Genomic DNA, 60,948 nt, shown 5'->3' on the forward strand with positions numbered 1-60,948 from the left:
TCCCCTGGCTGCTGCCCCCTGGATGCTGTTTGCATGTTCCCTGGCCGCTGTCCCCTAGCTGCTGTCCCCTGGCTGTGGCCCCTGAATGCTGTTTGCATGTTCCATGGCTGCTGTTTCCTGGCTGCTGTTTGCATGTTCCCTAGCTGCTGTTCCCATGTTCCCTAGCTGCTGTTCCCCTACTGCTGTCCCCTGGCGGCTGTTTGCATGCTGTTTGGATGTTCCATGGCTGGTGTTCCCTGGCTGCTGTCCCCTGAATGCTGTTTGCATGTTCCATGGCTGCTGTTCCCTGGCGGCTGTCCCCTGAATGCTGTCCCTTGGCTGCTGCCCCCTGGATGCTGTTTGCATGTTCCTTGGCCGATGTCCCGTAGCTGCTGTCCCCTGGCTTTGGCCCCTGAATGCTGTTTGCATGTTCCATGGCCGCTGTCCCCTAGCTGCTGTCCCCTGGCTGTGGCTCCTGAATGCTGTTTGCATGTTCCTTGGCCGCTGTCCCCTAGCTGCTGTCCCCTGGCGGCTGTCCCCTGAATGCTGTTTGCATGTTCCATGGCTGCTGTTTCCTGGCTGCTGTCCCCTGGATGCTGTTTGAATGTTCCCTGGCTGCTGTCCCCTGGATGCGGTTTGCAAGTTGTTTGGCTTCTGTTGTCTGACTGCTGTCCCCTGGATGCTGTAAGATGCTCTAAAGATACCAGACTTAATAAACGTGGACATATTTATTTATTTGTTTAATGTTGGGAGGGTAAAGTTTTGGTTTTAATGCCCCCTCAGGTTAGATTATAACCATCAAAATATGAGGTGTGTGACACAATTTTTATGGTATTTGTTAGAATGTCAATCAAACCAGTTTTTTATTCTTAATAATCTCATGTACAGTATGTGCTCATGTCCTCTCATAACCCAACAATCAAATCCTGGTACTTTACATCATAAAAAATTAACCTAAAGAAATGATCTGACATCCTGGCAGAAATCTTTAATAAAAGCAGCACAATGGCGATCCTCAGTCACATGCTAAACCTCCCTAATGTAAAGATTTCAAAGCTCTATATTTGCAGAGAATTGTATTAAGCTAATCATTATGGGAAATGAACATCCAGGTGTTTGATCAAACTTTGGTTTCATCAGCACACAACAATATCCACTATTCCCCTTTTCCCATATGTGATTAAGAGGAATTTGGGATCATCCATATCACTTGTATGCTTTGTTTGACCTCCAGTGTGAGCTGCATGTTTGTGCTGTTTTCAGGGAGTAAAAACACCTATGAAAACTTTTCCACAAACTTTTGCCTCCAAAGCATTTCATTCAAGTTGCAGTTTAAAGAGTTTATTTCTGAAGCGCTGCAAAATCATTCTAGACTAGAAATGCATGTTTTCTATGGCAAATGAAGCTGTCGTAATCGTAATAAATGCCTCACAGTATTATTTTTCCTGTATAATCCAATTCCAGAGGTATCCTTTCAGACTAACAAACAAGCACCCATGAAATGAGTCTAACTGGAGGTATTGGAAACTGCTGCTGTGGTAAGATAAGCCTGTTTGCCTTGCATTCAAGCTGTTCACAAGACTTTTACCTGCAGAATCACTGAGCTGGCATTTAGTTATGTTATAAATTCTTCATTTGAAGAAACTGATGCAGAGTTGTTTACTTTTTAGCAATGATTATTGTGTTGTGAATCAATTTTAATGATGGATTGACATACATGTGTTCATGCTTTGGCTTGCAGTACATGTTTCACTAAAATCGATATCCGCTTTCCTCTAAAAGTGTGGTTAACTTCTTGATACTTGCTTACCTTTAGCTTTCTTTTTCATTCTTTAATTTATATTAATAATCTTTATTAGATTCAGAACACAGTAACACAATTTAGTGTGTTGACTAAAATATTATGTCAAATCATCATAATTAGTTGATTTGTCTGAATTATGCAAATAGTTGTGTTGCTCCTTCTGTACTATTGAACTCCAAAGCAGTGAGCACAACAACCAATATTAAATCTCTTTTCATAACTTCTTTGTAGATGAATGTCTGAGTAAATGCAATTACTAAATACATTTTAATTTATATGATATCTACACAATATCAATAGCACAACTACAAACCTAATGTGTTCAGACCCGATAACTCTGATGTAACAAAATACAAGACTAAAAGATCAATGTTGCAAAAAGGACAATTATTCATAGCCATGACATTTCAGCATAACAATATTTCACCAAAATATGTTGGCATTTTATTATCAGTACAAGTGATAAAATTAGTCCAGTGAAGTGTCACGTACGGCGTAGGAACCTGTTTAAGATGAACAATGACATTTAACAGCATAATGGCGATGCAAGGTGTTTTTTCAAACTTTATTCATATCTAAGGGTTTCGTGTGTTAATAAGCTATCTAATTAACCCTGTGAATCCACATGAAAAGGACAATCTTGCACAGATTTCTAAGTAAACCTAATAGCTATGAATTCAATCATGATAACATGACCAGGGACGTGCACAGGGGGGTTGCTCAGGTTGCCCGGGCAACTGCCCATATGCCCTTCTCGACTCAAGTTGCCCTTCCGAGGTGGAAAAAAATAAATTGTACTTTTACTTCGTTTACACTATGCAGCTTTCCTTCGTTACTGTATTTTAATTAATTACAAAATTTGTATTTTATTTTTAAATTGCTATCTTGTGTTTCTGGCGCATTCGCGAATTAATGACTCGTTTGAGACGATTCCTTACAAAGTGTTGAAAATAAATGAGTCTTTTGAGTCGATTCTTTACAAAGCGAATGGGCCAAACATTTTAAATAGGTTCGCGAATCAGTTTGAATGAATTGTTCAGATCGCTGCAAAAACGGATTCGTCCGGACTCCGAAGCTGTTTTACTCGTAACCTATGTAGAAACACGCAGAATATAACCAGTGTAAGGTGACGTGGAAATGAATTTACCAATCTTTTAACTAAAAGCAAAACTTCACACATGTACCCGCCATTACATACACGCGACCTGTTCGTTCATCGTCAGACACAGTTAAACGCGTGCAACCTCCAGAAGCATTAGCACAGATTGAAGAAAATCCATCGATGATTGACATCTGATTCGCTGTGTACCGTACTGTATGATGTAAGTGATTCTCACAAAACACACGTGACATGACAACGTAAGAAAACATGAGTTTTGTCTAAAATAATTTTTATGTAAGTGTAAACTGTCAATGTCCTCAGACCATCTTAGGAGATTTCTAACTTTATACATATGCTGTGACTGTTGTCACTGCTACATCAACATTGTCATTGAGACTAGAGTTAATTTGTTAATTTGAAATGCTTGTCTATTCTGTGTTTGTATTCTTTTTTCTTTACTGTTTGTGTATGTTGCAGTTTTACACATACTGTAGAAGTTCCCTTAAAGTATTCTTCTGTTTGTTGTGGAGTCAAGCAATGTCTAAACATTAAAAGATGAACATGAAACAAAAGTACAGAATCTGTCACATTATTTTTTTTTAATGGTCACTTAGCTGGTTCCTGATTGTTTACACATGAAAAGCATAAAATGTGTAGGATCAGTTTGATTCACTTATGTGCATTTGTGTACAACACACATAAGCATTTAATGCTGTTGTTCTTTGTTGTTAAAGCATGTATGTGTTGAAACATAAACAAAGGTTAATAAAATGTGACATTCTAAACTTCTGACATACTGATATTTATCTTACCAATTTCTGGTATCCAAAGCAAACAGAAAAATCTTGTCTTTACAGTTCTGATACTTATGGAGGGCACTGTAGTGTGTGTGTGTGTGTGTGTGTGTGTGTGTGTGTGTGTGTGTGTGTGTGTGTGTGTGTGTGTGTGTGTGTGTGTGTGTGTGTGTGTGTGTGTGTGTGTGTGTGTGTGTGTGTGTGTGTGTGTGTGTGTGTGTGTGTGTGTGTGTGTGTGTGTGTGTGTGTGTGTGTGTGTGTGTGTGTGTGTGTTTGCGCGTGTATATCTAGATTTATTTTTTCATGAGTAACTAGTAACTCGCTACTTGAGTATTATTTTCATTGCATACTTTTTACTTCTACTTGAGTACTTATTTATTTAGTTACTTGTACTTTTACTTGAGTAAAGTTTTTGGCTACTCTTTCCACCTCTGTTAAAATCTTCATGAATCTAGGCTGAGTTTGCCACGTTTAAGCCTAAATAATCAGACAGATAGCAGCTAGCTATCATAGCTTGCAGACAAGCAGCCTAGGCTACAATTTTTTTGTAGGGATTAGGTAAACATGTTTGCTGATTTTAATAAAGACCCTGTTATTCTCAGTCCTTCATATAGGCCGTGAGTTTAAAAAAAAAATTAAGGGGGAGGGGGGGTGCCCTTTATATAGGTCAGAGCAACTGCCCCTAAAAAATCCTGTGCACGTCCCTGAACATGACTATATGCTATTGCACTAAAAGAATTAAGCAGTATTATTGTAATAATGATTGTGTACTAGCAAGCAGAGGCGTCATGCCCATTCAAACTGAGGGGGCACGTGCCCCCTTGGATTTTTGAACCAAATGGATTTTGCATGCAACCTGAAAATCAAACAAGCGTCCATCAATCGGTAACTTGTCTTTTAATCTGTTTAATATGCACAATATTATTAATTCTTTGCTGCATCCATGTCACTTTTCAGAGATTTTTGCCGTTATGATAGTGTTTTGAACATGTTACATTACTTTCTGGCGGCAGGCGCTGCAGTCAGAGCAGCCGCAGACGTCATCAGCGTGAGCGCGCTCACGAGCTTTCATGTTGCTGCTGCATTTGGCTATCTGAGGAATTAAAACGTGCAAGAAACGCTCACAACATTTTCAAACCCCAGTACGGTAATGTGCAGTTAACCTCCTCTGTGTAGAAAATGTACGGTTTAAAATGTGACCGTCTCAACGTTATATTAGTAAACATTTCTAGATTCCTCTTCTTGGCACAACGCCAAAATTCGCCAGAGTTCACGTGGGCGCGGGATCACACATGCTCACATGAGGTAAAATTTAATGCAAAAATTCGTTCCTCCAATCATTTGATCTAAACATATTTTTAAAATCATTATTGAACATTAAAATCAATCACGTTGCTATACCTTATGTCATTCTCGTTGTTTATATACTTTATGGATTTAAAATGACATTAATTTCATAATGCAGTTGTTGTGCAAAATGCATTAATGACACAATTAAACAAGTCATTAAACAAAACTTAAATAAATAAAACATGTAGATACAGTATAAACATGCAATATGTTTTGTTTTGTACAAAGAAAATGAATACTGGTATTTTTACACTATAGTGAAATAAATGTAAACAAATTTGAACAAGTGACCCCTATTTTTAGCATGTTGTATGTGCTAATATTTTGTTATTTTGTCTTATTCATTTAAATTGTTTACTACTTGCCACAAGGGGTCGCCCTGTGATTATATTTCAGCTCTTCTTGCCAATTTCACAATAGGAACACAGATCTCTGTATTGGGAAATTGTGTGTACAATTAAGTACAACAAATACAAAACAACAACACAACCAATATTTTCATTTAAATCTGTGACTTCATGGTCTAGATGCCTAAAATCCTTTTTTTATTTACTGCTATTTAAAAAAATAAAAAGTAATAACCATGTACATTGTTATTGAAATTAAGTTCACATTTTAGCTACAATTAATATTTCTTATATTTATACGGCATGCATTCAGTTAACGAAAATGAATTGTTCATTTATTATGCCGACAATAAATGCTCAGATATATTATCATGTTGCATGTGATAGTGTTACAATTAGGTTGTTTAATACCAGCAGCTGCTTTGCATGTCAAGTTAGATATTTTTCGTAGTGGCAAATAGAGCAATGGTTGTACAAACTCTCCAAAAGGCAACAGGACAAGACACACAAAGGCTTGTAAAGGCACAGTTTAGCTGAAAAGGTAGGACAAAAGATCAACAATCTAATTTATTACAGAATTAACTTCATAAAGTAGTAATCTGTCCGTCCAATAACTTTTAAAATAGGAGTCTTTCACAAAAAGTGTAGCTCTGCCTGTATGTTGCAGATGTAAAACAAGCTGTGAAAAAATTGAATATTTGTGCTTTAATTTAACTGATTGTTGAATGAAATTTATTCACATTGTACCACAGCAGATCGCATGGCTCTTATGATGAAAACTACATGGAAAGCTGTGCTTTTTGTGGTGATTTCTGTCAGACTGGGCGTCTCTCAAGAAGAGAGCACAGAGTTGACTGAGCCGGGCGCCAAAGAACCATGTTCCCGCTGGATGAGAGGTGTTAATGGCACCCCTGGGTTTAACGGGATGCATGGGCGAGACGGACGTGATGGTCGTGATGGGGAGAAGGGAGATATTGGAGATCCAGGTGATTGATTTGCACACTCTTTAGCCATATGTCACATCAATTTATTTTAAAGTCATTGTAAATTAAAACATAGCACATTTGAATCATGCAGTAGTGAGCATTTCTCATATCTAATCACTTTGTAAAGGCTCCGATGGGCAAAACGGAGACCCTGGTGAGCCAGGTGATGAGGGACCTGGAGGGAAAAGAGGTTTTCCAGGAAACCCAGGTCAAAAAGGAGAGATTGGAGAGAGTTCATTCCCCTACCATTCAGCATTTAGTATGGGACTCACCCACAAAATTACCTCGGCCAGTGGAGCTCCCATTCGCTTCACCAAGACCTACTTCAATGAGCAACACCACTATAATGAGATCTCTGGAAAATTTCGCTCCACCATCCCTGGGATCTACTATTTTACTTATCACCTTACCGTCCACGGGAAGGAGGCCAAGGTAGCCTTGTTCCAAAATGGCAGGACTGTGGCTTTTACGCTGGACCAGTATCACAGTGGAAATCTGGATCAGGCCTCAGGAGCGGCGATTTTAAACCTAGCAGCTGGAGATGAGATTTGGCTACAGCTGTATGGTGAAGATACGCTTGATGCAGGGATTTACGCTGATAATAATTACAGCTCTACCTTCAGTGGCTTCCTATTGACTCCTAAAATCCTAAGCAGCCCATATGACAACCGTAGGCGCTAAAACTGTCCATGAGATGAAGGAGAATGAGCTAGTTGTTTATCACTAGTTAAAAGCTTGAGTTTATAGATGTTGTTTTTTTTTTGTTGCAGTGGGGTTTTTTCTGCTTGTTAAAGGATAGTTTACTAAAAAATGAAAATTGTGTAATCATTAAATCATCCTCAAGTTGTTCCAAACCTAGATTTTTTTTATTCTGCTGAACACAAAAGAAAATATTTTGAGAAATGTTTGTAACCAAACCGTTTGGGCACCATTGACTTCCATAGTATTTTTCTTTACTCCTATGAAAGTCAATGGTGCTCCTGTTTCGTGCTTGATTACAAATATCTTCCTTTGGGTTCAGCAAAACAAAGAAATCTATGCAGGTTTGGAACAACTTAAGGGTGAGTAATAGCAGAATTTGAAATTTTAGGGGATCATTTTAAGTTTAGGTGATCTACTCAATCACTTTCGGGTCCAAACACTTACTAAGATACATTCATAATGTGCCTGTAAAACTACCAAAAAAATCACAATCTTTATCTCTATATGAAAATGTCAGATCCCAGACACTGATTTATTGTTGTATTTATTCTTACTTCAATATCATATTAGTTGTACATAATAAAACTACACGGGCATGCATAATGTAAAGGTTAGAGTCACATTTTATCACAGGTAGATTTTCCCTAAAAGGTTTGATCTAGAGCTGTGTTTACCGGAATGTACAAGGTTTTTTATAAATGGCAGGTTGGGGCATGTTGTCACATGTATATAAATGTCGCAACCCTGTATCACAACATTATGTACCTATGGTCACGTAAATTTGTGAGTCTTTTTTCGTGACACTGAGACGTTTTTCCGCCTTTTGCATGAACGTCACATATTTCTGTTTACATGTCACTGTCACGTATTTGTTACTCAACTGTTTTGTCCTATTTTCAAACCATTGACGCTTAGGTTTAGGTTAGATTTGGTGTTTGCATTAGGAGGTAACTTTAGTGATAAGTTTATACATAGTTTATATCCTGATTTTTTTTAAATATTTTACCATACCAGCGAAGCGACAATGGTAAGAAAATAGGACAAAACAGTTCACGCAAAAAGGCGGAGAAACGTGACGTAATTTCGTGATACTGGGTTGAATATCCAGAGAAACATTTACTGCGGTTAAAAGTGTTGTCTCCCCATAATTGTTTAAAACAGCATACAAACACTATTATCAGTGTGTTTACCATCATCTCTTTAATGTTTAGACAGCAGTGATCTTCATAAAAGACTAATAAGTCAGAAATAATAAGTGTTTGGTTCATTCGAGAGTCTACTGAACTGTATAAAAGTCGCCACCATGCACGCATTGCCATCGTTAGATTTGTTGTTTTAGCAATGGTATAGTGACCCTAATTAATTCTCAATCTGTTTAATACAACCAGAAAATACAAGAAATTTGTATGGAGTATTAAATAAACACAATAAATTATAATATCTAATTCTGATCTAATGATTTCAGGACTTTAGTCTCCTCAAAAGTGCCAAACACTAAATTGTTGCTTTTGCCAGAAGATGCTATTTTGTTCTGAATTGGAGTTTCATTTTACATTTTGTGTTCATATTTACTGCTTGTATTTTATTAAAAAGAGCGAAAAAGCATGGATGTCATTAAAACTTTATTGAAACAACAAAGCTGGTGATGGCCTTATATAAGACTTTTGCACAATACTGTACTGTATGTCCAACACAACACATCTAGCCAACTGGCGTCCCCCCAGTACAGCAGTTGGTGTGCAGTTTGGCTCAATTTGTCCACTGAGATATTTTTAATCAATGTTGAAGGTCAGACCATGGCCACATTTACACAGCAGAGAAGTACAGTTGTGACTGTTTATTACGTTGTTTATTGTATATAGGAAAGTCCAAACTTCTAAAAGCTTTTTCACAAAGAAATTATGCTTGGTGTCACTACGTAGTTAAAATTGCATTGGGTTTATTGAGAGTTACTAAAATTGACCCACTGAGACAGCTGCAGTATGACACTCGATGTGGATTATCATTAATTATGTATGAATTTATCACAATCTGTTGAGTTTCATTGCCTGACTTGAGAGAAAGAGAAAGCCTTTAAAATGATAATGAAGTGTTATTGAATTAAATGAAGATGTAATTTGCTTCTTTATTTAGTTTGTCAATTATAATAAATGGGGGAAAGCAGCTCTCAAGATCTTTAAAGCTTTTATTGGAAACATTCAAAGCAAAAATCTTACAAACCGTAAGCAAACAATTACAAAGCAACACTTTTTAAAAAAGAGAATACAACTAAGCAAGGGTCCAATTCATTAAATATTCATTTAAAGGGGGTTGCTGGGTAAATCTACATTTAAAAGCCAAAATTGGGGAGGTGGTCATAACTACAGTATGTTCAGGTACACTATTCACTTCTTTATTCTGCTCATTTTATTTTCACAGAGATTTGAAGAGCTATTTCAAGTACTCTTCAATTAGAAGTAAGAGCAGATGTCAGAGAAACTGCAACACTTGGGTTGCATAGACCATTGGAAACAATGATAAAGAGCCAAACTATTTTTATTTCCCTATACAAGTGCTGTCAAAGTCTAGAGCTTGAACTACATCAGCTCTCGAAAACATTACATGTGAACCAATCAATGCATTATCTTTATATGTTCTGGCAGTTGGTGTGTGCACTTTTTTTTAATATCATCTCCAGCCCACATTCAGTCCTGTTGTACATTTATTTGGCATACATTTTCTTATTTCTTTTTGTAGTCTCCTGTGTAGGCACGGTGATCATCCTGGCCAGGATATCGGGCACCGTATCCTCTCATGAGATCCTGAAAACTAGGTGCACCGGGTTCCTGCGGGCCGTATCCAGCATACGGATCCTCTTGTCCGCTCATGTAAGGGTCGTATTGCTGCTGATCGTAACCTGGGGTCTCAGGGTAGGACTCTTCCCGATGCTGGGGAACCTCCTCGTGGTTGCTCTGCTCATCGCTGTGGTCTTGGGTTGGCCGGGCCATGTGATCTTCATCCTGAGGTGAAGGACTGGCATGCTCGGCCCCCTCAGGCTCGTAGCGGCGCAAACGGCAGTTTCGGTCATATTCTGGGTCGCAGTCGGGGTCAGGCTCGACCACTCCATTCCTGCTTCCATCGTTATTCAGATGGGGCTCGAAGGCTTCGGAGGGGAGGTGTGACGGTCTTTGCGCACCGGTGCGTGGGTCATTTTGGGAACCCAGTGGGAAGCACTCTTCATCGTAGCCGATATAGCAGTCGTATCCCTCTTTGGTCTTCCCGCGAGGCCCCAGAGGACTTTGAGGCTCTTCTGGTTGGTGCCTCTGTGGCTGGAGATGGGTGGGCAGGCGTCTGCGCATGTCAGCCGCTGCAGATGCGTCACGGTACATGGCGTAGGGGTCGTGACGAGTGCTGGGAGGTACACGCATGGCGCCGGCTTCGGAAGCAGGTTCGTCCCTTGGTCCTTTGACGGACAAGCTGGCAAACCTTGCAGCTGTGAGTGGGTTGCAGTTGTCATCGTAGAGGGGATTGCAGGGTCTCTCCAAAGCCGATGGAGAAGATTGAGCAGCAGGATAAGTGCAGTACGGGTCCACACGAGGATCACAGTAAGGATACTGCGAGTACAAACTAGATGGTGCCTTTTGGACCGGTTGTGGTGCACAGTAAGGATCGGTCTTAGGGTCACAGCCGAGGTGGGCGTAGGATGGAGCCAGGACAGCAGCGGGCTTGTAACCGTAAGCGGCACGGAGGTGGTACTGCAGACACTCGACATCCTCCGCATCACAGATGCGCAACAGCTCTGCTTTCTGCTCAGCTGACAGGAAGGACTGCATCAGCGGGGAGTAATAGTATTGACCGGAACGTGGGTCCTTCACTACAGCGCTGTGGAGGTAGGCTGGGCCTTTCACTGGAGCAGGTGCAGGGGCAGCTTTGACAGGGGCCGGGGCTGGGGCCAGGTAAGGGTAATATGTGTATCCCTTAGGGTACAAGCAGTAAGGGTCTCTAGGGTCACAAGCCTTGACTGGGGCAGGTGCCTCAACTTTGGATGTGGGTCTGCTTGTGTAGGCGGCCAAACAGTTTGGGTCATCAGTCTCAGAACAGGATTTGTAGATGTCGGCGAGGTGCTGGAGGTACATCTTGTAGGAGCGACGTGACTCAGCACGGTTTTTATTCTGGAGGTATGCCAGATAGACACGATCGAGCTCTGCAACCTGGAAGACGACATGAATGATATTGATGCAAGTAGCCTTAAACAAGAAGATAATAACATGCAACTAAAATAATAAATGATCCACTTACTCCCTCCTGGTTTCCATTGTCAGTGAAGTATTTGTACCAGCTCCAGAAGTCCGAGTGCTGCTTGTACCAACTGATGTTTCTTCGGTTGCGGATCAGTCTTGTTGACCCAGCCTCAACGCTTGCCTTTTCGTTGACTCCATCTGTCAGAAACATTACACGTCACTGTCGAATCCTAACATTCATACATGCATGTTAGCTATAAACATGTTAAGTATGAAGCCTTATGGGGCTAAACCTACCATCTCCTTTTAAACGCTTGATCACAGGCCCAGCCAGCAAGAACTCTGTTTAAACATAAGAGCATAGTGAGAGAGAAATGAGGGGGTTCAGGTCTCGACCAGATGTTGCAGAAAATGCTTACAAACAGTAATGAGCAAATGAGCTGAGGAAAGCAGGATGCAGTTTTACAAGTTTGGGGGGAAGGTAAGGTGGTAACATACAAGGTATTGTGCGAAATTAATCTTCAAACGATGCACATCAGCACTTTGATGCCTGGCAGGGGTCGCAGTAACCAGACCTTTATAAGCAAACTATAAAATCTACAAAGGCGAAAGCTCTTCTTCTACAGGTGAACCTAATTATACTTTAAACAGAAATACTTTCACCTTATGGATCATATGTGTCGATCTTTTGGAGATGCTATTGTATTTATTATTTAATATCTGAACGTATGACCTCAGTGTATCACTCTCACTTGTGTGAGGTGGATAAATGATACGCTGATCCCCAAAGTAGGTTCATTTTTTATGAGCTTGTTAAAGTCGTGGCACATCTGGAAACCGATGTGTTGTTTTGCTGACAGCTGTTAATTATTTTACCAGCTACCTAGCAAAAACTACAATATTCTGCAACCAGATACCTCCCGTTTTGCTACAGGCCTTTAGCGAGTGAATTCAGTATAATGAGTGATATTTAGGGGCCTTTAACAGATGTTGTAGTATCATAGTAGCCTACAAATTGAGATTCATACATAAATCAAAGTTGTTAAATATATGATAATTGTAACAACAGTACACTGTCAGGAAAAATTATCCCTTGCTGCCACTTGTGCACTTTCAAAAAGTACACCTTTGTACCTAAAGGGTTCATGATAGTACCTCAAAGACACATACTGGTACCAAAAAGTGTATATTAGGTACCTCAAATGTACCAAATATATACATATATGTACCTAAATAGTACATATTAAAGGGTACTGCCCCAGCGTCAGCTAGGGACCATTTTTTACCATTTTCTTCTGACAGTGCATCGATCAAACGTTTGGAAACACTTGACTGAAACGTTTTCGTGACCCTAAAAATCTTTCATAGAAATTTTGTAGACAACATATAGTTGCCAAACATACACATTTCTTTAATGGATGACAAATAAATAATATCATCAATTTTTATTTCTATTTTAGATTATTTAGCCAGAGCATAATTACTATAGCTACATTTGTGTTATTCTTTAGTTTTGATGAGTTTACTATGATTCTAAAATTTGAAAAAATATAAATAAAGAAGTGATTGTAAATTTTTGACCAGTAGTGTATAACTTAAAATCACTAAAATCACTCATCCTCACCAGGTAATAACAATGTTGCCAGCAGCATTCCAGCGAATGCATGGAAGAGGGAAGATCCTCTCAAGCGAGCCATTCTTAACCCGCCTGATTCCTTTGGAGATACAAACATTAGCATTTATATAAATCTGATTCATGAAGCATACAAGTTAATATATGGACTGTAATTTGTAAAAAGAAATTAAACAATAGTCATTTTTACAAACAATATGTTTTCATCTGCAACTGACTATTTTCAAGTACTGTATGGTATACATTTTTAAACATTTAACCCTTAGAATACTGTGATTATCACCTGAGTAAAGCCAAAATTATCCGTACACTGAAAACATGTAGAGACCAAAAAGGTCTATCAGAAATATTACTTTTATTTTACATCTGCAAGTTAAAAAAAAAGTGCAAAGTGAACAGAAGTTTCAGATCCGGCTTTTTTCAATCCCCACTTTTTACTGCCCACTTTCTTCACCTTGCAGATGTAAAATAAAAGTAAAACTTTTTTGGGCCTTTTTGGTTACTGCATGTTTTTAGTGTCCAGACAGTTTTGCCTACTTTATTGATATTAACTGTTTTGCTCTATGCTCCTGAGAATTGCATGGCTTCTTTTTTTTTTAAAACATACAACCGTTTTTTGTGATAATCACCTGTAGATTTTCCAGTTTTCAGCAGTCATTGTATTTTTACTCTTTTAGGTTTAAGCGTCTGACCCTATTTGTGCTATGCTCTATTACTTAAAGAACATTATTATTATTATAGAATAGTGCAAATAGTCCAGCTTAAACTTAAAAGGATAAAGATACAACGATTTCTGGAAATTAAAAAATTACATCTTTGCATTTACACCTAAATAATTTTTATAGTTAGTCCAACTTTATATGAAACAAAAAATGCATTTTATTATGCTCACTTAAAAATAAATATGCTAGACAATGGCACTAAAAATAAAAAATTTTTGGCTGTATGGTCTGAACATCTGAATGTTTAACTATATAAAAATAGTTTGTGCATTTGTGCATTTTAAAAATGAAAATGAAGTACTCTTAACAAAGGATGTTAATATAATGATTACAGCAGGAGTCTAATTTGTGTCTTACCTGTGTCAGATGTTACCTGTGGAGTGAAGTGCTGAGATGATGCAGTCTGTGATGAACTGGTTGGGGGCCTCGTTGTTCAGCTCTGCAGCTGACTGACTGGATGCGGATGGTGAGCCAAGCCCCTTGTGTACTTCTCCACACACCCCTGTACACAGACTGTGCCACCACTGAACCTGGCCACAATTTAAACCCCAACCTTGATAATTAAAAACAAAAACGGTGCATCCCATAGGGCCGAGTGCATGCTGCTTCCAATGCTACGATTGGCCTTCACCCTCCCAGCTAGTCAACCAGTAAGATGTTGTAATTATAGACAGGAGGACAGAAGAGAATATAAACCCTGCAGGACAAAAAACACTTACTCGCAGATGAAAGTTTCCATATTACCTGTTGCTTTAGTTTTCAGATTCCCTTTCATATAAGATGTTATTTAAAAAAAAATCATGCACTGTCAGAATAAAGTACTGCACCACTTCTGTCCCTTTACAGGTATACGAAAACATAATACACATTTTTTACTGTTAAATGTTTTGCACCCCTAAAACTTTACTGGTATACAATAGGTCATTAGGTATTGTACCAAAAAAGGTACAACATTTCTATGTGTTGTATACCCATAAAGGTAAAATAAGGAAACCTTGAGGGTACCACCCCAGCAACAGAAAATGTACAGTTTGGGTGTTTTTTGGCAGTGTACATTTAAAGTACCTATAAAGAATATACACCCTAAACCAGCCTTTGGGTTACATTAACCCAGAAAATGGGTTACAACAACCCAGCATTTTGGGTTCATTGTGCTATTAACTGCACCGAATGGATTACTATAATCTGTAATTCACAATTAATGCACTGTTTTAAGTAATCTAAATCATTTATATCCTGCTTACCTGACTAACCTGATAGTACTAGGTTAAAATTTTCAGGTTAAATCTACTGGCAAGGAAAAATGGTTTTCGGTCTATGTCAAAGACTCAAACATCTGTGTCTTTATGGTAACAGTGAATCGCACATGTAATTATGCACCTTTACAGGTGTTCAGGAATGTGCAAAAACCTACAATCACTGTAAGAAACAGATTTCATCTTAGAGAAAATAAATCCTTTACAATAATACTAACTTTTGAGTTGGAATGTCTGGGATTTTTAAAAGGTGCAAACATCTGGAAAAAGGATAAACACTTCTTATCTCACAAAAAAGTTTATTGATGAACAAAACTAACAAAACTGAAGAAGTGACAATACATCATAACAAAAGAAACAAATTACATGTAGAGCAACGAACATCTTTATACAGTGTTTAATCCTATTCGTCTTCTTCATCACTGAATATCATCATCATCAAACAGATCCTCAAAATCTGTAAAAGAAAAAATATCGAACAAAGATAATGTATGAACATCCATATAAGAACAATAATAATCTAAATGTTAATTTGTTTTTGTAAAAAACCCACAAACATGAATAAAATAATATTTCATTAATGCACTCAGTAAACACAATGTTACAAGCACATATCTGGGTCTCCGAGTTATTTTCCATAAATCTTTCAAAAGGGCCCCTGATAAAACGCCCAGGTGACACGTGTTCAGCTACTTCAGCTACTACAGATGTATACAGAGGCTCTTAACAGGGAAAACCTGCTGTGCTGGTGCCAACGAAGCCTAATAAAAAGTGCTTTACATGGGCTCAGCTTCATACCTCCTTTATTCTTTAACTGCCTGTTTTTAGGCCATCCTGCTGAAAGTAACTTTACTATAACTGTATAGGGGAGGCGGAAAAGCTCAAAGGAAATTGTAGAGCATGTCAACTAGAGCCATTTGCGATATTCAGTTACCAATAGGGATGCATATCAATTAATCGCGATTAATCTATAGCAGAATAAAAGTTTTTGTTTACATCATATATGTGTGTGTACTGTGTATAATAACTTTGTATAGTTAAATGCACACACATGCATGTATATATTTAAGCAATGTTTACATGTGTATATACATTTGTATATTTATGTATAATTTATATTATATATAAATATAAATACTTAATATATAAATATATTTTTTCTTAAAATTATACATGCATGTGTGCATATTTATATATACATAATTATTATACACAGTTCACACACATATATGATGTAAACAAAAACTTTTATTCTGCTATAGATTAATCGCGATTAATTGATATGCATCCCTACAAGCAAACAAACAAAAACTTGCAACTTGCAGAAGTATGAAGATAAATCTTTTTTTTTTCAGAAAAATCTGAATCAGTAAATATATATATATTAAGGCAAGTTAACTTATAGTTTAGATGACCCATAAATAAACAATAAATTGGGATATAATTAAATATAATGAGCTGTATTAGATATAGACAAACATCATGTTTTTAGGCTGTATTAGATGAATTAGATGTAGACAAACATCATGTAGTTAAATATTATCTAGTGAATGTTAGGAAATAATGGCATGTGTTGTTTTGAGTTTTTGTCCTAAGTTTTATGTCCTCACCATTGAAAAAGTCTGAGTGTACTGCCTTCTCATTGGCCGCCAGGTCCATCAGCAGTCCAGTGCTGCCCCCTGCCTGTTAACAAACATCACTACAACATTACTACATTGATAACTTGACAACTTATATACTTAACAAGTCACAAAAACTAACAAAACCTTCGTTTAATAAAGACGTGTTCCCTCTCTACTAAAAAAAAAACTATCATTAACCATCACAGATACAGTACTGGTTTTAATAGGAACTATTGGTCTCGTGAGTCTGGAAATGTGTTTTGGTTTGGTGGGATGTTATCTGACAGATGGGGAGCCAATAGAATAATATTAAATCCTACTGGAATAAGACCCACAACACAATACATTAAAATGTAATGGTTATAATAGTAAAAAACTTATAGTTCATAATAGCATTTGTAATTTAAACCAATAGATTTTGTATTGTTTATCCGCAGGTCTAAATCGTCCATTTGAAACAATCAGACTATTAAAATACGTTTCCGCATATTCTATGGAGTGAATAAATCCTCATATAAACGTATTGAATGATTTTTGGTAGGTATTCGTTCAGTTAAACTTAAGATACTTGCTGTCAAAAATCGTATGACATATAGACATGTGAAACCACAAACCTCATCCAGGTCAACATACGGCCCGGCTCCCTCAGGAAACATTTCATCGACTGCTGGCTTCATAACTGTATGACTTTAAAGCTATTAATAAATGATCAAATATATGAAATAATTTCCTTATTCAACCGGGCAACTCTGTTTCGCCTTCACCAAAACAAATCCTCCTGCGCGTCTCTCACTTTCCGGTGGTGTTACATGAAAACGCATCCGTGTACAAACAGGGACCGCGGGCTCGGTTGGAGAACTGGACCTGGATTTCATCGTTTTTTTAACATAATGCAGAATTTTATTATTGGACAGACATCTCTTTAATTGTCTTTAGTTTACTTTTTAATATGGAATTTATTTGTATATGTAGTATTAAAGTATAATATATGATAATAAATCTAAATGTTTGCCTCTCTATCGCCATCTCTGTTTGAAACATAAAATTGCTATTTACTTTACGCACTGACGTCAAACTGACCTGTGAAGTCCTTCTCGAGTAGAAAGCTTAAAAAACAATTTTTGATTTCAATACCCCTGTGTAAATAGTTATTCTTATTTATATCATTATTGTGTTGCTGTTATTTCGTATTTAATTGTTGTATGTTTTGTTATTCAATAAAAAAAGAGTAGACAGCTTAAATTATAAATCATTATTATAAGCTTACTATTACAAATTGAGGGTAAGGAAATAATGCAGTTTTAAACACTGATTTTTTTATGTAGTTGCTTAATAACTGTTTTACTCATTTTAACAAACACATTTATTGATTGCAGCTTTAAAATATGAAAAAGCCCTTTTAATACAACTTATTAATAGCAACATTTCAACTAAACCCAAAAGTACATTTTAATGATATGACAAAAGTACAATGTATCATTCTAAGGCTATAAATTCATGCAGTGTTACATTACTCTGTTGATATAAACTAAAATGATTCGTGAACCAGTCAACTCTATGTTCAATGATCACATCAACTCAATGATCACATCAATTCAATGTTCATGCTGTGCAGCCACTTCATAGCCCAGCGTGTCTCCCAGGTGCTGATGAGCAAAGAATGTTCTGGCCATTTCATTGATCTGGTTGTAGGCCCCAATGCTGCGAAAGTACTCCACATAGTTCCAGAAATCTGAGGTGGAATATGGCCAGTAAGGCACAGCTGGAGGTTCATCATAGGGTACTGTGTGTAAGAGAAGAAGAGAGCTTATGTATTCCTTTAGAATTCCCACATTCCAGAACAAAATATACAGAATTCCTTGTATAATGCTCTAAATTGACTTGGAAATGCATATACAATATGCAGTTGTAATCAGCCCTGAATACAAATTTAGTTAATCAAATATTTTTTTCTTTTTTATCATTTTTTATTCTGTTTTGTCATCACTTTTTTACACAAAAGAAGATGTTAATCAGAATTGTACTGCCTGACAGCCCCATCACTTTCATTGTATCAAAATAAAAGTATACAAATACATGAAGGCTGAATGAATGAGTCAAATTCTGCTATTCGTGTTCCAGAAAATTAACATTTATTACAGTCATAAAGGTTTGAAACAACATGAAGGTAAGTACGATTCAGATTATTTTTATTTTTGTGTGATCTGCCCTTTAATAGATTCAGATTATTGAAAACGTAGAAAATGAGAACGTCATCCTTAGTTACTATATACACAGTCTAAAGTTGTGTAAACAAGAGTAAATAATCTGGTTACCTCCTTCAGGAATGAATCTGGCAGCTGTAAGGGAAGCAGGCAAAGGAAGAGTGAATGAAATTTGAATTCCTGGACACAAAGAGCTGATTCACACACACAGAGAGGATTCAAATCCCCCAAAGGTTTAAAGAAATTTGGATTTTCCTCTCTAAATATTATTCTTAACTATGAATGCACTGTTTTTGTTTTGAACTGCTCAACACTGTTAAACTAAAAACACTGTTCAAAATTATTTTTCTTTATTTATTATATATAATGTTTACCAAACAATGCTCTAAAATAAAATAATATTTAATGTATTCATATTCTAAAAAATTTGTTTGCAGAATAGTTAAATGCAATGTACAGAAATAATAATATTATTAACGTAAGGAAAATTATATACCGCTTATACTCACCACTGAAATTATTGGCAAAAAAACATAGAAAGAAAACACCAAAAAATGCACACATCTTCATCCTTCCCTAAAAATAGAGAAATGGCAAAATATAATCTTTTACTCATCTGAATGTAAGGTTTACATTTAGTAGTAGAAAGAAGGTAACTCTTTTTAGTATTCTATCATACTCATTCCTGATTCAATTACTCCACAATTAGGTCACATTGCAAATTCAGAAATATTTATTCTAAATTAAATCATTGCCAATGAAAATTACCTTTTTTGCAGCACGGATTAAATGAGGTCAGTCGTCTCTGTGAGCCAGGTAAGACTTGCTTGCTTCACAGGTTCTGTAGTGACTGGACCCAAGATAAGGACATTTTGTCCCCTCCCAAAATAGATTTACATTTACATAAACCTACCCCAGCACTATGCAGTATGCCATTTTAAACATGAAAGAGGGCATTACACTAAATTCAAAAACTTAAATAAGAAATAAAAATACTTTGAAATATTAAAAATATTTTCTAAGTCTAAAGAAAAAGGTATAGGCCTATGATATTCATTTTACAATTTTTATGCATTTGGCATACACCTTTATTCATAGCAATTTACTGTACATTTTATTACAAGGTAAACATATATGTGGGTTCCTTGGAAATGCACACACAAACTTTTGCACAAATGCAATTCTCTATAAGTAAACTACAGGAACACAAATATTCACAAAAAAAAAACCACCAGTTTAATAAAATAGTTATTCAAAAATACACAACACAAAGAAAAGCTTTATAAGAGACAATAGCTTTTATTGATTTGATATATATTATGTGCATTATATATCATGCCTCAGAAACATTCATATAGCATTAAACGGTTAAACAGCTTCAACTCATAACTGGTCCCTTACAAAATTAACCATGGTTTTTTTTTTGTTTATTGATTACTATCAGCAAAACCAGTGTTTTATTACACTAACCATGGTTTAACTATGGTTTTTGAAAACTATGGTTGTCAAAACCATGGTTATTTTATGGTAACCATGGTTTTCTATGTTTTTTTTAAATGTAGTAAAACCATGGTTAATTTTTGTAAAGGGTGTACTTTTATGAAAATGTTACGTTTAAATGTAAATAATGTTTTAGTGAGCAAAAACATTTTTGTCTTTATCAAACAGGAACACCACATCCTTGCTGATCTGTAGGTGTCATTTTGCTCACATCGATCTTTTCACGTGAGAGGATTTCTTTTGCATGGTAGACGGTCTCTGCGGGCAGAGTGCGCGTGCGTGAGAGAATCCAGGCATAGTCGACGTGAAACAGCCTGAGAATATCAGTGCAAGAATACACAAGAGCCATGCTGTTGTAGTCGGTGGATAGGACCCAATAGGGTGCATATGGTGTGACTGCAGAAAAAGAGATTCAGAAAATTAAATTAAACTAAAAAGAAGAAACATTCTGGAATGTTCTAAAAACTATCAAATATCATGAATAGACTTACAGTAGGAAAAACTAACTCCAAGTTTTGCCGGATATCTTATGTCACGGACAACTGCTGTACCCTCTGCGGTTCTAACTTTGCCTTTGCTGAAACATTTTAAACCTTCAATTACTAAACTCTGTATGTCAAGTCACAATTTTATTTGATAATGAATTACTCACTATGTCTGAACATTGAGAACCTGAATGGTTTTGTCAGGTCTAAGCATGTAGTTTGCCTCGATGCATTTGCCTCTTTCAAAAGATGCTGGGAGTTTTTCGATCTCATACCACTTTCCGATATACTTTGCAAAAAAGAGTGTTTTGCGTGTTATATTTAGTGTACAAAATTAGGATTTATTAGAGGTAAACAATGCTAAATATGTGTAACACCTACCCTATTAAGTTCAAAGTCTGGCTGGAGCATTGGGGATGGGCAGGGCCCCCAATGAAATGTCTGCGCTGAGACAAAGGGAACCAGAAGCAATACAATAATGGCCTTCATCTTTTCAGGAGCTGCTTTCCCTATGCAGGGCAGAAAAGTTATTATTCATTGGTCATGAGCACATTTGGTCGGATTTATACTCCCTTTGTTCTTATGACGTGACAACATGAATTTATATAACATACACTTATGTCACAAAATTGGACTGCTGTGGGAGGGTAAAATACTGCATTCTTTGTCATGAATGGCATGTTTTCTCTCAGTAGCTGATCTAATGTTGTCAGACCTGTTTGAAGAAATCTATAGTGTACACGTGAAACATGTTATGTATTATAGTGTTATGAAATCGTGCCTGTTATGAAAGTTTTGAATGTACCTTACATGAATAAAAAAACAATGAAATGTGATAAACACTGTGTACAGCAAAATGCAGACTTTTCTACATATTAACTAATTTTCAACTTTATAACTAATGGTATGTTAAGCATTATACTGTATAATATAGCATTGATTGTTAATATTTCTAAATGATTGTTAGTATACCTAAATTAATTGCTTTTATTCTTTATTCAATATTTTTACAAGTAAATAAAGCAATACATTTTTTACAAAGACAGATTATGCCAAATCATAGTTATGCAATTTACAGTACAAAATTCACATTAAAATACATTATATGTACACATAAATTAAATAATAAAAATAAACATCACTTAATGGTAATACCATCACAAAACACACATAAACTAGTACGTAAATAAGTACTAATTCCTACCTGCTGCGGTAAGTTGAACCTGTTTCTAGAGCTGAAGATATCAAGTGTGTGCTAGTCCTCAAAACAAGTGCTTTCTAAAGGAGGAGTCGTAGAACAAGACGAGATTGTATTGTCATTGTGTTTTGTCTAACAAGAAGCAGCTGATTGATAAATAGATGTCATGCGACCAGAACCATCATACACAGATTGAATTGGCTCATTGAATTGGTCATTTTTCTAGACTATGGGTAAATAAAAAACAAAAAATTGATTCATAAAAATAGATCATGATTTATTACCAGTTTTTTAGGGGTTTGTGTAAATTATGTGCACTACCATAAAATGTGCAAATCATATTCTGGTGGAGATAAGATTGTGTAAACATTTTTGTTACAAATATATTGTACAGTGCACAGCATAAATAAGTACACCCCCTTTGAAAATTAAGATTTTTCTCCATTTGTTAGTAAATATGAGACCACTTGCTGTATTTTTATACACCAGTTTTATTAAACATTTATGTTTCTTATCATAAGAGTGAAAGTCACTTACCATCTTAAGGATATGAAAAATAACACATTTAAATCAAATGAGGTGATGCAAAAATGAGTACACCCTACAAAAATAGATTTTCTCTTTTAAATATCAATTGCCAGTTATCCTGTGTGATGATTAATTATATTCATAATTTCCTAGGGAATTCCTGTTAATTAAATTTTATTTAAATTTTTATGCTAACATATTCATTGGTGTATTCATTTTTATATCACCTCATTTGAGTTAAATGTGTTATTGTTTGTATCCTAAAGATGGTCAGCGACTTTCCTTCTTTTGTTAATAAAAATAAATGTTTAATAAAACAAAAGCAAATTGTTCTCATATTTTCTAACAAATGGAGAAAAATCTTATTTTTCAAAGGGGGTGTACTCATTTATGCTGTGCACTGTATATATTTATAAGACATCAAAGCGTGTAACAGAAGCAATAACGTCAGTTCAGCAATACAATTAACTATGATTTATGTTAAATATATTTTTTTATTTAGCCTAGGTCACAACCCCGCTGTTTGAGAAAATATTTTAATGATTTTATATTTAATCTAATTTTGCTCTTTGGGTCCACCTAGAGGCTAAAAACTGAATTTATCCTTTTTGGATTGAGCACAGGAAACCATAGATATCATATAGAAGACTAGATGCCCTATTGGCCGCTGGGGACTGAGAAATACGGCGGCCATCTTAAACCGGTCGTTCTCCTAGTTTCGTTGCATGGCAGCAGATAAGATGTCAGAGCACTGTGGAGCATTTTCCTGTTCTAATCGGCGGACGATCGCAAATAGAGCCCGGAGGATTATTTTCACAAGTACTTTTTAACATCGCGGTACTATTGGTTGTATTTTGTGAATAGAATATTACCAGAAAATTGAGAAAGAGCCAGCTTATTGATTTTACTGTACTGAAATCGTAGCCAGCTAACGTTCGCTAGGCTATGTTTACTGCACCAGCCGCTGTTCACCCTGCAAGTGGGGTAAAGTAAAGTAATAATTACAAGAGTTTCTCTGTTGTGAGTATTGTGTAAAGCGCTATATAAATGTGTATTATTATTATTATTATTATAAGGTGCTGTGAGCTGCGTGATCCGCCGAGCTTTAAAAAGCTGAGATGTCAACAGGAACAGAGGATGTTTTCCTTCGTAGGGAGGACATTGAGGAGACTCGGTTTGGAATCGACAACTATCAGTCTGACTCGTTGTCACTGGTTGTGTCTGTGTTTTTAAAGATAAGGCTCCACCATGTTGCCAAACTCACCTCTCTTGAACTACAGAAAGGGAGCACGGGAAAGAAGCTCTGGACAGGGGTGTGTGTGTGTGTGTGTGTGTGTGTGTGTGTGTGTGTGTGTGTGTGTGTGTGTGTGTGTGTGTGTGTGTGTGTGTGAGTGTGCGTGCGCGTGCGTGCGCGCGCGCGCGTGTGAGTGTGTGGGGGGGTTTACAAATCATTTTAAATTGTTTCTTCACCATATTAAAAAGTCTTATTTTATTGCAACTATCTGTTTCTGCATCTTTGTCATATTTATAGTGTGTGATTTATAAAATATCTTATGTCCTACACCACATATTTTGATTTTGGACTCACTTTATATCTTATATCAGAATATTTTATTACTGTTTAGTGAATATTCATTCATTCCTACTATGAACATTAAGTGGCGCTGTCCACATTAGTGTTGGTAACACTAAGATTCTAAACCTAAATATTGACAAACTATATATTGTTGGAAAGCTCAAATAGTATAATTTTCATATTTCATTACCATTTGGGGAAAATTATGACACAGTGAGAGTCAGTTTCTAAAAATGTTACGGGCCCACAGGTAGGCCAAATTTGTTTTTGCATATAACACTAAAACCCTACTCTAAACCTAAAAAATCATGGCAAGCTATATATCATCGGAAAGCTCTCAGAATGTAGTTTTAATATTTCAAAATCTTTTTGCATGAATAATATTGCGGTAACAGTAATTTATTAGTTTGTGAGTATACAAGAGTACAAGAGTATGTGGCAAAATCTAGTGGCAGTTGTTGGTAAAACCATTAAAATTGTGACCCAAACATCATTTTTTTGTGATTTGGATCACAACTACTTGAGACATATTGCTTCATGTTAACATTATTTATTGTGTGAAACATTAACTTTTATGTAATTTTATTTATAAATTAATATGTTACTGCATAATTTGATATATTAAAATAAAGGTAAACGGCTATAAAAGTATTTATATTTAATATTTTTACGTTCCAACTCATTTGTGAAAAACCCTAAATTGTCTTCTTTTAAACAAGACCAAGATTAGGTTTCTAGCCCAAAGAATCCCAGAGAAATATTCATTTAAAGATGTACATCACATTGTCACCCCCACTCAAACGGGATTTGCGGCACATAAGGGGTTAAAATACGCCGAACCATGTGTCCTATATCATAGCTCCATGAATGACATTTGCAGCAAAAAAAACCCGCGTGAAAATCTGTTCGGTATTCACTGAGATATGATTAATTAAATGCGCTGATAGCTCATTCCACCAGTCATACAGATTACACTGAGTGGAGCGGGTGACCGATCTAAGATGGCGGCCCCATATCTCACCGCGCCAGTAGGCAGTAGCGGTCGATAGGGCGTCTACCTATATGATGTCTATGCAGGAAACAATTCAAGCCGGATATGACGTCAACAAGTGAGTCCTCTTGAAGACCTCGAAAATGGCCGTCAAAGCAAAGAGATTTTAATCTACTGTCGAATAAACGTGAGGCGTGAATTTTTATTAAAAACCCTTTTGAAACCTCATAATCATATTTAATATAATTTAAGTAATTATTGCACTGTTCATTATAGTGTGTTGGTAATTTACAGCGCTAACCTTCGGATGGCGGCTAGCGCTGTACCGGATCGAGCATTTTCGAAATAAGAGCCCTTTGTTTTGCATGTTAAAATTATACACATTCATCTCCGTATCCGCCCAGAAATGTATGCATTATGTTATTTTTATTCCATATTTACAAATGAAAATATTGAATGTTTTAGAATATTTTAAATAGTGTTTTAAAGGCGTCAATGTGCAGCAAGCTCGTTATTGCAACCAACTTTTGAGTAACGGGCGGGAACTTTTATTTTCATACATGATGACGACTTTGTTAGCAGATATATGGACTATTATATATATGCATGTATGTATGCATAATCTTACATTTTTAGATGCATGTCTGATTTATTTTAACAGGTTTCTTGGTGTGGATTAAACATTTAAAAAATACGTGGGGTAAGTTCCATTTCTTATTTATTGCTCACAAAACGATCTCTTAGAAATCTCTACCACGATTTTATTATAGTGAATTGTAGTAACCATGATTTTGGCTGATTTATTATCATTTGTACTGCCATATTTTAACTACAAATCATGGTTCATCTATGGTTACTGTATTGAGACCATAAGTCAGTAAATTTGTGGTTAATGTGGTTTTACACAAATACCACCTATGGTTACCATAATAAAGGCATGCTTAGTTTGTAATTGCATAAAAATGGGCAACCATTATAAGATACTCTTGATATTGCAGGTTTCCCCTCTCACACATAATGCCACATATCACACATAGTGAGTTTCTTCTGGAGCAGCTGAAGAGACAACGAGAGAGAAGCTTTCTGTGTGACTGCACGGTGGCAATTGGACAGACTCAATACCACGCACATCATAATGTTTTGGCAGCTTTTAGCGAGTATTTCTCCACCCAGTGCATTGATGCAGGCAGAGAAGATGCCACCATAACTCTGGACCCTGACTTGGTGAACGTTACAGTGTTTGAAAAACTATTGACTTATATATACACAGGGGAACTGAACATGGACAGGTGAGTTCATGGGAATCTTTTTCTTTCTTTATATACAGGGTTCCTACAGTCAAGGAAAACCATGAGGACATATTAAAGGGGTCATAATATTATGATTTTTTTAAAGATGTAAAATAAGTCTTGGGTGTCCCCAGAGTGTGTAAAATGTGCTTTTTGGGGTGTGTTCTTTAAAATGCAAATGAGCTGATGAAATGCAAACACTGATCGCAATGATGGTGGTTTGTTGAAATTGAAACTCAATTGTGCTGTAAATTATTTTTTCTCTCTCTTTCTCCCTGCATTAAATGGCAGTGTTGTGGTTGGATAGTGCAGATTTAGGGGCGGTATTATTATAATTAGATTTGCTACCTAAATCTCAAAACAGGAGAAATCTGAACAAACTCATTTTTCACATGCTTGCAGAGAATATTTTACTGAAACGAAGCGTTGGGGACCCAATTATTGCACTTAAACATGAAAAGTACTATATTTTCATGAACATCTGACTTTTTCCATCTTTAAGTGCTATAATTGGGTTCCCAGTGCTTCTATCAACCTAGAAAATGTGAAAAAGATCAACCCAGTAACTTAGTTTTGGTAAACCATTCTATGCAAGCACATGAAAAATTAGGTAATTGAAATCTGGCGCTCCTTATGATGTCATAAGGAAATCTTATTATAATAATTGCGTCCCTTAATCTGCACTATCCAACCACAGCACAGCCATTTAGTGCAGAGAGAAAGAGAGAGAGAAAATAATTCACAGCACAATTAAGTTTTAATTGCAAGTTGCACAAACCACCATCATTGCAATCAGTGTTTGCACTTCATCGCTCATTTGCATTTTAAAGGACACACCCAAAATGTCGAATTTTTGCTCACAACTACAAAGTGGCAATTTTAACATGTTATAATAAATGATCTATATGGTATGAAGCTTAAACCTCACATGTGTATCTAGAGGACACCAAAGATTTATTTTACATCTTAAAAAGTCTTATAACATGGCCCCTTTAAGATTATGATACATAGGCATGAAGAAGTCCTAAAGTCATGGGATTTCCTTTAGTGAATATAAATTGTATTTCTTTATATTATAGGTCTATTCCTTTATTTATAAGAGATCAAATAACTTTATTTATGAAAGTAAAAAAATTGTGTGTAGGTTTACTACACACTATTTACACTCTCTTTCAATTGTATTGGTAGCCAAACTCGAACCACTGCATGTCACCCAAAAATGAAAATTCTGTCATCATTCACCCAACATCATGTTGTTCTAAGCCTTTAGTTATTTACTTTATAATGTTGAACACATTGATAAATGATGGTAAGCAAACAGTTTACAGTACCCATTGACTTCCATATTAGGAATAAAAAATACTATCGAAGTCAATGGGTACCATCAACTTTGTATTTATCATCATTTATCTTCAATAAATGTAAAAAATGTCTTATCCTGAAAGTTACTGAAATTTAATTGCTCAAAAATATGTATATGCTGCTGTTTCAATGTAAGTCACGTTGTTCTCTGCAGGGATGAAACCGAAAGTATTCAGAAGGCTGCGACCTACCTTGGGATGCCTGAGGTTGTGGCTCGCTGTTCCATAAGTCAAGATGAGTTTAAAAGTGACGCATCGCCCACAAGACAAGCAGAGTACATAGACCCACGATCCCCCCTGAGCCCAGATGATTATGAACCTCTGGAGCCGATCTCAGAGGTGGAGGAACGTGTGCGGTTAAGGGATGAGATGGCTGATGATGAAGGCTATGACAATGATCCTGCGTCTACCGATGAAGCATTATCTTCTAGCGAACAGACAACCATGAGTGGTGGCAAGAGAGGTAGGAAACCCAAAGCCGGGGTTTATGAGGACGATGTTGAGAAGGACAGTATTAGTGCTCAGAGGGGCAGAGGAAGAGGAAGGGGTAGACCTAGAGGTCGTCCAAGGATACGACCTCTTACTTTTGATTCGACCGATCATTTATCAGCACAGCAAAGCACTAGTCCAAAAAGTGGAGTAATAGGAAGAGGAACTGGAAGGCCGAGAGGTCGCCCGCGGATTAGGCCGTTGCCTGCTGAGAGAACTGATTCTGCTAACGCTGAAGATGGTTCTGCAGAAACAAAGGATTTGGAGGGTGAGAGCCCTGCTCGCAAAAGGGGTCGACCACGAATTAAGCCTCTGCCTGAGACGATTGCTGGCGCGGAGGGAGACAAAGGACAGGAAGAACAAGGTGACGAAGAACAAGCAGGCAACCTTGAAACTGTGATTCTTGAAGAAGTTGAAGGTGAGATGAACGCTGAGGAGGAAGAGGGCAGTAATGCTGACCTTAAAAATAATCCAGAGAACACAGAGGAAGTTGTTAAAAGAGGGAGAGGAAGACCACGGACTAAGCCACTACCCACAGAGAACCAAACTGCGAACGCTGAGACAGGAACCACCAACAGCGAAGAAGGTTCGGAAGCGCAGAAAAAGGAAGGTACAGGCCGTAAAAGAGGAAGACCTCGGTTGAAGCCCCTTCCTTCGGACCAAGCAGAGCAAATGGAAGCAGGGAACGATGGAGAAGTAGAAGATATGGAGAGAAGCCAAGATTCTGAAATACTCGCTGATGGCTGTACTGAAGAAGTTTCCTCGCAAGGTACAGAAGATTCTGCAGATTCAAGTCCTTCTAAGAAAGTCCGTTCCAGCACGAGAAAGAGGAGCTTAAGCCGAAAGCTCAGGGAAAGCCAAGCTAGTAACGACGAGGAGGAAGAGGATGATGACGAATTCGGCAATGATAATGAGGACTGGGCTGGAGAAGAAGAGGTGAAGCCCTCGCAGGATAAACTCAAGCCCATTTGTAACGTCTGCGGAAACCTTTTTTCAGAAATGAGCAGCCTGCGCAGACACATGCGTATACACAAGGGCGTCAAACCATACGAGTGCAAACTCTGCACTCGGTCTTTCAGACAGGGCAACCAGTTAAAGACTCATATGCGCATACACACAGGTAAGAAAGGTTTTGTTATTGTAGTCTGAAATACACGTGACCCTGTCTGTGAAATCCAGGTCTCATATTGTAATTATGAGATTAGGAGCATCAAAGTTTGATTTTACATTGAGTTCTTCTTTGAGGATTTTATATAGAAAAACAGTAAATGACTTATCTGGTTTTTCACAGACTGAGTCATAAATGTTAGTTTGTTATATTGATAAAGTGGTTACTTATGTGGCAGTATGGGTTTCTTTAGGGGTTAATGTTAAATGATGAATGTTGTGTATTGTTTCAGGTGAGAAGCCCTTCACCTGCACATCCTGTGATTCACGTTTTGCGCAAAAGTGTCAGCTGGTCTATCACTGTCGCATGCATCATGGAGAAGAAAAGCCGCACAAATGTGATTTCTGTGGTTCGGCTTTTGCCACATCTAGCAATCTGAAAATACACATAAGGTGTGTGCGCATGTTTTCGATTCATGTAATTATTTTAGTTGATGGGTCATGGCCATGTTAAGGTGGATTTGAATCTACTGACTCATTTTTTGGTGTGTGTGTGTTATTTAAATTATATATATTAGAACTTGCGAAAAAAATTCTCTGATTCTCATGCGTGTCTCATCAGTAAAGCCGGTTCGGTGATTAGTAGTAAACCGCTAAAACCTGCTTTCAGATGGAGCGGCATTTACCACACAGAGCTGTATTTCACCGAAAGCTAAGCAAAACCGCGTTCATAATTGTGGAAGATCGTCTTCGATTATGAACGCGAGTTTGCCTAGCTTCTTGGTGAAATACAGCTCTGTGTAGTAAATGCCACCTTATCTGAAAGCAGGTGATGGCGATTTACTACTAATCACTGAATCGGCTTTATTGATGAGGCACGCTTGAGAATCGCAGACGATTTTTTTTCACCAGCTCTAATATATGTAATTAAAAAATACACACACACACAGCAATAAGAGCAACTAAAAATTAAGTTATTATTAAGTAGTTATTTATTATTTTTATTAAATTATGATTATTATAATTTTTTCATAGACAAATGCTATACAATTAATAAATAACTGTGTTTTTAAATCCAATTGTGAATTACGTTGATTAAAAATTTATTCATATTAAAACTTAAATTCATATTTTATTACACATATTTGGTACATGCTTAAAAAAACATGGGGTAATGAGCATAGCTTTCAAAAATGGACATACGCACATATTTCAAGACCAAGACTTTGTTTTATGGATCAGAACAACAACAACTCGTCAAATTCAAGTTTGCAATCGACAAAACAACAGTATTAAACATTGAAGACATTATTAACACATAAGATGCAAGGTCCAAACGCAGAATTTTGCTTTATTTAGTTTTTGTTTATAAATTTATGAGGAGCATTAATGCTTGGAGGTGTAGGTTGTTGCCACATGGCAGACAGGTGGCACCTTGGTTTTTATGGGAAAAATATGTAAAATTGTTTTTGCATTTTGATTTTGTTTTTGCATCTCAGCACAAAATGTGAGGATGCCTGAAAGAAAACCTGCAATGCATGCCCCGCCTCCAGGCTTTTCCGATTGATCCACTGTACTAGAACTGACATTGATGAGCTTGACATTGCATTTAAAGTGCTGCGCTGCAAAAGGCGAGCGCCAATCATGCCAAATTAGCTTGTGTTTATAAAGAAAAATGATTCAATTAATGCAAAGTAGAATTCATGTGTGAATTGCTCCTCCTAAGCCTTACCCTGGAGTTGATTCACCCTCTGCCTATGTGTGTATATATATATATATATATATATATATATATATATATATATATATATATATATATATATATATATATATATGAAGAGTTTCATTGCAAAACGAGTTAACTCCATTTTATTTTTTTCAGAAATCTCTTTTTTGGTTGTGACTGTTTATCTTCAAAGGGTTTTTTTGTCTTCTTGCATGTACCACCATTCTATTGACTTCTCTACATTTCTCATCTGCTCCCAGGAAGCACAGCGGTGAAAAGCCATACGAATGTGGAGAATGTGGAAAGCGCTTTACACAGGCCAGCACTTTGATGTACCACAAGCGGCGTCACACAGGGGAGAAACCGTACATCTGCGACACATGCGGCATGGCCTTCGCTGTGTCCAGCTCACTTATCACTCACACCAGGAAACACACTGGTGGGTCTAACGACAGAACATTCACATCAGCATCTATCTTCTTTAGTACTTTTACGTCCTTGCTAAACCTTCATCTTAGCCTTCATAAAACTGTTTTGGCAGAGTCTGGGAGACTTATTCTGCAAATAATACAGGGATTTTGTAGAGGATGATATTATATTATGAAAAAAACTGCACAGTTGTTAACTAGCAATACTTTACTTTTCATTTAATTGTCAGGTGTGACACCTTATATCTGCTTGGATTGCGGAAAACCTTGCTTAACATCTGGTGAACTTCGAAAACATATGGACATCCATAATGGTAATTAAAAAACGAATTATGCGTTTTCTAAATGGAAACCTTGCAAGAAAATAAATTGTAATTTTTTTCATTTGTTGCCTATAGGTTCAAGAAAAGTAAAGTGTAACCTGTGTGGAAACACATTTTCAGACATCTACAGCTTGAAAAAGCACACTGTTTTAAAACATAATGGTATGTTATGTTATTTTATATATATATTATTCTGTTTGATTCATTTGGATAAATCTTAAACTCAATTCAGGTCTGTTTATTCATTAATTGATCCTCATTTATCCTACCTTTCAGTTATTCCCGACACAGAACAAACTATTCCAAAAACCGAGTGTCCCCTCAACATCCCCATTGACCACCAGGGCCTGATTGCGCGTGTACGCTCCGCCCTCGTCGATTCTGCAGATCACGAGATCCACATGGAATCACAGTTGCCAATTTTGCCCCCAGAAGCTTCGCTAATCATACAGCAGTCTGCAGAACCTCAAATGATCATACAGCAATCTGGAGAACCTCAAATGATCATACAGCACGCAGACGGCTCAGAACCACAGATGATCTTCCAGCACGCCGATTCATCCGAAGCTCCTGTCCTCATCCATGGAGAAACGGGCGAGCAAGTGAGCTATGTCGTGGAACAGTACGAAATTCCGGCCACTGATGAGATGGAACACACGCAGATTGTCATTGTTCAGACCATTGATTAAAATTCCGGATTTTTTCTCCCTTTTAAATGCTTTCTCCATAAAGTGAATACACGGAGTTATCCTCCTAGAGATGGCTGTCATAGGGTATCAAGGGAACTGAGGGAAGCAATAGCTTACCTTCCTAAACTTCCCATTAGATAACTATTTATTTTTATCCTGAGCATCTGATTGATTGTTAAATCTAAGCAGATATCAGCTATTGTAACGGCTGTGTTTGTGTTTTTCTATTCGTTCCTTTTTTATTTTGTGTCCCATGCAGAGCAGAACCTGGATCATCAAAGGCATCAAAAATATGAAGGGAAAGCCAAACTTAGGTTTAGCTGTAAAATAAAAAGCTGTGTTTGGAATCATTTTGTTTCAATTGCTTAAAAATACTTTATTTAATATGACTATGGGAACATTATGGTTTTTGGTTATTGATATTTAGAGCCATTATCCAACATTTTGAGCTATATACGATATGTTGTCTTTTAAAATGTGTAAATACCAAAAATGTTATATGAACCAAGCTCAAAAATTTGATACGTTGTAGAAAAAAATAGGACCGTCTAAGTATATTTTATAATAAATCATCTTACATCTTTTTTATTGTCTTTTATGACTACACGTGCAATGTATTTATAACAAAAATATTTGTATAAATACATAAAAATCTACAATTAGCCAAATTCTGCTGAACATTTCTTTGGCCAGCAGATGTCGTCCTTCCGCTGACGCGTTCTTTATTGCCATAGCAACTACACGCGCAGAACATGGAGGACTTAAAAAGTAGGTATTTGTCCGCGTGCGAAGAAATTCAACGACTTCCCAATGAATGTATTTTGAAAGTATTGGCAGATGGCACGAACAGGTTGGTTAACAAACTCGCGTGTAGCGTTGTTACCGTTAACCAGGCTTTTATGTGAATTTATTTTCGTTTTATCTTGGTCAGCAGGGTTTCACTTGAACTAGCTGGTAGTAATGATCGACTGAAGCATAAAGAGAAATTGACAGATGACGATGTGCGTGTCCTGTCAAAAACGCTGGGTGGAAGTTCAGCAATAAAGGGTAAACTATTAACTTTTCTTTCCAAGAAATGTTGTAATTTAGAAATGCAAATCATAAAGAAGTGATCATTTACAACACGTTTATTAGGGCTATAACTTCATATTGTGCGTTCGTCCCATTTTAATAACATTGTTACTGACTTTGTTTTATGAAAATTATGCCATGAAAATAATGTTTTGCAGGTTTAGACCTTAGATACAACTGCATCACGGATAAAGGAGCAGTTTATCTTGCAAACATCATTCAGGTAAGTCACTAGTGTTCCTAAAAATCTTTAAGTTTATCTAACTTGGATTTACCTGTCTAAACAACTAAAACAATTCTGCACGAGCCATTAAAGGGTCAACATCACAATAAAGTGCCATTTATTGTCATCAGAATCACTCTATCATCATGAATATAATCCAAAATAATAAAATTCTGAGGTTTTATTATAAATGGCCAAACATTTACACACAAGTTCAATGATAAGTCTCTTGAAATATGTTTTTCCCATTTTATACAATTTTCTTTGAATGGATATATGCGATTTTGGCATGTCCCAGACCCCGCTCAGCTAACTTTAGTGAGTGTAAAAAGTGAATAAATTACATAAAATTCAAAAACTTTTTGATTTTTCTTATTGTCTTCAATAAGTTATTTGATAAAAACAAGTCATTTTTATAATTTATATAAAATTTTCATAATAATATTAAGCATTTTGCATGTGTCCCTAAAATTCCTTTCCACCCTGTTATTTTGGGGTAAACGCTCCTTAAAGAAACCAACTGAAGTAGTCAGTGACATCCGTCCCCCGTTTGGTCTTTATTCAGTGGAGGTTTAAACATATAATGCACACACAGTAAGTATCTACACTAATTTTGTTGTGTTTGTAGTTGCCTGGTGTCAAGCTTAAAATTTCCACCCTGTCATTGTGAAATATTAATTAACATAAAACTTTGCAGAAAATCCAAATATGTAGGCTATTTTAAACCAGTGGTTCTCAAACTGGGGTCCGGGGCCCCCAGGGGGGCCGCGAGATGGTGCCAGTGGGGCCCCAGTTTTATGACATTTTATAAAATACATTAATTTATCATAAATTCTGTGTAATTAAACCTTAAAAAATAAGGCTACTAACCAACAGCACTACTTTGTATAATTTTATATGCTTTGTTTAATTAAAATGTTACCTTTTAGAACAAATTTGTCTTAATTTTCTTTGGGGGGGGTGCGAAGGAATGCACCGTACATAAGGGGGGCCACACACTGAAAAAGTTTGAGAACCAACTGTTTTAAACAGTGCACAGTCAGCTTCAACAGTGAAGCACTTAGCTAACTGCAGCTACTTCATGTGTTCATTAAATGCTTAATTTAGCTAAAAATGTGGACAATTTTTGTATGGTGTTTGCTTGCAGTTAATTTATAAAAAGTGCTGGAGTTTGATCAATATGCAAGCCTACGGTCCTTAATACAAAATATATGAAGTTAAATGGAAAATCTCAGATTTTGGGAGGGGGAAATTTTGCAGTCTCAGAAGGCACTTTATAGTGATATTGACCCTAAAACTATATAACCGTTTTAACAGGAAAGTGAGTCCCTACAGTTTCTTGACCTTATGTGCAATGACATTGAAGCAGAAGGTGCAGAAATGATAGCAAAAAGTTTACATGTAAGTCCCGGGAATTAAATGATCAACATTTGATTGATTTATAATTAATACTTTATTAGCATCACTTTAGTGTCTGTCCTCTTAATTTAACAGCAAAATAAAAGCTTGAGGACGCTCAGAATGACTGGAAATAAAATTGGAAACAAAGGTGCCATGCAACTGGCTGCCATGTTGCAGATCAATTCTACTTTAGTGGAATTGGATGTGTCAGATTGTGACCTGGTAATTTTTACATATAACAAATATACATACAAATATTATATGCATTATATTAATTTTACATTTTAATTAATGAAAATGTTATGATTATTCACCAGACTACACAAAGTGTAATAGCATTTGCCATAGTCTTGAGCAATAACAGAAGAATACGTGCCATTAATATTAGCCGACCTCTTCTATTCAGTCTTCAGGTATGGATGAATTGAAGTTTTTTTTTTTTACAAAAATACTTTTTATTAGTTCAAAGTAATCATGCCTAAAATAACAGGAGGAAACTACAGTCCATATGGCAAAGATGCTGGTGGTAAATAAAACCCTAAGGGAGTTGCACGTGGGAAAACATGGCATGACTGATACTGGTGTAGAAAGACTGTGTGAAGCATTGAAGATGAACTTCTCTCTACGCTACCTGGATCTTCGCTGGTATTTACACACAAAAAAACACAAAAATCTTTTAATTAAATTGAACAGCTCAGTGATTTTACTAAACACCTCATTTGATTTTAAGAATGATGTCTCCTGGTTTGGAATGATTACATTTTTGGGTGAACAATCTTTGAATGTCCTTTAAAAATAAAGTTAAAGGCGGGGTGCATGATCTCTGAAAGCCAATGTTGCATAGGTGTCATTTACACTGGGGACATGTCCCCACCACTTTTTGAAATGGCTGATTTTGTCCTCACCACTTTTTGAAAGCATTTGGTTAAAATGTTCTGAAAAATCAACCGAACCAAGAAATGTTAAAAGTTTATTTGCACAAAATAAAACATGCAATGCTTTAAATGTAAAATTTTTTCGATATTTTTACTGAAAACAAGACAAAAGTACTAAGAATTTTTTTTGTCTTGTTTTCAGTAAAATATCTTAAAATTCTTAAATTAAGATGCATTTTTTTGATGAGCAAAACGACCCAAAAAAATAAGTCTAGTTTTTAGACCAAAGCGTTAAATTTTTAAGTGATTTTGTGCATAAAACAAGCAAAAAAAATCTGCCACTGGGGTAAGCAAAAAATCTTGAAAATGTTTCTTAAACACTAAATTCAAGAAAAAATCAGGTAGATTTTTCTGCTTGTTTTATGCACAACATCAGTTAAATTTGATATTTTTGGTCTAAAAACAGGACTTATTTTTTTAGGTCATTCTTCTCATCAATAAAATACACCTTGATTTAAGAATTTTTTGATATTTTTACTGAAAACAAGACAAAAATACTAAGTAAGAAAGTTATTTTTTGCAGTGTGGCCTACGTTATGCCCATTTTTAATGCGCCATTCTTCAATATTTTACCATCCTGCTGTAATGTTTTTTCATTTGATCTTTTGTCCCTACCACTTTTCAACACAAACTGACAACCGTGAAATGTTGACATTTGAAATCACCAAAAAAAACACACCCCTACCCCAATAGAATCTAAACCTTCTTTTGATAGACCTGCCCCGCACATACGCAACCCGGCCTGACTCCCTTTTCCAGTGTTTTTCAAAAATCATGCACCCCGCCTTTAATCCAAATTGTGTGTGATTTAACATATCTGCCTTTATAACAGTAACAGAATTGCTCGAGATGGAGCCAAATGCTTATCAGAGGTTTTGAAACAAAACAGCACTTTGGAGATTGTAGATCTCTCCTCCAATCGCATCGAGGATGCCGGTGCTGTGTATCTGAGTGAAGCTATCAAACTTCCACACAGCAAACTTAGAGCGTTAGTATCTATTTTTTATTCCAGTCCTAGTATTTATAATTTACAATGAAAATGTGCACAAATATCAAAATTTATACAGATTTTATCGTCTTTGTCTCCTAGATTGTCCATTACCAGTAACAACATTGGGACAGCAGGTCTTATGTCCCTCTACAGGGCGATCAGAGTAAATTCCAGTCTCACACATGTTTACATCTGGGGAAATAACCTTGAGGAACCTGTGTGTGTGGTAAGACTCCATGTTTGATTTTATGAAATACAGTGTTCAATAATAACTACAAAGTAACATTGAAAGTAACTGTCCACAGGCTTTCTCCCAGCTGATAAGCAGCGGGCGACTGTTGGATGGGCACACAGATGTTTCCCCCTATGAGGTTGACGGTCATGTTTTCTTAGCAGAAACATCTCATGGTTTTTGCAGACAGTACTATTGGACTTCTCAAAGTGTAGGGGATAGAGATTTCAGTAATTCTGCAATGGCCCTGATTAAATCAGATTCATTGGTTCCTCAGACCTAATCTCATATCCATGATACATTTTTTATATATTTTTTTCAGTATTTCTTTAAGACAGATCTGAACTGAAACAAAAAATTAAATATTTAAAGAAAATTTAAAATAATGAATGATTTGGTATATTTTTTCTTGTGTTTTGCAGTAGATTGTATTCAAAATGCACAGTATGTTTGGTTTAAAGGGCACCTATTTCATTGCTAAAAAACAACAATATTTTGTGTATTTGATGGTATGATACAATGTGTTGTTTATGGTTAAAAAAACATTATTTTCCACATACTGTACGGTGTACATTTTTGTAGCCACAGATGTTCAGTCTTCCTCAAACGCTTTGATTTTGTACAAAACTCACAGATTTGAAAAGTTTTTTGTCCCGATTGGCCAGCTAATCTGTACGTTGTGATTGGCCTGAATACCTCTGACCTCAGCCGGAAATGTAACGCTCCTTACCATGTTTGAAATATTCAGTGACAATGCAATGCTAACAGGAGTTTACATACAGGCTGTGAGTCAAAGCGAGAGGAATTATGATAATGTTGGTCTTGTCCACATCAACAGGCCCAGGAAGTAAACTGTTGCCTAATCCGTGTGTTTGTTGTAGTCCAAGAAAAGAGATTTACGTCCGAAACGATAACTCGCATCATTGTTTGTACCTTTTGCATATGTTAACATGTACTAATACAGCTACACACCAAAGGAAATTTACAATCGTGAATCGGACAATAGGTGTTCTTTAATTATAATTCATTGTAAATACAATGCTCTTACATCTTGCGTCTTTGTGTCCATTGTCTGGAAATGTCACAGACAGTCATAATGAATTGTGAATAATATTCAAGTAAATGGTTTGCTTTGACACTTTTGTTACTGTGGGTTCACACCAGACGCGAGTCTTGCTCATTCAAAGTCTTACTTATCAATGCAAAGACGCGATCAGACGCGTCCTCGCGTGGGGCGATGCGAATGACGCGACATGAGCTATTCGCCTCAAACGCGTCTTCAAACAAGTTGAAAATATTCAACTCGAGCGAAAAATTCGCATGACACGAAGTTAAATCCCGAGGGTAATCTAGAGCGACTAACGCGTTTTGTGTGTACGTAGGATTATGGAGTCACATTAAATTTCCCACGATTTTTGTTAGACTGTTGAGTCTTAAAGATAATTTTTAGTTAATAATGATACTATTTAATTTCATACGATTTCATTTTTACACTAACTACTCCTGAATTACCTTTTAAATATGTAAAATGAATGACGCACCACTGTACTGTGTGCTTTCTTTTAAATTCAGTTTGAAAATCAAAAAATCTAACACATAATAGTCTTATAAAGTAGAAAATACGGTTCTGACACATCCATCAACACTTCATTATCAGTAACATCTTGCTTTGCAACTTCAGTATCATAAAGGACTGAATTTCAAAGCGGCTACAGTACTTCTCTGTAAGCGGTTGCCTTTGATGTGGGCGTGGCCTCGCATTCCAGGATTACATTTTTCTTACTAAGAATTTTTTCCAGCTTTTCTCTCTCGGCTGAACTGACAGCCCAATGTTGCATAGACAGACGGGTGAGGCAGGGGAGCTGAGGAAGAGCTTCCAGCAGGGCGGGTAGCCAGGGGGACGCAGATAGACATGCGGCGGGGCGAAGACTGACATCCAGTTCTTCGAGGTTCTTCAGACAGCCGGCTTTTCCAAACAAAGACGTCCAACCACCACCTCCAACACTGCCGTTATAAGACAGATCTAACTGCTTCAGTCGGGACAGAACTCCACGTTGACAGGCCGATTCTGTAGGATCACAAGAGTTTGTCAGACTACTATGAAAAACACGATTTAATATAATTAATTAAACAGATTTTGATTCATTCATTCATTTACGCTGCATTCAAGTTTTATCTGTGTGTCGAACCTCCATGTCAGTGTTGCTAATGCCACATCCTACCAACATACTGCATGTACTTACCGATGTGTAGTACATCCTCTGTGGTTAAATTACAGCTACTCAGTCTGAGTTCTTGCAGTTTGGAGTCAGTTGCTTTCATTGGCTCCAGAAATTCCCTCAGATTTTCCCCTACACACTTGTTCCAAGACAAGTTCAATCTTTCAAGCTGTTTAAAGTTCACCATGTTGGCAGCTGCAAAAAACATGCAAATTTTTCTCACAATCCTTTAATTTTGCAACACATTTAAGTTTGTTAAAATCTATATTGGTTAATACCGAGAGCATGGCATGCTGATGTGCTCAAAGCGCAGTTGTTCAGCGGGAGTTTGGATATCTGATGGAGAGGAAGAGTGTGCAGAAGATCCTGGAGAGTATCTCCAACACCTTTATTAGAGGACAAATCCAGCTCTCTGAGCTCTTGTAGAGATGAAGCGACCTGGACTGAAATTAAGTAAAGAGTTACGAATGCAAACGATTTCAACTTTCATACAACAGTAACTATTTTTCTTACCTAAAGCCAACAGATCTTCCTTTGTTAAGCAGCACAGATGCAAGTCTAGACTCTTTAAGTGCTTAAGATGTGTAAGATTAGTGGCCATTGAGGCGAGACCTCCACTTGCTTCTTTGTTGCAAGACAGGTCCAACTGCTCCAGCCCTGTGATGAACCTGAGAGCTTGACCTTTAAAAAATTACATGAAACGAATTTGTAACGTTTCCGAGTTTTAAACACTTCTTGAGTGACAGTGTTGTCTTGAGTGACAGTGTTGTGTATTTTTATTTTGGATATATCTCGTACCAAGAATGCTGAAGCTGTCTTTATTCAGTCCACACATGCTCAGTTTGAGGGACTTTAGCTGTGGAGTAGAACCCAAAGAAGAGGTAAAGTTCTCCATTCCCTTGACCAGCAGTTTGTTATTTGACAGATCCAAGTCCTCCAAACTAGACAACATGGGAAGAGCCACACCTGGAGAAAAATATCAGTATAAATTCCAATGTTAAAAGAATCATTGCATGCAATAATAATAAAGGTAGTTAAAGAGTAAAAGTGTGCAAGATGTAAACAATGATACGCGGATTCTTCCTCCTATAAGAAGCCAAAGATTTCATATCTAGGCACTTTTATAGACTTTAAAGTCTGTGTTAAGTTATTTCATAGAATTGTATATAAACATATTATTGGGTAGTTTCCCGGACAGGGATCGGACTAATCCTAGACTAAAATAAATGTAAGAGCTGTCCAAACTGAAAACAACTTGCACTGACATATCTTTAAATACATCAGTGCCCTTTTTTTTGCTTTTAATTTCACACAAGTAATGTTTATAGTAAGGCATGTTTGTTAAAACTAGTTATATATCCTAATTAAACTAAGGTCTAGTCCTGGTTTAAGCTAATCCCTGTTTGGGAAACCACAACTAAAAATGTTAGAAATGTATTGCTAAAAATGGTGGCTTGATGACGCACTGAAGCCACTGAGCATGGCAGTTGGGGCTAGAAGAGATACAGCTACGGCCAAAATCTCGTGAAATCTCGCAGTATAGGCGCTGTTCTCATTAGGCTTGTTTGAGATGCGGCTGGCTGGCATCGACTGAAATTTAGACGAAAGCAGGCGGGTGCAGTGAAGGTAGGAGTGAAAAAATAGCTTATAAGACCACGTTTACACATGGGCGGCGATTTTCATAAACAGACCTTTCAACCTCCGGTTTCAAAAATAACTTTGTGCACATATGTCAGTTTTCAGAAAAGTGTTCATTGACATGTACTCGTGTGGTGTAACGAGAAGCTCGGAGAATCAGAATCCCGAAAACAGCAACGAATCACTTCCTGTTCCTCTTTTGAACAAGGCGAGTTCTGGCATATACTGTGATGTTGGCTGCCTAAACATCCGTTTGTCTCAGTTTACATGCAACCGAAGATTTTTAAAATCTCCACTTTGGTCGGGGGTTTTAGAAAGAATCAGTTTCAGAGGCAGGTTCTCCTTTTGCGTGTAAATGAAGGGAAATGTCTCAGTTTTTCTAAACATGTACGTGTAAACAGGGCCTAAAGGGGGTCGCACACTGGACGTGCAGCTCAGCACCACCCAACGCCTTTCTAAAAACAATCGAACACATTGTTTTCTGTAAGTATACGCACACTGGCGCCGACAGGTGGCGCCTGCCCGCACCGCCCAGCTACGACTCAGGAAGCTGCTCAAATCAATGTCGCGCCACTAACATAGTTTAACATTAAATAACATCATATTTGTGCCAAATCATTAACATTGGCTGCTAACGTATATTTTGTATTTTTGAAGTAGACGCTAACTGACTAAGCTCGCGCTATTGTATGCACTTCCAGTGTACGATACCTCCGAGTTGTCCTAGACGCAACTCAACAGAGAGAGTGATCATCCATTGCAGTTGTAGCGGTATTTTTTTAGTTGATTAGGCAGCGAGTGGGCGTGGTTTCTAAACCGATAGGGGACATGCCCCTAGCGTTTGGGAGCAGAGAATTGGCGTTTTTTTAAATCATTCAAATTGGTCTGGGTTGTTATTATTAACAATATTTTTTTTATTTTGTGGACTTTACACAGACTTTAAAATGATAAAAAAGCCTTTGTTTGCAGGAATGCACATTATAAACAGTTAATATTTGTAGGTTCCACTTCAATATCTGTAATTACTATGTACTATAATTATATATACAGTATTGGTTCTTACTCAGAGCTGTAATGTCTGTCTCTGAGAGTTGACAATCCACCAGCCGGAGTTCTTTCAGTGTGTTGTCAGGACGGAGGCGCGATGTAAAGTCTCTGAGATTTCCTGCACCTATGCCAACATTCCAGGACAAATCTATCACCTCCATCAGAGGAATGCAGTCCAGAGACTCACCTGAAACATCGTGAGACAAGCTCCTTTTATCATCAAAAATTTCATACTCATGGCAAGTTTGCCTATATATTTATATATCAGAAAACAGGAGATATGTGGAGGAAAACTTATATAAGTGAAATCTGTAGTTTGATATGCATGGTACAATGACGTGACCCTGCCTGTGAAATTCAGTCTCTTAATCTACTTTTGAGATTAGGAGCATCAATTTGATTGTATTTACCGAGAGCTGTGAGATCTTGCGCTGTCAACCTGCAGCTACACAGTTTGATCACTCTCAACCTTTCCAGATGTTGCAGATGGGCCGTAAGAGCCTTCAAGGAGCCTCCCACCAAATCATTCCAAGAGAGATCCATCACATCCAGCTGAGGCAGGAATGGCAGTAAGGTGGCTGGGTAACATGAAAACAATAATTAAAGATCCAAAACATGTGCAGTCTTGTGTATATATTAGATTAATGAAAAAGAAATATGTCACAACACCCACCCAGTTCCACCACGTCTGTGGCTGTCAGATCACAGTGGCTCAGGTTTAAATTTTGACTGTGTGGGGTTTTCCCCAACTTCTCAATAAACTGTTTCACTCGATCCCATCCCACTACAGATCCAATCTCATCATCCATATTATTGACTTCTAAAGGAAAAAGAAGTGCTTGTCAAGCTATGTTTGTGTTATGTTGCACTTTGTAAATGCTTTTGACCTGATTCTCACCTTTCTTAGGTTCGCTGTTCTCCTTTTCCTCACTGCCCTCTGATTCTTTTAGTTCAGGTATCTCTCCATTTCTCTTGCTATTGCTCTCAGATTGGCGGAAGAGGCGGCTCACGGCCGGTTTCTTTCTTTCTGTAAAAATGGCTTTTCTTCTGAGCTGGTTCATAATGAGATCCAGAGGAGATCTTTTTTGATTGCCTTTGGCAGACCCTGCAACGTTAAAGAGTATTAATGTACATCATAGAAATTACAAAATAATCATTATATATATCCTGGACCACAAAACTTGTCACCCACTCGCATGGGAATATTTGTATCAGAAGCCAAAAATACATAGTATGGGTCAAATTTCTCGATTTTTCTTTTATGCCAAAATCATTAGGATATTATAAAAAAATATTTTGGAAATTTCCTATATATATATATATCAAAACGTTATTTTTGTGAGTGGATGCGGTTGCTAATAACTTTATTTTGGACAACTTTAAAGGTAATTTTCCCAATATGTTTGATTTTTTTTTTTTTTTTGCAGATTCCAGATTTCCAAATAGTTGTGTATCTCTGCCAAATATTATTTATGTTCTCTTTTTTTAACAAACAATATATGTTTGTTAATAATACACTAATGAAAAGCATATTCATTCAACTTTCAGATGATGTATGAATCTCAATTTCAAAAAATTGACCCTTATGACTGGTTTTGTGGTCCATGGTCACATATTTAATGTTTATCATGTTCCTGTAGCTCAGTTGGCAGAGCATTGTGCAAAAAGGCAAAAGATTGTGAGTTTGATTTCCAGAGAATACAAATACTGATATAAAGTTTAGATAAAAGTGTCGACCAAATGCATAAATTTATGTGTATAGCACCCTTTATGGACTCAATGTGCCTAGGTAGAAAGGGGATGTTTCTTAAACTTTAAAAAGGAGACATTTCACAAGACTTTTTTAAGATGTCAAATAAATATTTGGTGTCCCCAGAGTACATACGTGAAGTTCTAACTCAAAATACCCCACAGATAATTTATTATAGCATGTTAAAATGGCCACTTTGTATGTGTGAGCCAAAAATGTGCCATTTTGGGGGGTGTCCTTTAACATGCAAATGAGCTGATCTCTGCACTAAATGGCAGTGCTGTGGTTGGATAGTGCAGATTAAGGGGCGGTATTATCCCCTTCTGACATCACAAGGAGAGCAAAATTTCAATTATCTATTTTTTTTACATGCTTGTGGGGAATGGTTTACTGGGTTAATTTTTTTCACATTTTCTAGATTGATAGAAACACTGGGGACCGGATTTTCATGATATGTCCCCTTTAAGGTTATGTTTATTTTAGTCAAAACATTTCTAAAATAGTGTTTATAGCATGTTGTAATTAATATTTTATATATGTTATCATTATGTTGAGAGAAAACTTATTTTTTGTTAGCTGTGTGTCTTTTAATAAGATTAACATAAATGTATTTGCTAACATGAACAATAAGTAGTTAATTAGTATTTAATAACGTTAACAGATATAACTTTTGATTCACAGTAACAGATTCTTTACTTTAATAAATAGTCTGACAATTATTGTTTATTTATAAGATGAATAAATATAGCAAAAACAGCTACTATAATGCAAAGACACTTTAAATGCTTTATTTTTAATTTTACAAAACAAATTTTATTTTTACATTCCATGTGAATCAATGACCCGGAAATATTCTTGACACACTTCGTAAGATTGACACTAGGCTGCGTCCGAAACCGCATACTGTATAGTAGGTACTGAATTAGATGAAGTACCTACTTACTTGGCGTTAAAACAGTAGGTACTGTATAGTATGAATCCTGGTAGTATGAATGAGATTCGGACGTACTACATCCGCCATGTTGCTACATCATGTGACATACGTCGTCATCAAGTCATGTCATTTCAGCCATAGATATGTATATAAAGGCTAGATGGCTCGTCCGCGCTGATGGCCAATTGAGTGGAACGTCCGCATTTTGGCGGCCATCTTAGGACAGGGCGCTCGCTCACTCGTAGCATTGAGTTTTAATGATGCAGGTACTTTTAAATGACCATAACTTGCTTAATTTTTTACCGATTTTCAAACGGATTGGTTTGTTATAAACGTCAAAGATGTACCTATGACACTGAATACGTATACTAAAAATAAATAAAAAATTCATGAAACATGTTAAAGCATCCAGAATTATAGCCACGTTAATAACGTTTGTAAAAAAACAAACCGTTTGTAAATCCGTCAAGAATTCAGCAAGTTACGAGCATTTTAGTTGGCGTATGTCACTCACCTTCCGTCCACAGCAGCAGGGAGCAGCACTATGGCAGCACTGACCTAAGATGGCCGCCAAGTGACGACACAGCTGACTCCGCCTTGAGCCATCTAGCCTTTATATACATATCTATGATTTCAGCGCGAAAACCATAGATATGTATATAAAGGCTAGATGGCTCAAGGCGGAGTCAGCTGTGTCGTCACTTGGCGGCCATCTTAGGTCAGTGCTGCCATAGTGCTGCTCCCTGCTGCTGTGGACGGAAGGTGAGTGACATACGCCAACTAAAATGCTCGTAACTTGCTGAATTCTTGACGGATTACAAACGGTTTGGTTTTTTACAAACGTTATTAACGTGGCTATAATTATGGATGCTTTAACATGTTTCATGAATTTTTTATTTATTTTTAGTATACGTATTCAGTGTCATAGGTACATCTTTGACGTTTATAACAAACCAATCCGTTTGAAAATCGGTAAAAAATTAAGCAAGTAATGGTCATTTAAAAGTACCTGCATCATTAAAACTCAATGCTACGAGTGAGCGAGCGCCCTGTCCTAAGATGGCCGCCAAAATGCGGACGTTCAACTCAATTGGCCATCAGCGCGGACGAGCCATCTAGCCTTTATATACATATCTATGGCGAAAACAGCCGCGTGCCTCTTCTTCTTCTTTGGATAACTCCTCGTCCGGGGCATCATGGGATAGTGAAGCGTCCATCGTATGCACACTGCAAAATCTAACCGGAAGTAGTAGGTCATCCGGGTACTTTTCGCATACTGTTTTTCGAATACTATGTATTCGGACCATAGACAGTAAAAGAAATGGACACAGCGACCCCGTTGGATTCAACGGAGACAAGTGAAGCCAATTAGAAGCTCACACTTCCGGGGGGTCGAGCGTACTGCGCAGACTCAAACTGAGCTTGGTGACGTGAGCAACCTGCCGGACAATTGTAAGTCTTCTAATAGCGGTGCCAAGAGAAATCTGAATCACCCACCGAATCTTACAGAAACGGCGAGCGTGAACAGGAGTACATTTTGTATTAAGTATATTTAGTATTCTGATTAAATACTTTGTCATTTTGCATAGTATTTATTTATTTTAAAGTTTAACGCCAGTAAGCCATATTCTACATGCGCTTCTCCTCCTGTCCATATGGTAATTTCTCTACTGTGCGACAGAGAGTCGCGTGGTTGTGACGCAAACGTTAGCATAGTTTTACTAAAACTGCTTCTACTGGGCCATAACGTAAGATACAAGGTAATGGAGCCTTTTATACATTTTCGTGTTTCTTTAGAAATAATTGATGCACAAATTGAGTCTTTAAACCCCTCAGATGTAAAGTTATTCACTGTCAAAGTGACGCCAAAATGAATGGGAGTCAATGGAATGCTAAGAGCAGGTGGGGGTCCGCTAGCTAATGGCGGTGCCCAGGGCTGCTTCAATAAAATATGAAACCCTGCCCCCCTGATTCGGACATACTACTCGCCTCGCCTACTGCTTTTCGCGTACTATATAGTATGTAGTAGGCGGTTTCGGACGCAGCATTACACAACATACCTGTTGAATCCATCGCTTTGTGTTTATATAACCAACTTGATTTCGGAGATCTAGGATGTATCTAAAAGTTAAAAAGGTACATTTCAGAAGAGTTGTGTGTAGCGTTCATTATAAATATATTTTTGATAGCATTTATTATCAATACATTCATGTTCTGACATGTATGACAATCGTTTAATGTTATTTGTATACTCTTCATCTAAAAAGGATCTATTTTAAAATCACATATTCTGTCGTTATGACGACTATTAACGGTCCTACCTTGCGGTGTTTCTTACAACGCGTAACGTTAGTTTAACTTATACATATATGCGAGGATTTTAGGTAGATTCAGTCCCCGTTGAAGCTGTTATTATATTGATCTCATTCAGTCATCCCGGATCCCGGAAGTGTTGTTGGCAGGTTGAACTTTGGCAAACCGCCTTGTACATAAACAGTGTAAACATGCAGTTGTCACATGAACTTGTAACCTCAGTTATTCATTTAAAAGCATATAGTCTATAAAGTTGTCATAATACATAAATCTGTAGGGTGGACTCTGGCCATGGTTAACTTCCACCTCCCAAATACGTAGCCATGGGAACGATGAGATAGCTTCAGCGCAGAAGTTTAGGGTCACTTGCTCATTGTTTATTTGTTCATACTTTTTTTACTTGTATAATTTGTAATTTTTAAAATTGTAATGTAAACTTATAATAGAATAACAAAAATGTAACTATAAGAATTATGTTTTGACTGACTGAATAAATAAATAAATAAATTTAAATAACTTAAACTTATGCTATATTTTAGCATATTTAAAGTAGTCAAAAAAATGTTTTCTTGGCATTTTATTATCCAGCTTTTTGGGGGTTTTCCCTGAGATGTTTTTTAAGCAATACTTAATGAGTTTTGAGTTAATGAGTTAAATTTAGGCTACTAACAAATAGATTTTTGTTGGTGAAAACCGTTTTAAAATTCATTTAAATATAAACTACAAAAAATTTTAATGCATTATGATAAATGTCAAAACGCCAATATAATCAAACCGACATATATGATCATTTTTATTATTTATCTCCAGTGGAACATAAGTATATAATTTCCCATGACATTCAAAACTTGATGGGTGATACAAAGTGTTTTGATCACAAGGAGGTAGGACAATGTCATACAACACACATAAAAGATGGCACTGGTAAATATATATATTTAAAAGCATTTTGTTTGTGACCGTATTAATGTAAAATAATGTTTGAAGGTTTAGAAATAATACTTAGAATATATATGTATTTTATGTATTTATAAGAATTCTGCAGTCTCACATGCATTTTAAGTCATCTGGAAAAAGAAACAAGAGAAGGAAAACCATATACGGAAAGTCATAGCAGCAGCACAGAGGTATTGATCAGTCATACACCTGATTTCTCCATCCACTTCTGTACATAACAACTAAACTGTGAATACACAATCTGTATTGTTTTAGATTATATACAGTATATCTTTCCATTTGAGGTAGCAACTAATAAAATAAGCTTATTTTCAGTTTTTTATATGAAAACGATTACAGATTGATTGTCAGCTACAGCAAGCATAAGTCATTTTCTTTCTCACGCAGAATACCATATCTTGCTTGGAGCAAAGTACAGATAAATGTTGTTTGTCTAGACGTTTATCAAAATGTAAAGTACAAGGATAAGATCATTTCCTATACTTGTAAATTATGTTGCAACCTCTACTACACTTTATAAAATCTCAACTTGTTTTTACTTGTTAAAAGTATTTAAAATTTGGTGCTCATTAAAGGAGGTGAAACATTTACTGGAAATGGCTTTTTTGCTATATACAGTATCTGAGCTTTTAAATTCATACCACAGTGTAAACAGTTATATGTATCCATATAAGTACACATGCATTTATATATTGTACATTCATACTAAGCATAGCTTGCATAAAAATATAAACTTATAAGACAAAAAGAATGTTAAATATGTATAATTTGACATGAATTTTCACATAACATTTATCCATAAACAATAAATAGCTTTATAAACAATATATCACTTGTGATGCATTTTTAAACGGATCCTCTTTTCCTATCAGTAGTGCTAGCACTGAAAACCGTGAATGGATGGCGTTGATTGTATGCTTGCAGGGTTAGATGCTTGCATAATGTTTATCCAAATTCACATGTCCCAGAATGATCAGTTCAACCTGATAGTAACTATTATCTTTTCCCACAACAAATTCACAGAATAAACCCAAAATTACTAAGGCTGGCCCATATTTTGAATTTGGGAAAAAGTCTCTTGATTATGGATTTTAAGAATATTGAAAAATCCTGATTTCGAAAAAAGTCAAACCGGTGGTTGATCCATATTTTGCGCTAAGGCGTCGGTGACATATGCAAGTCGCTAGAGGCTAAAGACATGGGACTGTCCATTGAAGCCGGGGGGACAGACTCCTTCAATTGTTGTTTGAGTTCAGAGATGGTACGCTCCAGCTTTTCTCTGGCCTCTCTCTCCCTACGTAGCTCCTCCTGCAGCTCCTCGCGGTCCTCCTCGGCACGGTCAAGCCTGCGACGGAGCTCTGATAACTGATAACACAGAAGGGCAATGGTGAGATCTCTCTACAGAGATGCATTTAAAACAACACCAACAAACACTAGGGTTTTTAATACAGACATGCTAACACTTATATCACATATATTAAAGGGACACTCCACTTTTTTTGAAAATATGTGCTTATTTTACAGCTCCCCTAGAGTTAAACATCTGATTTTTACCATTTTGGAATCCATTCAGCCGATCTCCGGGTCTGGCGCTACCACTTTTAGCATAGCTTAGCATAATCCATTGAATCTGATTTGACCATTAGCATCACACCTAAAATAACCAAAGAGTTGTGATATTTTTCCTATTTAAAACTTGACTCTTCTGTAGTTACAGAAGGACTTTGCTGCTGTAACATGGCTGCAGGAGGCGCAATGATATTACGCAGCAGCCGAAAATAGTCCCCTTAGTAGCTTTCAATGGCAGGGGACTATTTTTGGGCAGTGCGTTATATTACTACACCTGCTGCAGCCATGTTACGGCAGCAAAGTCCTTGATTATTACGCCAGAATGAGAGTATAGTTCCTAGCCATATCTGCCTAGAAAATCGCAACTTTTAATTTTCTGTCGGTCTCAGTACACAATGTAACTACAGAAGAGTCAAGTTTTAAATATGAAAAATATCGCAACTTTTTTTTTTGCGATGCTAATGGTCTAATTAGATTCGATGGATTGTGCTAAGCTATGCTAAAAGTGCTAGCGCCAGACCCAGCTGAATGAATTCCAAAATGGTAAAACTCTAGGGGAGCTGGAAAATTAGCATATTTTAAGTGGAGTGTCCTATTAACATTAAAATATGTTTTTAAAATAAAACTAGGATGGATTTTGGTCGATGCGTGATTCGCTGGTACCTGTTTGGCATAGATGCTTTCCTGGTTTGATTCAGTAACTGAGTCTTTGCACCTGCAGCCTTGCTGCCTTAACTGGTCCAGTCTAGATTTTAGCTTTTTCTGTTCCTGCTGGACCTCGCCCAGCCTCTGAGTGTGCTCGCTCTGAACAGCTTCCAGTTCCCCGTGCAAGTCACGGTGGTCTACGGCTTCACCCCGACGCAGAATCTGTAGCTCCTGTTCTCACGAAACAGAGTAACAGAGGGAGATTAAGAAATCAAGTACCACCAAAAGGAAAATGAGATAAAACACACTATTTGTTTTGTACTGTGACATATGTGGGCTATAAACCTTTTCAAGCTGTTTTTGTCTGCATAGGGTCGACTGAAGTTTCTCATGCTGAGCGCTGTACATCTGACGCAGTTCCATTACCATGCCGTCTTCACTGTGTTCTACATTTACACCAGTAGACCACTTACAAGTTGGTTTTTGCCATTCATCTGGACTGCCATCATCTGTTTGGCCAGGTGTGTGACTTGTTTTTTCCTGCCCTGTATTAGATGAATGAAAATAAAAACAATTATTTCATTAAGAAACATTTAAGTATTTCGCTGATGCTTTATTTACAAAGGTTTGTATTAGTGATCAATGACCATATTGCAGTGGCCGATATGTCGGCCAATATTTTAATATTTTTTATAGGCATCGGCCAGTACATTTAATAAAATGTGTTGTTTGTAATTAAAAGACACTTAGATTTAAAGCCAATGTCTGACAGACAGTAAAATGAACAATCATTATTTACTTTTTAACATGACGTTATATTGTGTGACACACGAGGGGCAACCTTCCGATTTCTCTGATGAAGCCAATATGGAAGTGACTTAAAGGCGTTCTAAGCGAATCTGCGAGACGTTAGTTTTTGTTGACGTTTGAATTGTTTTCAAACAGACGGAGCGTAGCTAACTCCTCCCCCTCCCCTCCCTTCCGTGCTTTCATGAACGCGCCCAACCCCCACCCCCAAATCCTTCTTGTTGTTTATTGGCTGGAACACTTTGTTATGGTTTCTGTTTGTAGGTTTGGCCACTGTGTTGTTATTGCCGTTTGTGAAGCCTGGGCTGTCTACAGAGATCGCGTTTTTTTACAGTTTGATCAGCGGACAGGCAGCAAGCAGATAGTGAGGAGATGTTTGCTGTATGTAACAAAAAATGTTTTATGGTCTAAAACGTGTCAATTTGCTTAGAGCACCTTTTTAACTGCAATTCATCGACCGGCCGCTAGAGGCTGGCCCAAAAGGGAGTCAACCCCCTCAGACCTCCATGTTAAAATGCCTAACTTTACAGCAGAAATTAATATGTTTTACAGCCTGGTACAAAAAGTGTTTTTTGTCCATATAGCTAATTTTGCCCTTCGCGACAACTTTGAGAAGGTGAATTTTTCTGTAACTCATCCGTTTAAATTATATTAAGCCTTAAAGTTCTGCAATATTAAGGGCGTGGCCCTTTGAGTAACGGGTGTCACTACCATTGAGCTAGGTGGGCGTGGTTTCAGCCACCAGCCAACTCCGCTTCACCCACGTCCCGCATTTTTACCCATTTTCGGTTATCCGCGATTGATGTGCGGTAACTGCCAAGATCGCGACGGCAGGCTACGCCAACTATTGGCTTCAAATAAGCCTATGGGTGACGTCACGGACGCTACATCTATATTTTTTACTGTCTATGGTGACACACAACACCACTCTTCTAGACACTCTCCTAAAAGTTTTATTCAAATAGTACCACGTGATATCAGATCCACATTAATTATGTCTTGTAAATATGTTTTAAGTATTTTAAAAGTGAATGTTTATAAATATGCATAACAAAAGTTTATTTAGCGTCGCCAATTTTCAGTTTGTCTCTCATTTACTGTAATTACGTTTGTGTTAAATCAGCCTCATATTATCCAATCTGCTTTCTTAAAATCAGTAAAAAAACAATATCTGTCAACCACTTAACCCATTAACTGTGTCATTGTTTGCAATGTCACTTCTAATCGGTGCAACCTAACCTGAAAAGGAGGGTGTCTTTGGGTCATCGTTGTCTCCATCCTGACTAACATCACCCTGAGTGTCTTCATGTTTGGCTGGATCTCCAACTGTCTCATCTGCTGAAGTCCACATTTCCTTTTCAGACACACACCCAACTGCTAAGCTGTTCCCTTCCAGTTTGTCAGGCACGTACTGGTACCAGCTGGACAGGAGAACAAAAATGATGTTAGTATTGTTACAGTTACTTCTGTTCTACTATTTAAACATTTACAAATGTCTATTTGTAAAAATATTTTAACTATTACCTAAATATTTTTTTAAATAAATATATATGCATTTTGGATAAAGACATAAAGGTATATTTAAAAGCCAGCCTTTCAATTTTTTGTATAACTAACGTGAGAAATTAGTTTAAATTGTTAAATTGTAGCATTTGCAGTTCTGCCTTTATTTCTTAACAAACTTAAACGTCCAACACACCTAAAGAAATTACAGTTTTAATAAAATTGTAATAGACCAAAGTGACATTGACTTTATTTTTTCTTTGCATAATTATAATTTCTTATAAATGTAATGATAATTTCTGGCACGTTCTTCATTCTTTTAATGAATAAACAGAAGGTACCTTTGCCACATCAAATCGGCTTGACTTGGGTCTTCCTTAAGACTGGCAAGCAACCGTGAATCGAACACAAAAGCAGGTGAAGATACTCCCTGTAAGAGAGATAAAAGGACCTGTTAACCTAGTTTTACTAACAAAGAGTGACTGATTGATTTAACACACATTGCACTTTGTTTCTCAGAGGTTCTCACTTAGAGAACATGGATTTTAAAAGTCTGCGTGCATCGGAATGCATCGGAAGCTGATCCTGGATTAACACTCCAATTCCGACATGTCTAATGGGCCCAGATGTCTGTGCTATGATGTTTCACTCCTTAAAACAGACAGAAATGTGCATCTGAATGCATTACACTGGAGAAAAAATAATGATGTTTTACCATCTGTAAACCCGTAATATAAGCTAATTTAATGTAAATCAGCCATGTGACCGACCAAAATCTCACCACCACCTTGCATGGCACACACAAACTCAACGCTTGTGTGTTCTTTAAAAAGAAAAACAAACCACACACCCACACTTTGCAGATAAAAAATATTTCCTTTTTGGTCATAGCGTAACAATTCACACGTACACAAAAGTCCCTCCGCTGTGGTTACGAAGCACGATCCTGAAACTGTTCGGTCTCGAAGACCTTCATTTGATACATGTGAGGTCTTTTTCTGAGCCTATGATTGTTACCATATATTGCCGGTAAAAGTGGTTTGTTTATATCACCTAGAAACAAAACAGGCATTGCAGGTTTATTAAAAAAGATATGCCGTTGTACGTTTACATGTAAGGTCACGTCCCAGACGACTCTGGCTGGGGGATGTGTGGGCCATCACGTGGAGCTCACGGCTCGAGGACTCTCATCTACACAGATATTAACGCCATGACACACACACTTTTAATACACTAAAAGAAGGACGTAATTCATTTGTGACCTCCTGAAATGCTGTGAACGCCCCTGATCTGCCTGTGTGACAGATCAATAGTCTTGCTGACCTGACCTAGCCTTAACCTCATCATTAAAGGGCCTTTTACAGGCTGTTTTTGTGCCTTTAGTTGCCTATGTTCTCATAAATTTGTGACTTTAAAGATGACACGCAACTATACAAAATTTTTGAAGTATTATGTATTTGGATTTATGCATTTAGCAAATGCTGCTATCCAATGCGACTATAGTGCATTTAAACTTTACATTTTATCATGTGTGAATCCTTTAAAATCGAACCTATGACCTTTAAGCTGCTGACACAATGCTCTACCAACTGAGCTACAGAACCTTTAATTAGGTGGTTGGTAGGATGGATAGATAAATAAATAAATAAACAGAAATAGATACATAAAAATAACAGAGAGATTAATATAGACAGACAGAGAGAGAGAGATACAAAAAACACATGGATGGATGAATAAAAATAAAATTATAGACAGACAATATTTTGTATTGAGAGAGAGAGAGAGAGAGAAAGAAAGAAAATATTTATATATTGCAACATTTTTCTTATATATTGATATCTTTTTTTTTACCTAAAATTTATATATTTACAATATTTTATTTTATTTTTTAGTTATGTGTGTATCTGCAGTGATGGGTTGTCTGTGACCAGCAGCTGCTGGGGATGTTGTTGAGTTTTTGGCTAAGCATTATATAATGAGATGGGAATTTACTGAATGCTCTGAAAATTCATTGGCTGGAAAAGAGGCTGGGGCCAGTGGTCTGCGCTCTGATTGGCTGAGAATTAGGTCCTCATGTGTGAATGCTGGGCCTGGAAAGGGGGAGCAGCTTTCTGCAGGCACATGTAATAGAATGTCTCTGTCTTTCGCTCTTTCCGTTTCGCTCATTCTTTCGGGTTTTTTTCTCTTTCCTCCCGCCCACTCTCATCTCTCTGTTTCTCTCCCCTGTTGCCGTGGTTCCCGATGTTTGTGCAGACTCCGTCAGAAAGAGTTTGAGAGTCTAGTGACCTGGTTCAAACCACATTCAGCCATTTCCTTTGGAGGGAAACATCTGGTGCGACATGAGAGCTGGATTCAGCTGACCCAACATTAGATTCAGTGTTTACTTTGTACTACATTTTTTGTAAATGTTTTGGGTATAGAGACATTTTTGTCTCTTGAACCAATGACTCTCTGCTGCACACATTTTATCATAAAATATTGGATCATGAGGCGGATATTATGAAAAAGATTACGTGAACAATATATGTTTTTGTAAAGTTGGAAAGTATTTACACATCATGGTAGCATTCTCTTACCAAAATTAACCATGGTTTTACTACAGTTAAAACATGGTTACTGTAGTTAAACCATGGTAACCACAAAATAACCATGGTTTTGACAACCAGGGTTTTCAAAAGTCATAGTTAAACCATGGTTAGTGTAGATAAACCATGGTTTGCTGATAGTAATCAATACACCAAAAAACCATGGTTACTACACTTTTACCACAATAAAACCATGGTTATTTTCATAAGGGTTTGTTCATTTATCCTGAATAAAAATAACATTTGTGACCCTGTCTGTTTAGAATGGAAGCATCAAACTTTGATTTCTCATTTCTCATTAATTTTAATCTTTGTGAGTTTTTACGCAGTCAATATAAAAGAGCTAGGTTATCAAGTTATACATTTTATACTTGTAATTTACATGCAGGATAATTTTATGTAGAAAACAGTAAAATACAACAAAAATGACTTAAGCTGGGTTTTCACAGACTTGGTTAAATTGAATTTACATTTGGTTTAATAAAGGAATAAATTACAAGATATGTTTAAATTCATTGCGGTAAAGGAAAATGGGAGAGTGCTTAATTGTGTATTATACAAATAATCATAAAATTATTTCTCAGGGCAGCTTAACTCGTTGCCCGCCAGCCATTTTTTGAAAAGCTGCATGCCAGCATTTTTTGTGATTTTCACAAAAGTTTCACAAAATGCCTTCCAGTAAAATTCTCTACTAAAATGATATAAACATACAAATATATAAAATGAAAGAACAGAACCTCTGCTTTCAAATAGACAATAAACAAACAAACAGAACGGGAAATAACTTTCATCCTATCTATATTTTTTCTCTGCTTATAAACTCTTAAATATGGGTATTTTTTTAAATGCATTTTTTTTTTAGCAAAATGCTGAAATAATTGCATTTTTGTGAAGGTTTTTTTGTTAGAGATCATATTCAGAACGATTATCAAAACATACACAGAGTTTAAAATTAGTAAATAATGTTTTGGCTTCAGATTTTTTATAAATTGGTATCTAGCGGATAATCGCGGTATTGCAGATTAACATAAAAATTCACAATTTTTTTAGGCAAATGTTTTCTCTTAATTGAGAGATAACTCATCAATGGCGGGAAATGGTCTTTAAAATACACTTTTTTATTTTCTTTATAAAACATGTGCACAAACATTTGCACAAACTAGCCGTTAATATTTATTTCACACTGTGTTTGCTGTTTTGCAAACTATAATAGCTGCATATATTGTAATGCTGTGATTAATGCAAGCTTTAAAATAATATCATGAAAATCTGACTTTTCCATGTTTAAGGACTATAATTTGGTCAACCTAGAAAATGTGAAAACAACCAAGTAACTACGTTTTGGTAAACCATTCTCTGCAAGCATGTAAAAAAATAAGTGAATTGAAATTTGGCTCCCTTTGTGATGTCAGAAGGGGATAATACCACCCCTTAATTTGCACTTTCCAACCATGGCACTGCCATTTATTACAGAGATCAGCTCATTTGCATTTAAAATGACATATTTAAAAACGGCACATTTTGCTCACACTACAAAGTGTCCATTTTAACATGCTATAATAAATTATCTATGGTATTTTGAGCTAGAACTTCACATACGTATGGGGACATCAAAGATTTATTTGACATCTTAAAAAAGTCTTGTGAAATGTCCCCTTTAAAATAATACAAAATATTGTTTTTTAATAAATATAAACAGTTAGTGATTCTTACCAGATGTGGCTGTCTTTTTTCCAGCTGGAACTTTGCCTTCATGTCCTTCAGAGATCTCTGCAGCTTCTCTTCATCCGCCGTTCCCAGGTGTCTCTGTGCGAGCTGCAGGTAGCAGGCCCACTTGGCCGAGTCGAAGCCCCAGTGACACGTACGTTTGTCGGGCTGTCGGTGAGAGTGCATGACAAACCGCTCCGGGCAAAACAGTTTCCGGCACAGGGAACAGCGGATGCAAGGCGCATCCTGGCTGGTATAAAGCTGGGGTACAAACAGACCTTGAGACTTCCCCAGACATTGGTGTTCCACCCAAAATCCTCCAGATTCCTCACTCTTTTTTTCTTCCTCCTCCCCAGGACTGTGACCTCTGTGCGAGTCCCGACAGAATCCCTCACCTGGATGGAGTAATGTGTTGCAGAGGCGCTGGGCATCCGTTAGCGTGATGAGGCCGCAGGATGGAGTCCCCGGTGGAAGGACACCCATAACTTTGAGGACATGGAGCTGTGTGGCGTCACAGCGGGAACAGTACAAATACAGCTGATCGCACACGTGATTGATCTGTTGTAAGGAGAAGTCCCGCAGAACGGTGTTCAACAGCTGGGGTAGACAAAGACGCAGTTCACCTCCCACCGAGAAGCAAGAGATCGACTCACCCTCCAGACAGCAGAGTCCAAGGTCCGTGGAGCTGTCAGGAGGCACAAGAAGGGGCCCTCCTGCCACACATCCTTCAGCCAGAGGGGGCGCCATTTTATACTGACCGTGGTGACCAGTAAACGCAGCCGGGCCACCAAGAGAACACTGGCTACTCAGAGAGAACTGCGCTAGGGTGTGCTTCAAACCAGGGCTCAGATCTGGAGTGGCCTCTATATCGTTTGTTGCCTTGGAGACCTGATATCCACCTGCACCATCGGAGCCGAGAGAGGTATCTGGAATTTTTTTGCAGGAGAGATTGAGAGCAGCCATCACACGTTTCTTGATAGGCGTGGTGGTGTCTGTGCCATTACCTCGCATCAGCCTCTTTAATGGGACTTTGAGTAGTGTCTGGTCCTTGGGGGGACCCAGACGGTTATTCTCAGTTGTTGCCATAATGTTGTTTGTGGATATCGTAAGTGGTCTTCAGTGACAGGAATATACACAGAGGAAGTCTTAGGAATGCAGTGCGTTTTATATGTGGATCATGGTGAAGGGCTGCCTTCTCACACTTTCCAAATGACTCTGAAAAGATAAAACAAGTGTCATTATTAAATAGAAAAAGGCTGAATAATAGATATTTACTCATGAATGAATTGTTTACAGACAGATGATAACATTTGTATTGCGAATTGAATCTCATAATGTCTTGAACAGGCTATATTATCACAGCATTATATTATTTCAAGGTAGTTCATTCAAAAATATGATCAAATACGTTAAACCAGCCATAAACTTATTTCAGAAAAATGTATTATTAATCATTTTCATAAGAAAAAAATCTCTTGTTTCCAAGAAGGTTAATGCTATTATCCTAAGGTGCGTCGGGTTTTGTGTTTCGTCAGGCATATCGCGATCTTGTCACAAATTAATCATATCTGTAATGTGTTGTGGCTGCCTGTGACAGACTTTCCACCCCTCCTACGGTCTGTGATTACTCACAGCCAAAAGCCCCGCCCCTCTCACGGTTGTTACTCAAGGCCAGAAGCCCCGCCCCCCATCCGTCACACAGTTGTTCCTCACAGCCGGAGCTCCGCCCATCCCCCTCTGCCATGGTAATGACATTCACTCGTGCCATAGACCTCTGCGGGACTACCCCCATATGTTCCCACACTATGACACTTTCACATTTCACAACAAACTGTGAAGGCAACCCCTCGAGAAGATTTTAAGTTGGTGTATTACTAATAATACAATACAAAAATGTATAGGTTAAACATGATAAACGCAAATATAAGCGTTAAAGAAATAAACACTTATTTTATCTAGCAGCGTAAAATAATTCTTAACAAAATTCATTACAACCGAAGTTGATATAATGTATATTTAAATGGCATACGGGTTGTGGATAGTATCGTACAGCAATTTGAACATGTCATAATAAAAACACAACCGAAGCAGTCATCGTATAAAATTATACACGAGGGTTTTAATGTAATGGCAAGGGAACATGAAACAAATGCTATCGATAAACGAATTATTATTTTAAATATGAAATAAACAAATTAAAATGCGTGCTTCCGTTGTATGGAGTGCAAAGCGACAAAACAATATAAATCTATGCTTACCTTGAAATGTAAAATCCTTGATTAGAAGACAAGAATGGAATGAAAGCTCGCCAAATATTTGTATTTTATATCACGGTATTCCGTCTCGGAGTTCACTGCCGCACGAGCGCCCGTCGCTCCAACACTGATAACAGCGATGTGGACTTCATGCTCGCGACGTCAATCCACAACCCAACAACCCAACAACCCACGTCACGCGACGGGCTGCCTGTTTAGAGACTCACGGCTAGACGGCGTGATTAACATCTGAGAAATCCGTCTCGCTATATGGGGCGGAACCCGAATTCTCATGAATCCCGCCCTCGAGTTGATCACTCTTTACTATGATTGGTGCGGCTGATTGAGCGACGTTAAATCTGTCGAATCGTAGAGTATCATTGAGTGCCGCCCACCAACCATATCCATAGCAACCATAGCAGGAGTAGGAAGTCTGTCTAGCGATTCGAGGTTTACGTCTAGTGGTAAACATGCGTGAAGGTTTGTGTGAACGTTTATATCTGTCATGCAAATCGGGTTGGCTTGTTTTTTTAATACACACAGATTGCCTCAGTAAAATTTAACAGTCGAACAAAGTTCACGCACATAACAAAGAAAGAAACCATGGGATTTGTCAACATAATTATGTACTATTCAGCATACAGTTTAAACATTGTACATAAAAAACTATTTTGAACTAGCTTTATGACACCAACAATGTCACTGCTAGATTTAACGAGCATTTCTGTAAATTACACACATAACCTAGTTACTGAGTCGTCTGACCACTTCCCTGTGATGACAGGCCCTGTTCTGTTTCTATTCACCTTATTCCGCCACGCCCCTTTTCAATTCTTCGCTCTTCCGCATTTTGTCAACCGACTTCCGCTGCTAATATGGCACAGTGCATTCGGTAGCTAGTTTGGTGGTTAAAAGATTGTTTGTAGTTCACTATAACTTTAGCTAAATGACAAATATCGCAACTGCTGTAAATGTTTTGAATTAGGAGCACGGAGAAAACTTGATACGACGCTCGGATAGTCTTATAATGTCCCATCAATCGTCTCGTGGTTAGACGATATGAAGCAGCCGCGGCAAGTAACCTATTGGACATATTTTATTACCTCGTCCTGTCAGAAGGAGTTGATGGAGCAACATTATTAAAGTAATTATGCTTACCAATATTTACACAGTGATTTCGTCTTTTTTAAAGCAAATGTGCACCTTAGCCAGTCCAATATCTATTTCGTTTTTATGTGGTAATGTACCATGATAGAATTCATTTGCAAACTTGCCAACACTTATTCCTTCAAATCAGGAGACTTAAATCCTTTTAAGTGGAATCTACAAAGCTCACATATGGTTTAAGAAATTCCTTACAGGTAACATCTGATCACACTGTAAAGGTTTATATAACTGCATGACAGGTAACATCTGATCACATTGTAAAGATTTAATATAACTGCACAACATCTGATCACATTGTAAAGATTTAATATAACTGCACAATATCTGATCACATTGTAAAGGTTTAATATAAATGCACAACATCTGATCACATTGTAAAGGTTTAATATAACTGCATGGCAGGTAATATCTGATCACATTATAAAGGTTTAATATAAATGCACAACAGATCACATTGTAAATGTTTAATATCACTGCATGACATCTGATAACAAACTGTATGAAGGTTTAATGTAACTTTAAAACAGGTAAAATCAGGTCAAATTGTAAAGGTTTATAAAAATAACTATGGACTAAGAAACAACTAAC

The 60,948-nt window shown here is 37.1% G+C and overlaps 9 protein-coding genes and 1 long non-coding RNA gene across 13 annotated transcripts; 4 read left to right on the forward strand and 6 right to left on the reverse strand.

Moving 5' to 3' along the window:
* The first annotated feature begins 5,792 nt into the window (after positions 1 to 5,792).
* On the forward strand, positions 5,793 to 9,104 carry adipoqa (adiponectin, C1Q and collagen domain containing, a). 2 transcript variants are annotated; one of them, XM_065258402.1, is made up of 3 exons: positions 5,793 to 5,917; positions 6,129 to 6,362; positions 6,490 to 9,104. In XM_065258402.1, the coding sequence occupies exons 2-3, from the start codon at positions 6,137 to 6,139 to the stop codon at positions 7,041 to 7,043; spliced, it is 780 nt and encodes a 259-aa protein (XP_065114474.1). In that variant the 5' UTR covers positions 5,793 to 5,917; positions 6,129 to 6,136; the 3' UTR covers positions 7,044 to 9,104. The 2 variants fall into 2 exon arrangements, with proteins under 2 accessions (XP_065114474.1, XP_065114475.1); XM_065258403.1 differs by having other exon boundaries at positions 5,817 to 5,917; positions 6,196 to 6,362.
* A 127-nt stretch (positions 9,105 to 9,231) lies between these two features.
* On the reverse strand, positions 9,232 to 12,998 carry and1 (actinodin1). Its single transcript, XM_065258410.1, has 4 exons — positions 12,909 to 12,998; positions 11,582 to 11,626; positions 11,343 to 11,482; positions 9,232 to 11,254 (listed from the first exon to the last, which is right to left on the reverse strand). The coding sequence occupies exons 1-4, from the start codon at positions 12,979 to 12,981 to the stop codon at positions 9,785 to 9,787; spliced, it is 1,728 nt and encodes a 575-aa protein (XP_065114482.1). The 5' UTR covers positions 12,982 to 12,998; the 3' UTR covers positions 9,232 to 9,784.
* A 2,176-nt stretch (positions 12,999 to 15,174) lies between these two features.
* Positions 15,175 to 17,333, reverse strand: cops9 (COP9 signalosome subunit 9). The gene is made up of 3 exons (XM_065258409.1): positions 17,132 to 17,333; positions 16,506 to 16,578; positions 15,175 to 15,352 (listed from the first exon to the last, which is right to left on the reverse strand). Exons 1-3 carry the CDS (start codon positions 17,192 to 17,194, stop codon positions 15,315 to 15,317), a joined length of 174 nt encoding a protein of 57 aa, XP_065114481.1. The 5' UTR covers positions 17,195 to 17,333; the 3' UTR covers positions 15,175 to 15,314.
* A 478-nt stretch (positions 17,334 to 17,811) lies between these two features.
* On the reverse strand, positions 17,812 to 19,848 carry otos (otospiralin). Its single transcript, XM_065258407.1, has 4 exons — positions 19,490 to 19,848; positions 19,231 to 19,297; positions 18,833 to 18,856; positions 17,812 to 18,300 (listed from the first exon to the last, which is right to left on the reverse strand). Exons 2-4 carry the CDS (start codon positions 19,289 to 19,291, stop codon positions 18,113 to 18,115), a joined length of 273 nt encoding a protein of 90 aa, XP_065114479.1. The 5' UTR covers positions 19,292 to 19,297; positions 19,490 to 19,848; the 3' UTR covers positions 17,812 to 18,112.
* Positions 19,849 to 19,996: 148 nt separating this feature from the next.
* Positions 19,997 to 22,041, reverse strand: apodb (apolipoprotein Db). 2 transcript variants are annotated; one of them, XM_065258404.1, is made up of 5 exons: positions 21,911 to 22,041; positions 21,088 to 21,215; positions 20,874 to 20,995; positions 20,713 to 20,798; positions 19,997 to 20,617 (listed from the first exon to the last, which is right to left on the reverse strand). In XM_065258404.1, exons 2-5 carry the CDS (start codon positions 21,193 to 21,195, stop codon positions 20,382 to 20,384), a joined length of 552 nt encoding a protein of 183 aa, XP_065114476.1. In that variant the 5' UTR covers positions 21,196 to 21,215; positions 21,911 to 22,041; the 3' UTR covers positions 19,997 to 20,381. The 2 variants fall into 2 exon arrangements, with proteins under 2 accessions (XP_065114476.1, XP_065114477.1); XM_065258405.1 differs by having other exon boundaries at positions 21,088 to 21,206; positions 21,911 to 22,024.
* A 1,020-nt stretch (positions 22,042 to 23,061) lies between these two features.
* LOC135740238 (uncharacterized) lies at positions 23,062 to 23,998 on the forward strand. The gene is made up of 2 exons (XR_010529162.1): positions 23,062 to 23,416; positions 23,509 to 23,998. It is a non-coding gene; the product is annotated as an uncharacterized lncRNA (long non-coding RNA).
* A 1,093-nt stretch (positions 23,999 to 25,091) lies between these two features.
* Positions 25,092 to 32,758, forward strand: mynn (myoneurin). The gene is made up of 9 exons (XM_065258385.1): positions 25,092 to 25,186; positions 25,661 to 25,699; positions 25,998 to 26,288; positions 27,805 to 29,258; positions 29,539 to 29,698; positions 31,232 to 31,410; positions 31,630 to 31,713; positions 31,798 to 31,884; positions 31,999 to 32,758. The coding sequence occupies exons 3-9, from the start codon at positions 26,017 to 26,019 to the stop codon at positions 32,409 to 32,411; spliced, it is 2,649 nt and encodes an 882-aa protein (XP_065114457.1). The 5' UTR covers positions 25,092 to 25,186; positions 25,661 to 25,699; positions 25,998 to 26,016; the 3' UTR covers positions 32,412 to 32,758.
* A 306-nt stretch (positions 32,759 to 33,064) lies between these two features.
* On the forward strand, positions 33,065 to 37,664 carry lrrc34 (leucine rich repeat containing 34). Of its 2 annotated transcripts, none has more exons than XM_065258397.2 (10): positions 33,065 to 33,261; positions 33,343 to 33,458; positions 33,641 to 33,705; positions 35,023 to 35,106; positions 35,200 to 35,328; positions 35,424 to 35,519; positions 35,597 to 35,751; positions 36,874 to 37,029; positions 37,132 to 37,258; positions 37,338 to 37,664. In XM_065258397.2, the coding sequence occupies exons 1-10, from the start codon at positions 33,164 to 33,166 to the stop codon at positions 37,545 to 37,547; spliced, it is 1,236 nt and encodes a 411-aa protein (XP_065114469.1). In that variant the 5' UTR covers positions 33,065 to 33,163; the 3' UTR covers positions 37,548 to 37,664. The 2 variants fall into 2 exon arrangements, with proteins under 2 accessions (XP_065114469.1, XP_065114470.1); XM_065258398.2 differs by having other exon boundaries at positions 33,346 to 33,458.
* Positions 37,665 to 37,774: 110 nt separating this feature from the next.
* Positions 37,775 to 47,430, reverse strand: lrrc31 (leucine rich repeat containing 31). Its single transcript, XM_065258394.2, has 11 exons — positions 47,174 to 47,430; positions 46,913 to 46,973; positions 43,067 to 43,273; positions 42,842 to 42,988; positions 42,579 to 42,746; positions 42,185 to 42,355; positions 40,282 to 40,449; positions 39,997 to 40,164; positions 39,762 to 39,926; positions 39,508 to 39,678; positions 37,775 to 39,332 (listed from the first exon to the last, which is right to left on the reverse strand). Exons 2-11 carry the CDS (start codon positions 46,923 to 46,925, stop codon positions 38,974 to 38,976), a joined length of 1,737 nt encoding a protein of 578 aa, XP_065114466.1. The 5' UTR covers positions 46,926 to 46,973; positions 47,174 to 47,430; the 3' UTR covers positions 37,775 to 38,973.
* Positions 47,431 to 47,946: 516 nt separating this feature from the next.
* On the reverse strand, positions 47,947 to 59,402 carry skilb (SKI-like proto-oncogene b). Its single transcript, XM_065258411.2, has 7 exons — positions 59,197 to 59,402; positions 56,945 to 58,153; positions 52,988 to 53,076; positions 52,383 to 52,564; positions 50,682 to 50,881; positions 50,355 to 50,567; positions 47,947 to 49,487 (listed from the first exon to the last, which is right to left on the reverse strand). Exons 2-7 carry the CDS (start codon positions 58,022 to 58,024, stop codon positions 49,278 to 49,280), a joined length of 1,974 nt encoding a protein of 657 aa, XP_065114483.1. The 5' UTR covers positions 58,025 to 58,153; positions 59,197 to 59,402; the 3' UTR covers positions 47,947 to 49,277.
* Between the last annotated feature and the right edge of the window lie 1,546 nt (positions 59,403 to 60,948).

This window comes from Paramisgurnus dabryanus, chromosome 22 (genome assembly GCF_030506205.2).
Source record: "Paramisgurnus dabryanus chromosome 22, PD_genome_1.1, whole genome shotgun sequence".
NCBI classification, from domain to species: Eukaryota; Metazoa; Chordata; class Actinopteri; order Cypriniformes; family Cobitidae; genus Paramisgurnus; species Paramisgurnus dabryanus.

Excerpts from the sequence above, each read along its gene's own strand:
- adipoqa (XM_065258402.1), top strand. The coding sequence starts at position 6,137 with ATGGCTCTTATGATGAAAACTACATGGAAAGCTGTGCTTTTTGTGGTG. Across the intron at positions 6,363-6,489 it reads GGGAGATATTGGAGATCCAG|GCTCCGATGGGCAAAACGGA; the intron begins GTGATTGATTTG and ends CACTTTGTAAAG.
- and1 (XM_065258410.1), bottom strand. The coding sequence starts at position 12,981 with ATGGCTCGCTTGAGAGGATCTTCCCTCTTCCATGCATTCGCTGGAATG. Across the intron at positions 11,483-11,581 it reads CAAGCGTTTAAAAGGAGATG|ATGGAGTCAACGAAAAGGCA; the intron begins GTAGGTTTAGCC and ends TGTTTCTGACAG. Across the intron at positions 11,255-11,342 it reads ACAATGGAAACCAGGAGGGA|GTTGCAGAGCTCGATCGTGT; the intron begins GTAAGTGGATCA and ends GTCGTCTTCCAG.
- cops9 (XM_065258409.1), bottom strand. The coding sequence starts at position 17,194 with ATGAAGCCAGCAGTCGATGAAATGTTTCCTGAGGGAGCCGGGCCGTAT. Across the intron at positions 16,579-17,131 it reads CGTATGTTGACCTGGATGAG|GCAGGGGGCAGCACTGGACT; the intron begins GTTTGTGGTTTC and ends GTTTGTTAACAG. Across the intron at positions 15,353-16,505 it reads ACACTCAGACTTTTTCAATG|ATTTTGAGGATCTGTTTGAT; the intron begins GTGAGGACATAA and ends TTTCTTTTACAG.
- otos (XM_065258407.1), bottom strand. The coding sequence starts at position 19,291 with ATGAAGATGTGTGCATTTTTTGGTGTTTTCTTTCTATGTTTTTTTGCC. Across the intron at positions 18,857-19,230 it reads TTTTGCCAATAATTTCAGTG|CTGCCAGATTCATTCCTGAA; the intron begins GTGAGTATAAGC and ends CTTCCCTTACAG. Across the intron at positions 18,301-18,832 it reads CAGATTCATTCCTGAAGGAG|TACCCTATGATGAACCTCCA; the intron begins GTAACCAGATTA and ends TCTTACACACAG.
- apodb (XM_065258404.1), bottom strand. The coding sequence starts at position 21,195 with ATGAAGGCCATTATTGTATTGCTTCTGGTTCCCTTTGTCTCAGCGCAG. Across the intron at positions 20,996-21,087 it reads CAGACTTTGAACTTAATAGG|TATATCGGAAAGTGGTATGA; the intron begins GTAGGTGTTACA and ends TTTTTTGCAAAG. Across the intron at positions 20,799-20,873 it reads GTTCTCAATGTTCAGACATA|CAAAGGCAAAGTTAGAACCG; the intron begins GTGAGTAATTCA and ends AAAATGTTTCAG.
- mynn (XM_065258385.1), top strand. The coding sequence starts at position 26,017 with ATGCCACATATCACACATAGTGAGTTTCTTCTGGAGCAGCTGAAGAGA. Across the intron at positions 29,259-29,538 it reads TCATATGCGCATACACACAG|GTGAGAAGCCCTTCACCTGC; the intron begins GTAAGAAAGGTT and ends GTATTGTTTCAG. Across the intron at positions 31,411-31,629 it reads TCACACCAGGAAACACACTG|GTGTGACACCTTATATCTGC; the intron begins GTGGGTCTAACG and ends TTTAATTGTCAG.
- lrrc34 (XM_065258397.2), top strand. The coding sequence starts at position 33,164 with ATGGAGGACTTAAAAAGTAGGTATTTGTCCGCGTGCGAAGAAATTCAA. Across the intron at positions 35,520-35,596 it reads CTCTTCTATTCAGTCTTCAG|GAGGAAACTACAGTCCATAT; the intron begins GTATGGATGAAT and ends CTAAAATAACAG. Across the intron at positions 37,259-37,337 it reads TTGAGGAACCTGTGTGTGTG|GCTTTCTCCCAGCTGATAAG; the intron begins GTAAGACTCCAT and ends AACTGTCCACAG.
- lrrc31 (XM_065258394.2), bottom strand. Across the intron at positions 40,450-42,184 it reads GACAGACATTACAGCTCTGA|GTGTGGCTCTTCCCATGTTG; the intron begins GTAAGAACCAAT and ends ATTTTTCTCCAG. Across the intron at positions 39,679-39,761 it reads ATCAGCATGCCATGCTCTCG|CTGCCAACATGGTGAACTTT; the intron begins GTATTAACCAAT and ends TGTTTTTTGCAG.
- skilb (XM_065258411.2), bottom strand. The coding sequence starts at position 58,024 with ATGGCAACAACTGAGAATAACCGTCTGGGTCCCCCCAAGGACCAGACA. Across the intron at positions 50,882-52,382 it reads AAAGACACCCTCCTTTTCAG|GGCAGGAAAAAACAAGTCAC; the intron begins GTTAGGTTGCAC and ends CATCTAATACAG. Across the intron at positions 50,568-50,681 it reads GACAAAAACAGCTTGAAAAG|GAGCTACAGATTCTGCGTCG; the intron begins GTTTATAGCCCA and ends TCGTGAGAACAG.